Source organism: Heteronotia binoei, chromosome 1, assembly GCF_032191835.1.
Source record: "Heteronotia binoei isolate CCM8104 ecotype False Entrance Well chromosome 1, APGP_CSIRO_Hbin_v1, whole genome shotgun sequence".
NCBI lineage: Eukaryota > Metazoa > Chordata > Lepidosauria > Squamata > Gekkonidae > Heteronotia > Heteronotia binoei.
The window spans coordinates 2,178,600-2,250,688 of NC_083223.1; positions in this window are offsets into that span (position 1 = coordinate 2,178,600).

Sequence of the window (72,089 nt, forward strand, 5' to 3'; positions counted from 1 at the left end):
ATTCAAGGAACAAGGGTGCACAGATGTGAGGTGGGTGCAGAGATATTTCCATTGATTTCTCCTTCCCACCGCAGCAAAGAGATTTCTGCGGACTCTGCTCCATTTGTGCTTGATTGGATCCAAAATGAAGTTAAGCTTTCATCCACATATACCCCACTCCTCTGCCAGAACCCCAAACGGTTCGTGCTAGCATTCTCTGCTCCTCCATTTTGTCCCTGTGACAACCACCTTGTGAGGTAGGTTAGACCGAGGGAGTGTAACTGTCCCAAGGCCACCCAGAGAGCTTCCATGAAGATGAGAATTCGAACCTGGGTCTCCCAGATCTTAATCTATTCCAACCACCACATCATGCATGTCCAATCAAACTAAGAGGAACTTTTCTGTAGCCTATGGAAAATCCCTCCAACTTAAGCAAAAGATTGAAGAAAGGTGTCAAGTTTTCTTTACAGGAGTGTGAGGAAAGGAGTTTGGTTCATCCCCCTGTATTCTACAATATGGCCTGGGACCTGCCTACCTGAAGGACCGTCTCTCCCCACATGTTCTCCAGAGATTACTGAGGTCGGGAACTCAAAATCTTCTCACTATCCCTGGGCCAAAAGAAGTCAGTCTTAAATCAACTAGAGACAGGGCCTTTTCTGTTATGGCCCCTACATGGTGGAACCAGCTGCCGGAGGAGGTGAGGGCCCTGCGGGACCTCATTCAGTTCCGCAGGGCCTGTAAGACAACCCTCTTCCGGCTAGCTTACACCTAACTGAGATGGGAAACAAATGTAGCTTACTAGACTCTTGCTATCTATACTGTTATAAGATTTGATGTTTTAAGGTTTTAAATGTTTTGACTATTTTAACTGTTAATATATGTAAATGTTAATTTAAAATTTGTTTTATTATCTGTTGTGAGCCGCCCTGAGCCACCTTTGTGGGAAGGGAGGGATACAAATCATAAAATAAATAAATAAATATTTAGACATGCCTTGAAAAATAAAATTTGCCATTCAAATCCATGATCTATAATTGAAAAAAAGAATGATTTCTGAATCGTTATGCTGTATCCACACAGTCCTTTAGAAGGAGACCCCAACAGCTGTGTTTCACAGGAGTTTCACCCTAATGTCAGTGGTCTTAGAAACGTTCAATGAAGGCAGACGCTTGTTGAAGATGGGATTAAGTTACAGCGTTCTCTCTGGCCCGGAGAAAAACTACATTCATGTTTAGAAGCTGGGCCATCTGCTAACCGGGATTGAGATCGGAGTGGACTTTTGGAAATGGTAACTAACACTTCCTCTCAGAATTGAAAAGTCTTCCCAGGTACAGATGTTCCAGGGCTTAAAGGCTATTCAGCTCAAATGATAAGGTGCAAGAAAAAAGTCTGCTCCTATCTTCCTGGCCCTTATTTGGCATCTGCTGCTCAGGAGATATGGAGGGTGGCATAAGGGGAAAAAAACTGGACCCGACCTTGCCAAAGAATTCTCATCAGAAGAGGGCCACCTGTGCCTTACCTCATTTGCAGCCTCTTTTGGAGTACTGTGTACAATTCTGGTCACCACACCTTAAAAGAGATATCATAGCATTGGAGAAAGTGCAGAAAAGGGCAATGATTGAATGATTAAAGGGTTGGAACATTTTTCCTATGAAGAAAGGTTAAAATGCTTGGGGCTCTTTAGCTTGGAGAAACATCGACTGTGGGGTGACATGAGAGAGGTTTACAAGATTGTGCAGGGGATGGAGAAAGTAGAGAAAGAAGTACTTTTCTCCCTTTCTCACAATACAAGAACTCGTGGGCATTCGATGAAATTGGTGAGCAGTCGGGTTAGAACGAATAAAAGGAAGTACTCCTTCACCCAAAGGGTGATTAACACGTGGAATTCACTGCCACAGGAGGTGGTGGCAGCTACAGGCATAGCCAGCTTCAAGAGGGGATTGGATAAACATACGGAGCAGAGATCCATCAGTGGCTATTAGCCACAGCATATTGTTGGAACTCTCCGTCTGGGGCAGTGATGCTCTGTATTCTCGGTGCTTGGGGGGGGGCACAGTGGGAGGGCTTCTGGTGTCCTGGCCCCACTGCTGGACCTTCTAATGGCACCTGGGTTTTTTGGCCACTGTGCGACACAGAGTGTTGGACTGGATGGGCCACTGGCCTGATCCAACATGGCTTCTCCTTATGTTCTCTTCAGGATAACAGGTGGTGAGTGCACACACACTAAATAATGCGCTTTGCAACTGGATTTCTACTGTGTAAGAATAGCAAAATTCACTTGCAACCAGTTGCAGGGTGAATGCACCAAAGAGAGAAAAGGTTTGGCAGGATGCAATAGGTCTCCTGGCTGCACAATAAGGAAGCTTTCAATACTTTCTGAACAATTGGCCTAACTTTAGGTCAGTATCAATATCAGTATCACACCTTTAGTGGCATAGAAGGAAATGCCCAGAAACTTGTCAACCAGACAACAAGAAATCCAATCTATCTGTTCAATGCATAAAGGGGAAGAAGAAGAAGAAGAAGAAGAAGAAGAAGAAGAAGAAGAAGAAGAAGAAGAAGAAGAAGAAGAAGAAGAAGAAGAAGAAGAAGAAGAAGAAGAAGATTGGATTTATATCCTGCCCTTCACCCTGAATCTCAGAGTCCCAGAGCAGCTTACAATCTCCTTTCCCTTCCTCCCCCACAACAGACATACTGTGGGGTGAGTGAGGCTGAGAGAGCTCTTACAGCAGCTGCCCTTTCAAGGACAGCTCCTACGAGAGCTATGGCTGACCCAAGGCCATTCCAGCAGCTGCAAGTGGAGGAGTGGGGAATCAAACCCGGTTCTCCCAGGTAAGAGTCCGTGCACTTAACCACCACACAAAACTGGCTCTGAAATAGGATTAAGAATCACAATGAAACCTGCTTAAAATAATTGTTTTGACAATCTCAGCCAAGAATCTGGCAACAACTCTTTGTGACATCAGTTATGTTGTCATTTAGTAGGAAATGGCAATCAATCCTATTTTTCTTGATTATAAGATGGCAAAGACTATCTAATAGTTCCTTCTGGAGATTTGTACGCAGCTGACAGTTCAATAAAACATGCTGGATGGAATCAAATGAGATTAACTTACACGGACAAAGTCTCTCACTATAAGGGACTTGAAGAAATTTCCCTCAGAGATAATTGGATGGAAATGCATTTATCCTGGCCAGCATAAAAGCTCTCCGATGTTGTGGGTTATCAAGTTCAAATAAATATTCGGCCATTTTTTTCCTGACAGACTGGTCAAGTCTGAGTGAAGCAGGGGAGAAAGTACAAAACTGAACAGGACATGGTTTGTGAACAAGTGAGGTTTCATTTCTTTAATGTATTTGTTTAAAACCGTTTTAGGCCGCCTTTCCACCCAACGTACAGTACCCAAGATGACAAATAATCAAAAAATATTAAAGCAAGCTTGAAACACATTAAAGTGAGCTTGAAACATATCAACGCATGAAGGAGAAAGAGAGCAGGAGAGGGGATGCCAAACAAAACGGAAAAGCCATCACTCACTGGTGGAAGTCAATGACAGAAGGAGATGGGTGCACCTCCTGAGAAAGGGAATTGTGCAATGTTGGTGCCACAATCAAGAAGGCCTTTTCATGGACAAAAAAAAAAGGCAGAATACGATCTCAGTGCACACAAATGTCTCAGAGGACTGTGGTTGCTGTGAATGCTGAACAATGACTGGGGGATTGGATTCAGGTTATTTCTCAAAACGTTACCTTTTTTTGTATTTTTATATGTGTGAGTGTGTGCACCTGGAAGTCATGGCGACCTCTGGTGACTGACCTCTACTGGGGGCCTGGAGGATATTCAGGGAGGTGGCTGAATAAAGCCTGCCCCCTGCCTCCCGCTTCTGGTATTCCCAGGAGGTCTCCCATCCAAGTACTTGCCAGAATTCACCCTACTTAGTTCCCGAGATCTGATAAGATCGGGCTTGCCAGTTTGGTGTAGTGGTTAAGTGCATTGACTCTTATCTGGGAGAACTGGGTTTAACTCCCCCCTCCTCCACTTGTGGCTGCTGGAGTGGCCTTGGGTCAGCCATAGCTCTGGCAGAGGTTGTCCTTGAAAGGGCAGCTGCTGTAAGAGCTCTCTCAACCCACCCACCTCACAGGGTATCTGTTGTGGGGGAAGGAGATAAAGGAGATTGTAAGCCGCTCTGAGTCTCTGATTCAGAGAGAAGGGTGGGGTATAAATCTACAATTCTTCTTCTTCTTGCCTGGGCTATCCAAGTCACAGCTCTCAAAATGTTATTGATTGATTACACTGTGACAGATGGCCAGTTCACATGCTTATTCGCACGAAGAGTCACATTTGTGAAATGACCACACATTAGGAACATAAGAACATAAAGGAACCCATGTTGGATCAGACCAATGGCCCATCCAGTACAACTCTTTGTGTCACACAGTGGCCAAAACCCAGGTGAGGTGAGGGCGTCTGAGTTTTAGATCATGAGTGATCATAGCTGTTGGACATAGTATGTTCCCCTTCTGAACCTGTTTCCTGAGTGGTCTGTGAGTGGGCAGAGGGAGTGGTGGAAGGACATAAGAAGAGAAGCCATGCTGGATCAGTCTAACACCCCATTCAGTCCCACACTCTGTGTCACACAGTGGCCAAAACCCTGGTGCCATTAGGAGGTCCACCAGTGGGGCCAGGACACTAGAAGCCCTCCCACTGTTGCCCACCAAGAATACAAAGCATCACTGCCCCAGACATAAGAACAGAAGAGAAGCCATATTGGATCAGGCCCAACCAGGCCAACACTCTGTGTCACACAGTAGTCAAGACCCAGGTGCCACCAGCAGGTCCACCAGCAGGGCCAGAACTCCAGAAGCCCTCCCACTCTTGCCCCCAAGCACCTCTGCTCCAGATGTTTATCCAAACCCCTCTTGAAGCTGTCTATGCTTGTACAGGTACAGGTAAGTTTTATTGCATTACAATCTGAACACATAAAGCAATCTGACACACACACACATAAAACATAATTACAAATATCAGCAAGTCTGCACTTATAGCCGCCACCGTTTCCTGTGGCAGTGAATTCCACGTGTTAATGACTCATTGGCTGAAGAAGTACTTCCTTTTATCTGAGCTAAGCCTACCGCTTCACTAATTTCATCGAGTGCCCATGAGTTCTGGGACTGTACAGAATGGGCCAATCGCCTTGTCAATTGATTTCTTGGATGCCATGTTAAAGAAACCAGAAAATAAAGAGGTCTCACAATGCTGATATTTAGAAGGAGATCTCGGGAGTGGAAGAGGTATCAGAACGGAGTCCAGGAGCACATCACAGGCCAAGAATTTCAGAGCATAAGCTGTTGAGTGCCAAAGGGACCCTCTGAAGCAATCTTTCAGAAGGGATAAGTACCCAGTGGCGTGTTTTTTAAATCACTCTATCTCAGGCATATGGGTAGGGTTGCCAAGTTCCCGGGCTCGGCAGGGGTTCCCCCACCCCGGAGGTCCCAACCCGCCTGCCCCCATTGGGCCAGTAGGTGGAATTCTCCCCCAACGTCACTAGTGCGATGACATCACTCGCAGTGACGTTGTGTCGGAGACGTCGTGTGCCGGCTGCTCTAGGAGCTTCTGGGAAAACTCTATGGTTTTCCCGGATGCTCTAGCAATTTGGGAGGGGAAACTCTGCGGTACAATCTATGGTACAATAGCATAAAGTTTTCCCTTCCAAATTGCTAGACCGTCCAGGAAAACTATCGTAACAGTTTTTCTAGAAGCTCCTAGAGCGGCCGGTGTGCAACATCGGCAGCACAATGACGTCACTTGCAAGTGATGTCATCGCACCGAGCGCATTCAAGAGTCCCCCACCAGAGGCTGAAAGGGGGATTGGCAACCCTACATATGGGCATTGGGTCTTTATTTCATTGAAGAGGCTGCTGTTTAGCAGCAGCCACCTTTGGCAGCCAGAGATGCCAACCTCCTGAAGGGACCTGGAAATCTCCTAGAATTACAAATGATATCCAGACTACAGCTCCTCTGTAGAAAATGGCTGCTTTGGAGGGTCATCTGTACAGCATTATTATACACTGTGGGCAGAGGGAGTGATGGAAGGACATAAGAACATAAGAGAAGCCATGCTGGATCAGTCTGCTGAGGTCCTTCCCTCCCCCAACCCTACCCTCCCTGGGCTTCCAGAATTTCTCATCTCAGAAATAGCAATCCCATTTCCAACTTGTTGGTTGCACAGAGTGTCTTTTTCTTCAAACGCAGAGCAATTAAAATGTGGAATTCGCTGCCAGAGGATGTCATGGTGGCCACAGGAATAGACAGCTTTAAAGGGGGATGAGACAGATACATGGAAGAAAGATCTGTCAATGGCTACTAGACAGAGTGACTGACCGGAACCTCCATGTTCAGAATCCTAGAGCCAGGAGACAACATCAGGGGGAGGCCTCGGCCGGAATGGATGGACCTTTGGTCTGATCCAGCAAGGTTCTTCTGATGTTCCTATGAAGACCTTGGCCTCTCTGCCCTGTTGTTCGCCCTCCAGAGGCCATTGCATGAGACAGGATGTCCGACTAGATGGACCACTGGTCTGATCCATCAAAGTTCTTCCTATGTTCTTATGAAGGACTTGGCCTCTCTGTCCTGTTGCTGGCGGTCCAGAGGAACAAGTTGGCCACCAAGTGAGACAGGATGCTGGACTGGATGGACTATTGGTCCGATTCAGCAGAGCTCTTCTTAATTCCTTATGTTCTTATGCAAGGTAATCATTGATGTGATCGTATGAGGCGCTTGACCACAGCAAAGGGCATTCCATACAAGCCAAGTTCAGTTTCCAAATGCTTATTTTGCAAACTTTGACTTCTCCGTGACTAAGTGTTGAGTAATCAAGGCTCCCTTAACACGTCTTTTCTTCGAGGCATGATCCTTTGATGCATAGCGATATGCTTTGACGGGGTTGCCAACTCCAGGCTAGAAAATTCCTGGACATTTTAGGGGTGGAGCTTTGTAAGGGTGGGGGAAGGGGATGTAACTGCAGGGTATAATGCCACACAGACTTCACCTTCAGCTGTTTTCTTCAGGGGAATTGATCCCTATCAGCTGGACAGTTGTAATTTTGGGAGATTTCCAGGCTCCACCTGGCTGTTGCCAGCGGAGATTGGGACCACGGAGGTAAGCAAAACTGGAGAAAAATGACACACTCGCTCTGTGTAGAAAATAACACTCTGTGTAATCCACAATATGCAACTTCTGTGTGCTAGTAAACAATTCAATGATACAGATAGCAAACCATCCTATGCACGACACACAACTACTGTCCAAAGAACCATGCAACATTTAAACTGTAGTCCAGCGAATAATAAAAAATTGGTCCAGTTTCATTTGGAATGCTATCAAATGCTGAAGGATTGTGACGGGCAGTGGCGTTCCAGAAAGAATTCAGAAAATTCAAACAAAATAATAATTTGGAAAGCCAGGAAATGAATTCTGGCACTTCAGCTCTACTGAACCTATGATTTCAAAAGACGGTCCCTTGAAGAAGGATACTCCCGAAACGAAATTGGACCGGTTCTTTTATTATCCATTGGACTACAGTTTAAATGCTGCATGAGTCCTTGGACAGTAGTTGTGCCGTGCATAGGATGGCTTGCTATCTGTATCACTGGATTGTTTACTAGCACACAGAAGTTGCATATTGTGGATTACACGGAGTGAGTGTGTCGTTTTTCTTCACCTGGATGTTAGCAACCCTAGGCCCACATGTGACTAACATGACCATAGGAGTGGAGTTGATCACAGGGGTATTTCCAGGAAATTGGCAGCCCACCTAAAGGCAGAGAGCCAGTTCTGTGTTGAAACGGTTCCACCCTGATGGTGCCCAAGGGTAAAGGAATCCAAAGATATTCATGCCGCTCATGAGGTCCCACCACACCAAATTTATACATAATATTTGAGCATATGATCCAACTGTACTTATTAGCTTAGCAGACCGAATACCATCTGTCTTGCTCATGGGTTGGTTTTTGCAACTTTACTAGAGCATAATCTTCAAGGAGGGTTTGAGGTTTTTGTCATTTCCATGGCAACCAAGGGTCTGTCCCAAAAGGCAACGAGCTTAGAAACGAAAGAGAGCACCCCTGGGATCGACTATTTTGTCCGGGCCTGGAAAACAGGTGCTCCAATTACCTGAGGTGTGGAAGGCACGTTGATGCCATAGTTGAGTCATTATTTCCACCCCCCCCCAAAAAAAGATTTCTCCTCTTCTGTGCCTCCATTTAGGTGTGGTCCAGGCCACCTAGGCTGATCTAGCCACATACATACATAAAAAGAGCCCTACTGGAAAAAACCAGGGAGGGTCCATCTAGTCCAGCATTCTGTCCTACACAGTGGGCAACCAGTTCCTCTGGAGGGCCAACAACAGGGCACAGAGGCTGAGGCCTTCCCCTGAGTAGAACATCAGAAGAGCCCTGCTGGGTCAGACCAGGGAGGGTCCATCCAGTCCAGCCTCCTGTCTCACACAGTGGCCAACCAATTCCTCTGGAGGGCCAACAGCAGGGCAGAGAGGCTGAGGCCTTCCCCTGAGAAGAACATCAGAAGAGCCCTGCTCAGTCAGACCAGGGAGGGTTCATCTAATCCAGTGGCCAACCAGTTCCTCTAGACGGCCAACAACAGGGCAGAGGGGCAGAGGCCTTCCCCTGAGAAGAACATCAGAAGAGCCCTGCTGGGTCAGACCAGTGCGGGTTCACCTAGTCCAGCCTCTTGTCTCACACAGTGGCCAACCAGTTCCTTTGGAGGGTCAACAACATGGCAGAGAGGCCAAGGGCTTCATAATAACATCAGAAGAGGCCTGCAGGATCAGACCATTGAGGGTAAGAAAACGGCTGCTTTGAGCCATTTTGGATCATGAGCTGTTATTGATAAAGCATTTGGAGACTTCGGGTCCCTATGAGTTTTGCTTAGAATTGATGATATTGACTATCTATAAACACAGTGGAATATCCCCTGTTGCTAGAAGACTTTGAAACAGGTACAGCAAAAGTCAATGAAATTCCAAGGAATGTCGGTTCTTTGTTCATGCTGAAGGAATTTACCACATCAAGAAGAAGACACCCTCATTGAGTTCTTCAGGAACCAATTCACATGTACTTTTACTGGGGACTTGTTTCTCCTTATTGTTTATCTATTGTTATAATATATTAGTGATTTTGTCACTATAACCTTAGGGTTGTGTTTTTCTAAGAATCACTAGAGTAATTTCTCTCATTTGTTCATTCATGGTCCGGGAGATTCCAGCTCATTTTGCATTAGGGCTGCGGGCTCCCGTGTTGGGCGTAGTCAAGCTTGCTTGGTCTTGTGCTGCTTCCTTGGCTTCTGGTGGCCACCTGAGGAGAGGGCACTGCTTCACCCATGCCAGGGGCCTAGCCCAGCTGTCTTTGGGGGCAGCTTCAGCTCTGACTCCTCAGTGAGGGCCTGCCTCCTCTTCATCTGGCTGGACATCGCTGCTGACCTATGACTCAGTAGCCCACTTGCCTCTCTTCCTGGTGGGTAGTTGAGCTGCAGGGCTGTCTGGTATGGGGCTGTGTGGTTTGCCTGGGGGGCATCACCACTCCCATCCAGGACACCCACATTTTCATCATAGGCATCACACATGAAGCTACCTCCTACTGAATCAGACCTTCAGTCCATCAAGGTCTGTATTGTCTCCTCAGATTGGCAGCAGTTTTCCAGGGTCTCGGGCTTGGAGGTCTTCCAGATCATCGACTGCCTGGTCCTTTATAACTAGAAATGCCGGGGATTGAACCTGGGACCTTCTGTATGCCAAGTAAGAACATAAGAGAAGCCATTTTGGATCAGGCCAATGGCCCCTCCAGTCCAACACTCTGTGTCACACAGTGGCCAAAAAAACCAGGTGACATCAGGACATAAGAACATAAGAGAAGCCATGCTGGATCAGGCCAATGGCCCATCCAGTCCAACACGCTGTGTCACACTGTGGCTGAAAAGAACCAGGTGGGATAAACGGTCCATCAGTGGGGCCAGGACACTAGAAACCCTCTCACTGTTGACCTCCCCAAGCACCAAGAATACAGAGCATCACTGCTGCAGACATAAGAACATAAGAGAAGCCATGTTGGATCAGGCCAATGGCCCATCCAGTCCAACACTCTGTGTCACACAGGGGCAAAAAAAAACCCAGGTGGGATCAGGAGGTCCACCAGTGGGGCCAGGACACTAGAAGCCCTTCCACTGTTGCCCTCCCCAAGCACCAACAAGACAGAGCATCAGACAGAGAGTTCCATCAATACCCTGTGGCTAATAGCCACTGATGGACCTCTGCTCCAGATGTTTATCCAATCCCCTCTTGAAGCTGTCTATGCTTACAGCAGCCGCCACCTCCTGGGGCAGTGAATCCCATGTGTTAATCACCGTTTGGGTGAAGAAGTACTTCCTTTTATCCGTTCTAACCTGGCTGCTCAGCAATTTCATTGAGTGCATTTTGGGGGTTGTAAAATACTGGGTTCAGAGACGTTCAACCATCACGATGCTTATTGTACTAACTCATAACAACAAGACAACATGGCAGGGCTGGGTCCCCGCTCATAAGGTTGCCCCTGGATCAACCTCCCCTCAAGTCCTGGCCAGTCCGGGTGGTTGAATATTTGTGCACTAGACGCCCACTGGCTTCCCGGAAGGGTCCAGCCTCTCTCAGGTGGCCCGTGGTTACCCATGGTTCCTCAGAGCATGCAAAGCCACGCTGAGTTTTAAATTCAGGTCCTGAAATGCAGTACACAGCAAGGGTTAACCCTTGGAACGGTTATATTTTGTTTTTGAAGCTTATAGTACAAAAGGATTCAAGAATGTGGCTTTAGATTTTCGGTGTTTTTACACTGACAGTTTGTGACTCTCTATCGCCGCATTGGAAACTCACCTTTTACATTACCTAACATTCTCACAACTGTTTTGCATCATGGCTGCCCGAAGCATCTACATTTGTTTCAGTGAGATGCGTTCTGGCGCTGCTGCTGCAATGTTTTTCTCAAAACTAGTTTTGATCCGGTCATTTCTCGACAGGCGTTTCAAACTTATATTGTAGAAGTTTTCATGCATTTTAAAAGACTCCTCCAAAAGCCACGAGGTGCAGTAATTTGCATGAGAACTGACAGCACTTGAAGTTTTTTACATATCATTGCTTGCCTCATCTTGTAATTTAAATGTGTATTGTTTTTGCAGTGTTGACAGGATTTCCAAGCAATTATATACTTTTAACTAAGCACTGGTATTCCCTCTGCCCTCGGATCAGAGACCCCCCCCCCAATTGAAACGCTTTCAGCAGGGAATAAAGAAGTTTGGCTACGCAAAATGAGCGCAGCAAACCCACCAATGTAAAAGGAAAATAATTAAAGCGGAATGGTGGCAGGCGATTTGAAGACTTCAAACCTCTGGATCGAACTGAATGTAAAAACACCCTTTGTCCCATTTTCCCATTGTAATAGGAGAGGTTACATTACCCCAGTCCACCCAGAAGAACCAGTGGCAGAGCCTGAGAGTAATGTCTCCCATTCACTCCATGGGGAGAGACCGCAGCACCTGCTTTGTAGAGATGAAGCCTTGGGTTCTATCTCTGTCATCCCCAGTTAACAAAGGCCTAGTAGAGGCGGTGGGAAAGTTCTCTACTCAAGACGTTGGAGAGCTGCTGCTAGTCCAATGATATAATGCAGGATTAGACGGCCCCGTTAAATAAACCAGGTCCCTCGCTTATAGCCTCCATCTGCAAACAGCCAAGCAACGTTGGCCATTTCCCCTCTCTCCCAGCAAGGCTTTGCCAGAAGTATCCCCATGCCGTTGTTCCCAATCTTCGTTCTTCTCCAAGAGCCAATTTATATGCACACAAAGGAGAAGTTCCTGAAGGAAGGAATATATTAGCAGTTCCTTTCACCATGTTGCTGAAACCCAATCCCTTTTGTAGAACAGCTTGTTTTGCACATCCTATATCGGGCCGCTCCCTTCACACTCCCAGGCCCTGACCAGATGTCTTCACCAGCTTCTATAAAGTTGAGGATACGACTCCCACGCCGATACAAGCAACGGACTGAAGCGCAGTTTCTCAAGCTGGGGAGGAGGAGGACAAAAAGCCAAACGCAGCAACCCAGCGGTTTGTTGTGTTCGAGTTGTGCCGCGTCTTAGCAAGGAGCTGGTGTGGACTTGCCAGATGAAGAACAAGCTGAACCAGCAACAGGAACAATCTGCACAACAACCTCTTGGCACTCGCTCTGGCAAGCGCCGTCTCTTATCAACCTAGTATTGTGGGATCTTAAATTATACAATTTTCAGTTTCTGACCCTATCTACCCTTTGTTCATTTGGGGGACCAAATCCCAGAGAACATGATGTTCTGCATATTCTGGGGGAACTATTCATAGCTGAACAGAGCCCCGTGGCGCAGAGTACTAAAGCTGCAGTACTGCAGTCCGAAGCTCTGCTCACGACCTGAGTTCGATGCCGGCAGAAGCTGGTTCAGATAGCCGGCTCCAGGTCGACTCAGCCTTCCATCCTTCCAAGGTCAGTCAAAGGAGTCCCCAGCTTGTTGGGGGGAAAGTGTAGAGGACTGGGGAAGGCAATGGCAAACCACCCCGTAAAAAAGAAATACCAGAGAAATGGGATTGGATTGTGAAAGTTTTATCGTGGAGTGAGATGGACAAATTAACTAAAACCTTAAGAGACTATGTTTTAGATATATTCAAAAAGGAGTGGAAGAAATTTAAAGGATACATGGAGAAAGAATGGAATGTAAAAAGACATTGGACAATCTTTTAGTATTAATGAGAAAAGAAATGTATTGAACTTTGATTGGTTAGTGGTACCTTTATAGTTGAATTTAAATTTATAACTTCAGGGAAGTCAAATGTGGGAGGGAGGGGGGGGTTGAAATATCATATGGGTTAGTATAGAAAAGAGACAATTAAATATTGTAACCATATGTTATTAATAAATTGTTAAAACACAGAAAGTCGGCCGTGAAAACGGTTTGAAAGCAACATCACCCAGAGTTGGAAATGACTGGTGCTTGCACAAGGGACTAACTTTACCTTTATTCATAGATGACGTGAAGCTAAAACTATTATTTGCTTCTAACCCAAAAGAAGATGCTAAACGACAGCCCCAGATAATAAATCAATGAACACATCAACCCACGGAGCTGCCTTCTATTGAATCAGACCCTTGGTCCATTAAAGTCAGTATTGTCTACTCAAATCCAGCCAACGGCTCTCCAAGGTCTCAAGCTGAGTCTTTCATGTCTCCTACTGCCTGGTCCTTTTAACTAGAGAAGCCAGGGATTGGCCCTGGGACCTTCTACATGCCCAGCAGATGCTCTGCCGGTGAGCTACAGTGCCTCCAAATCAGTAGTTATCACTAATCCCAATGCTGTTGAATCATATCCACCTGGAGTTGAATAACCAGATGAATGGAACAGAATGCCAGAGCTGTTCCACAGAATAAAAAGGACACTTTTTATAGAATGAAAAAAGGACACACCTTTGATCTTGAGATCTGCTATCTATCACGTTCTCAGGGTGCAGGCAGGCAGGAGTCCAAAGCCAGTCCAAGGTCAAAGTCCAGGAAGTCAAGCAGGAGCCAAGTCACCAATGCAGAATCACAAACCGGAATCAGAAGTCAATGTCCAAAAGCCAAAAGGTCAGGGTGCCAAGGAAATCAAGCAGGGCAGGATCAAGAATCAGGAAGGAGCGTGGATGCAAGCCAGAGAATAGACTTGTTGCTTCCACAAGGTTACCAGGTCCTGGGTGGGAGCTAAATGGGAGTCTCAATCAGCCTGCTCCCTGGGTGGCAGTGACTCTGCTAGAACTCAGGGCTGAAGCATCGGCGTGCCTCATGTCTTTGCTCTGAAAGTCCTTTCCGGAGCCTGCTTTGAACTCTTGAGATGGGAGGAGGAGAGCTTGGAGGAGGTTGATCGTCAACAGCTGACACTGGTGCCTGGAGAGTGATTGATGGGCCAGCTGCTGTTTGTTCAGCTGAGGAACTGGCTGGCAACTCTTCCAGGTCTGTTAACCCTTCCAGCTCCTCCTCGTCAGGGCTCATGACACTACCTGCATTTCATTGTGACATCTGATTTCAGCTCAACACTGTCAGAATTTATCTTCCCCTTCCAGGGGTCATTTCCTTCCTTTCATTTTCCCCAGGTGACATCTAGTAAATACCCTTGGTTTCTGCAGTTTCTCCCTGTTAGGCAGAATTTTTTTTTTCAATGCATGGAAGTAATAGTCCTGATAAAAGTTACAGGGTCTTCCCAACCACCTAGAAACTTTCATTTTCAAGTGCCCCTGCTACCAAGACCAGCTCCCTATTTGTCCACACATTCTCTTTCCATAAAATCTGGTTAGGTAGATTCCCCCCTCCCTTTTCCTTGATGTGAATGTATTAGTTATGTGTGATGATTGGAACATTGATGACCGATAGCAAGCATCCGGTCCCATCACACCCTGGCAAATAGAAGGGGAAGATATGGAAGTCATGACAGACTTCACATTTCTGGGACCCAAGATCACTGCAGATGGTGACTGTAGCCATGAAATTAAAAGACGTTTGCTCCTTGGGAGGACAGCTATGGTGAACCTGGGCAGTATAATAAAAAGTAGAGACATCACCCTGACAACTAAAGTCCATATAGTCAAAGCGATGGGATTCCCAGTAGTAATGTATGGCTGTGAGAGCTGGACCATAAGGAAGGCTGAGCGCAGAAGAATAGATGCTTTTCAGCTGTGGTGCTGGAGAAGACTCTTGAGAGTCCCTTGGACTGCAAGAAGATCCAATCAGTCAGTCCTAAGGGAAATCAACCCAGACTGTTCCCTGGAAAGTCAGAGGCTGAAGCTGAAGCTCCAATACTTTGGCCACTCAATGAAAAGGGAGCACTCCCTGGAGAAGATCCTGATGCTAGAAAGACAGCAGGCAAAAGAAGAAGGGGACGGCAAAAGATGAGATGGTTGGACGGCATTACTGATGTAACAAACACGAATTTGAGCAGACTTCGGAGGATGGTGGAAGACAGGAGGGCCTGGCGTGGCTTTGTCCATGGGGTTGCAAAGAGTCGGACTCGACTGTGTGACGGAATAATAACAACAACAACAAAAAGCAAATCACAGCTGTTGGAACAGCGAAAGATTCTTTGGTGAGAATGTGTTCAGCCGATGTGTGAGGGCTGGGACTTTGGTTACTGTAACAAGTTCCATCTAGAAAAAGTATTGGCGAAATGGACCGCAGGTTGACAAGTTCATTGGCAGTGACTGTAGAATATCCTTGCCTGGTTTCTCTTGGACTATTATTGTTAAAGAAGATTCTGGAGGTCTTCAATCCATATACAGCACATATATCAATGTTTCCTCTGGTTGCATATGAGAATATGAGCATTCATGAATGTAACATTTGTATATGATAGTTATAAGCATGGCTTTTTTTTTGTAGCAGGAGCTCCTTTGCATCTTAGGCCACACACCCCTGATGTAGCCAATCCTCCAAAAGCTTACAGGGCTCTTCTTACAGGGCCTGCTGTAAGCTCCAGGAGGATTGGCTACATCGGGGATGGGGGTGGTCTAATATGTAAATGAGTTCCTGCTATTAAAAAAAGCAAAACCCTGGTTATAAGCAATGACGTTGCATAAGGTGATACATAAAGACTTTTCTGAATCATTTTGAGGCTTATGGGTTAGCGAAGAATGATTGTGACAGCCTTTTTATGTTTAGCCTCTGGGGTAGGACCTGGAGAACTCCTGGAACAACAAGTGATCTTCAGACAGAAGAGATCTGCTTTCCTTGAAGAAATGGCTAATAACACCCTGCTGTGGTTCTCCTCCCCAAACCCTGATCTCCGTAGGCTCCACCCCCAAACCTCCAGGAATTTCACATCCATGAGTTGGCACCCTAAAGCACCCACATGCCATGCATGTCAAACCACTCAAGGTGGGAGAACGAGAGGCAGGGAAGAGCAGAAACCAACGGTCCGTTATAGCTCTTGATCCTGAACCCCACTGGGGTTGAGTACAAGGCAGAGGGACAGGCGGCTGGCCAGAAAAGGATCCCAAAGGAGAAAGAAGCAAGCCCAAGTCCCATCATAGGCCAGACAGGAGCTCCGGCACCTGCCACGAAGTATAGCAGAACACAGCCTGCCTTGCCTAGTGACTGGCCTGGCCCTGCACATGGCACCCTCTGGCCCCACGTTGGGGACCCCTAGTGTTGCTGGACAGGGAAGATCAATGCACGTCTGCAAGAACAAAAGAGTAAGGAAACAGATGAAGGAGCTGGGCCTGTTTAGCCTGGAGAGGAGGTGGCTGAGAGGTGATAGGATCACCATCTTCAAGTCCTTGAAGGGCTGTCCTAGAGAGGATGGTGTGGAATTGTTTTCTGTGGCCCCGGAAGGTAGGACCAGAACCAAGGGGGTTGAAATTAAATCAGAAGAGTTTCCAGCTCAACATGAGGAAGAACTTCCTGACCGTTAGAGCTGTTCCTCAGTGGAACAGGCTTCCTCCTTGGGAGGTGGTGGGCTCTCCTTCCTTGGAGGTTTTTCAACAGAGGCTAGATGGCCATCTGACAGCAATGAGGATCCTGTGAATTTAGGGGGAGGTGTTTGTGAGTTTAGAGCGGTTCCTCAGTGGAACAGGCTTCCTCCTTGAGAGGTGATGGGCTCTCCTTCCTTGGAGGTTTTTCAACAGAGGCTAGATGGCCATCTGACAGCAATGAGGATCCTGTGAATTTAGGGGGAGGTGTTTGTGAGTTTAGAGCAGTTCCTCAGTGGAACAGGCTTCCTCCTTGGGAGGTGGTGGGCTCTCCTTCCTTGGAGGTTTTTCAACAGAGGCTGGATGGCCATCTGACAGCAATGAGGATCCTGTGAATTTTTTGGGGGGAGGGGATTGTGAGTTTCCTGCATGGTGCAGGGGGTTGGACTAGATGACCCTGGAGGTCCCTTCCAACTCTAGGATTCTATTTATATTTCAGCAGGCAGAGAGCGGACACTGCTCCATCTTTCTATTGGCACGGTCAAAACAGAACGTGACTACGGCTCCTTTTTCTGAATATTCCCTCCAGCCATTGACAGCCCAGCTCAAGAAGGAGGTCTCCCCCGATCACCAGAGCCCTTGTTCATTCATCATTCAGCTGAGGGCCCTGGCGCCAGGGCCTGCGAGTCTTCGGAAACATGCCTCCCGAAGGCCGCGTCACAAGCGGGGCCAGCTGGCAGGACTTGCAAGTGCCGACGTCCCTGCGCAAGCCAAGAAACAGAGCAACGTGTTTGAAACGGTGCCCAAGATGTTGCGCTCCTGTCGATTGCCTCGCCATCATGACAAAGTCAAGAACGGGAGCCAAGACAGATGTCTTCCCCTGAGAAGACAGGAGAGGGGGATCATGCCTCATTTCTGCAGCGAGGAGAGATGTGTTATCTCCGATTCTCCTCTTCTTCCCCATTCTGTGTGATACTGGAGTGTGGCTGCAGAGACCCGAATGGGAGACAGTTATCGCAACAAAGCCACACTAGTGACACGCCTGGTTTCTTGGGCCGTCCGCATGTCAACAGCCCTCGTGCACAGCTTCATTTGTAAAGGACACAGACAAAATCTCAAGATTTGATCTTCTCCAAATGCCTGCTTGTTCCAGCTTACGCTCTTTACCATAGAAACACAGCATCTCCAGGGTTGCAGAAATGTAACCTGGACCTTGAGGCAAAAAAGCCCCCTCCCCCAAACACTGTTAGCAGATGATAAAGGTAAAGGTAGTCCCTGTGGAAGCACAGAGTCATTTCTGAACCACGGGGTGATGTCCCATCGTAACATTTTCTCGGCAGGCCTTTTGTTATGGGGTGGTTTGCCATTGCCTTCCCCAGTCATCTACACTTTACCCCCAGTGAGCTGGGGACTCATTTTACCAACTTTGGAAGGATGGAAGGCTGAGTCAACCTTGAGCCAGCTACCTGAACCCAGCTTCCACTGGGATTGAACTCAGGTCATGAGCAGAGCTTGGACTGCAGGACTGAAGCTGAACACTCTGCGCCACGGGGCTCCCTCAGCAGATGACATATCAATCTAAAAAAACCAAAGTATCGTATAGTTTTGTATGTAGTATGAAATTATGATAAAGAAATTGATTAATATGAATGCTGATTCACTAGATAAGCTTCTACTTGGCCCTCCATAGCAGCAGGTTGGCCACTGTGTGAGACAGGAGACTGGACTAGATGGACTACTGGTCTAACCCAGCAAGGCTCTTCTGAGGTTCTTCTCAGGGGAAGGCCACAGCCTCTCTGCCCTGTTGTTGGCCCTCAAGAGGAACTGGTTCACAACTGTGTGGGACTGGAGGCTGGACTAGATGGACCCTCACTGGTCTGACCCAGCAGGGCTCTTCTGATAATCTTCTCAGGGGAAGGCCTCAGCCTCTGTGCCCTGCTGTTGGCCCTCCATAGGAACTGGTTGGCCACTGTGTGAGGGAGGAGGCTGGACTAGATGGACCCTCCCTGGTCTGACCTAGCAGGGCTCTTCTGATGCTCTTCTCAGGGGAAGGCCTCAGCCTCTCTGCCCTGCTGTTGGCCCTCCATAGGAACTGGTTGGCCACTGTGTGAGGGAGGAGGCTGGACTAGATGGACCCTCCCTGGTCTGACCTAGCAGGGCTCTTCTGATGCTCTTCTCAGGGGAAGGCCTCAGCCTCTCTGCCCTGCTGTTGGCCCTCCAGAGGAACTGGTTGGCCACTGTGTGAGTCAGGAGACTGGACTAGATGGACCCTCAGTGGTCTGATCCAGCAGGGTTCTTCTGATGTTCTTCTCAGGGGAAGGCCTCGGCCTCTCTGCCCTGTTGTTGGCCCTCCAGAGGAACTGGTTGGCCACTGGGTGGGACAGGAGGCTGCACTAGATGGACCCTCCCTGGTCTGACCCAGCTGGGCTCTTCTCAGGGGAAGGCCTCAGCCTCTCTGCCCTGCTGTTGGCCCTCCAGAGGAACTGGTTGTCCACTGTGTGAGACAGGAGACTGCACTAGATGGACCCTACCTGGTCTGACCCAGCTGGGCTCTTCTGAGGCTCTTCTCAGGGGAAGGCCTCAGCCTCTCTGCCCTGCTGTTGGCCCTCCAGAGGAACTGGTTGGCCACTGTGTGAGTCAGGAGGCTGGACTAGATGGTCCCTCACTGGTCTGATCCAGCAGGGTTCTTCTGATGTTCTTCTCAGGAGAAGACCTCGGCCTCTCTGCCCTGTTGTTGGCCCTCCAGAGGAACTGGTTGGCCACTGGGTGGGACAGGAGGCTGCACTAGATGGACCCTCCCTGGTCTGACCCAGCTGGGCTCTTCTCAGGGGAAGGCCTCAGCCTTTCTGCCCTGCTGTTGGCCCTCCAGAGGAACTGGTTGTCCACTGTGTGAGACAGGAGGCTGGACTAGATGGACCCTCACTGGTCTGATCCAGCAGAACATTTCTTCTGTTCTGATCAGTGGAAGGCCTCAGTCTCTATTCCATGTTTGGAGATTTGGGGGTGGAGCCTGGGGAAGGCAGGGACCTCAGTGGGGTGCAATGCCCTACAGCCCACTCTCAAGAGCAGCCATTTTCTCCATTTTCTCTGGAGCCTGGAGATGAGCTGTAATTCCAGAGGCTCCCCAGGTCCCAATGTTCAGTGTATTTCCATTTTTCTTTTTAGTTTTCCCATATTTCTTCAAATCTAGGGCCCTTTTTCAGGTGTGTAGAATGATCAATCCAGTCGCTGGATTTAAGTATCCAAAGATATTCGGATCTTGCTGTTAGAATATAAAAATCACTGGCAGCCATCGGAAGACTGGATTTCTGTTTCTCCACGTACTCCGCCTGGCTGTTAACCGTGCAGCCCCACCTAAGTTTTCCCTCAGCCAAATAAAAACCCTAGTCTGGCTCCCTTCAGCCCCCTAAATTTTAATGCTGGGAGTGGGATATGCTCACATGTTGTGAGGACCGCTCTCCCCTCTCCCACGTGTGCCAAGAGGGCTGGTTATGCTGATTGGGTCATGTGGATGGGCAAGCACTTCAGCACACGCCACACCCAGCGCAGCCATTCGCTCCGAAGTGCCAGAGGCTCATAAACACACTTAACGAGTTCACATATGCACAAGGTGGTGGAAAAGCGGAGAAAGAAATGAAGATCTTCGGCAGCTCTCTTGGCTGAACTGCAAACATCTGTTTTAGAATGCATGAAACCAGTCAACAGCATTCACTCCAGCATGGCATACAGTCCGCTGCTGATTTCATTTTTTGCTTCTACCAGGGATGACTTCACTATTTTGCCTACATAGAATGGGAGGGAAACTTTGTTTTTTAGCACAAAGTTTGATTTCCGGGCAGTGACTTTCAAGGCGACCCACGTTTGACTGAATAGGACATGTGTTGAAACATCTGGAACTGATGTAGCACCAGCTTACTCTTTAGTAGACTTTCCCTTAAATTAGATGATGATGATATCGGATTTACATCCTGCCCTCCACTCCAAATCTCAGAGTCTCAGAGCGGCTCACAATCTCCTTTATCTTCCTTCCCCACAACAGACACTCTGTGAGATGGGTGGGGCTGAGAGAGCTCTCCCAGAGCTGCCCTTTCGAGGAGAACTCCTGCGAGAGCTATGGCTGACCCAAGGCCATTGCAGCAGCTGCAAGTGGAGGAGTGAGGAATCAAACCCGGTTCTCCCAGATAAGAGTCTGCACGCTTAACCACTACATCGAACTGTAACCCTTGTTTTGGTAACAGCACTTGACTGATGGCTGGTTCTGTGAAAACATTCACAATCAACCCCTTGATTTATGTATGTGCCAAAATTCCATGAGAGACAGTCCTGATATTCCAGAAAATCCAAGCTTATTTAAGAGTTCCACTTGTCTCTTTCCCAGTGTAGCTCATGATACTGCCTTCCACTGAGTCAGAAATTTGGTCTTTCTGGGTCATTGTCTACTGTGACTGGAAGTGGCTTTCCAGGGTCTTACATGAAGGCCTAAATGATAAATAAACAGGAAGTATTCCATCATAGCCAGGTGTTATCTGAGTCTTAATTCTCAAAGAGTATCACGTACGGTGGCTGCAATCACACAAGCAGTTTGGCCTGACATAGCCATCCCTCCCCCCTGGATCAAACAGATACGATCAAACACTGCACATTCAGAGGCACTAATCACACATCAGGCTCCCATGCCCCACTTGTCTGTACCTTGTGCTAAAATGACTCCCATGTGAATTAAGTTTTGTTGTTGTTCAGTCGCACAGTCAAGCCCGACTCTTTGTGACCCCCTGGACCAAGCCACACCAGGCCCTCCTGTCTTCCACCATCCTCTGAAGTCTGATCAAATTCATGTTTGCTACATCAGTAACACTGTCCAGCCATCTCATCTTTTGCCGTCCCCTTCTTCTTTTGCCTTCTGTCTTTCCCAGCATCAGGGTCTTCTCCAGGGAGTGCTCTCTTCTCATTTGGTGGCCAAAGAATTTGAGCTTCAGCTTCAGCATCTGACCTTCCAGGGAACAGTCTGGGTTGATTCCCCTTAGGACTGACTGATAGGAATCTTCTTGCAGTCCATGGGACTCTCTGTCAAGCATCGATATTTCTCAATAATCAAGTTTTTGTTCTTTAATCAAAAGCTGCTTTATTGTAAAACTCAATAGCTTGCCCAAGGATGGACTCCTTGGAAGTAATGACATACATAGCATTGAATAGTAACTTATAGGCATACTTCAAATGGATAGGTTACAGATAACTTCAAAAGGATAACATAAAAGATGCAAATTGAGTTGAGGGTTCAAAGGCTACTCACTAGTAACTCTTTTATGACTAAGGAATGTCAGCTAATAAAAATATCTCCCTTTCTCACACATTCTCTGAGAACCGATAAGACATGGCTGTGTGAATCTGGGGGAGAGGCACTCTACACTGTTAATAATACATGGTTACTCTAAACATCCTGGGTCCAGATGGATTTATTATGCATCCTTTGGTAAGAAGGAGAAAATAGGAGGGGGGGAAGTAAGAGGGGGGTTCTGCTTTGTATCTCACTTGTCTGCTACCCACCTTTAGAAATAGCATATAGAAATAGCATGTTGACACTCTCAAGATTCTTCTCCAGCACCACAGCTCAAAAGCATCTATTCTTCTGCGCTCGGCCTTCCTTATGGTCCAGCCATACATTACTACTGGAAATACCATCGCTGACTATAGGGACTTTTGTTGGCAGGGTGATGTCTCTACTTTTTATTATACTGCCCAGGTTCGCCATAGCTGTCCTCCCAAGGAGCAAAGATCTTTTAATTTCATGGCTACAGTCACCATCTGCAGTGATCTTGGATCCCAGAAATGTGAAGTCTGTCACGACTTCCATGTCTTCCCCTTCTATTTGCCAAGGAGTGATGGGGCCACCGACAAATTCTGGAGGCAACTTTAGCAAAGTGCTTCCATGGTGGATTTCCGGGTGTCTGATCACCCAGCATGCCTTGGAAACACATGAGCAATGTGATCATTCCACTCCATTTCCAGCACATTCTTTGTTGTTGTTGTTCAACCCTACTCTGACATGCACTTCAGCACCCCCATAGAATATGTCCAGGAGCATGTGTACGCTTGTCTGGTTCTGCATGCACACAGTGGGACGTAGAGGTAAAAAACCAACCCAGCCACAGGTCCATGATTGTGGCACGTTAGTGATGTGGACAATGAGCCACGGGCCTACAGCACCATGATGCCAGTTTAGGGGATGGTGTCTGATCGACAGAATCCACCCCAAACTCGCTTATTTTAAGCCAAGATACTGCCATGGCAACCTGCCCATCTGACTGCACCCCTTCACTTTCCCACACAATGCAGAGCAATGGGCATGCCTAAAGCAAAGAGAGTCAGTTTGGTGTAGTGGTTAAGTGTGCGGACTCTTATCTGGGAGAACCGGGTTTGATTCCCCACTCCTCCACTTGCACCTGCTGGAATGGCCTTGGGTCAGCCAGAGCTCTCTTATCTGGGAGAACCGGGTTTGATTCCCCACTCCTCCACTTGCACCTGCTGGAATGGCCTTGGGTCAGCCATAGCTCCGGCAGAGGTTGTCCTTGAAAGGGCAGCTGCTGTGAGAGTCCTCTCAGCCCCACCCACCTCACAGGGTGTCTGTTGTGGGGGAGGAAGGTAAGGGAGATTGTGAGCCGCTCTGAGACTCTTCGGAGTGGCGGGCGGGATATTAATCCAATATCTTCTTCTTCTTCTTCTTCTTCTTCTTCTTCTTCTTCTTCTTCTTCTTCTTCTTCTTCTTCTTCTTCTTCTTCTTCTTCTTCTTCTTCTTCTAAGTGCTGCAAATGAGGGCATAGCTCATTGAGAATAAAGCCTCACCACCAGTTCTAAAAACTGCAATGTGGGAAACTAAGAAGAGAGCTCCAAATGAGGACATAGCTCCAAATGAGCGCATAGCTCACTGAGAACAAAACCTCACCACCAGTTCTAAAAACTGCAATGTGGGAAGCTAAGAAGGGTTGGCCCTGGCTTGTCGTTTGTGCACACACTTTGTAGTTTCAGTATTTCATGTAGTCCCAAAGTTCAGTTCCTGATTAGCCCAGCAGGATATCTCTAACGCACTCCGAAGCAGAGTTCTGCCTTTGCCCCCCCAGTCGGAAGAACGAGCCAACACACTGAATGGGTTTAAAACAGGGCAACTTTATTGACCAACAGCCTGGGGCAACCTAACAACTAACTGGACCGGCGAAGGGAATCCGCACCCTTCCTGGTCCAGGTGGGGCGAGCCACCCAGCCCCCAGCAGCAGCCGGGTAAAACTAGCTGCTGCCAGGCCGGCGGCGGCCGGGTATCCACTCCCAGTGGCGTCGCCGCCCGACCAGGACGGCTAGCCAAATGGGGTGACCCGGTGGCGGGCAAAAACAGCAGAGGGCCGTCGAACCCAGCTGCCATCCGTCCCCGCCACTTCCCTTAAACGGGAAAGCCGTGGGTGCCCACCGAACAAATCTGAAATCAATTCCCGCCCAGTAAAGTTACCAAAGAAGGGAAACCCAACCTCGATGCAACAGTGCAAGGTAGGCGAAAAACAACCCAACACGTGCCAATCAGTTGAGCTGAAAAAATTCCTACCTGGCCCTGATAAAACGGCGACCGGAGGAGCCTGTACTATTGCCGGGTGGGAGGGTGGGCCAAAACGGCCAGCAGAACTGCGTGGCCACGGGCGTGGTCGGGCTGATAAAGCCCCAACAAACCACGCCCCCTAAACTCCCCGTATGTGCCGGCCGTTGCCTCTCTCCTTCCGGGGAGGCAAAAACGGCCCCCGCCCTATAGCCGCCTGAAGTCGGCGCGGGCGGGAAGGGGCCGGATTCTGAGCCCACTGATTTAGGACTGGACCCTTTTTAAAACTTCTTATTAAAGGTTCTAAACCTTTGCGATAGTTGTATGACTCACTTTAGTTTGCAGAATTGATATATGGAAATCAACATTCCCGGCGAATCTTCCACTTCCTTGTACTTTGTATGACGTAAGCAATCTGTGAAGTCAGGAAACAAACTTTTGAAACAATTCCCATTTATCACCAGCCTGCCAAAAAAAGAAAAGAAAAAAAGATCATATTAAAGAAATTCAATTCAAATGTCTGACAGGTTTTGTGTGTGTGTATCTTTTTTTGGAATCCATTTATTTATTTAAGAAGACAGTGGGGCTACAGAGAATGAAGGGGGGAAAGGATTATACAACATAATTGTGTTTGTTGAGGACAATCATGTAATTAAAAATGTATAAGATAGAAAATATTCCCCTTACATCCCTGTCATTATAGTTTTTAAGATGTTACCTATAATATACAATAGTTCTTACTTCTATTGGGATATGATTGTATTCAACATTTTAAAGTTCGTTTCAAACTTCATAATTAATCTATTTTAACTATATAATTAGATTCATTGTTACTACATATTCGGTATTTCATGTTTCCGTCACTTCTACCTATTCATTAGAATCTTTAACAGATAAAAATATATTAAGGGGCAAAGGAAGGTCTATTATAGATCTCATGTCAAGAACCCCTTTGTATTTAAGATGCTACATTTAAAACATATTTTACTTTTACTTTTATTTTATTACCACACATTTGTATACAATACTTTAGAAAGCTTTTCATTCTAAATCCTCATTTAATTGGTTATACCATCTAACAGACCTCCCTTGCACTAACCAACTATCTGGACCATTAGATACTGGGCCAACATCTATGCCTTAACTTACAAAATGTGCTACACCATCCACGCTGCTTTATCTTGTTTGTTCGTCCCGATTGTTTTATCGTGCTTGTAATCTGCCCTGAGCCCATTACGGAAAAGAGCGGACTACAAATCCATTAAATAAATAAAATAAATAACCACTTAACCACTACACTGAACTGGCTGCCCCGGGGCTGCAACTCGTTTCGCCTTTTTCCCGTGGCAAGCAGAAACCTGTTTGTAGAGGATCTTGTTTGCTGCGAGAAAGAGGCGGAGCGAGTTACAGCCCTGGGGCAGATAGTATGAAATCCAACAGAAGCCTCATGGAGAAGAGGAGAGTGAGAGCGGCATAAGACTAGCGGGGAATCAGTCTGGCTTTCTGCTTAAAGTGTTTTCTTGCATGTGTGTGTAAAGTTCACCCATGTCGCAGCTGATTTCTGGTGACCCCTCAGGGGTTTTTCAAGGCAAGAGTCAAACAGGTGGTTTGCCATTGCTTGCCTCTGCATAGCCAGCCTAGACTCCATCAGCGGTCTCCCATTGGAGTACGAACCAGGGCCAACCCTTCTTTCCTTCTTCCCACCTCCGACAAGATCGGGCTCGTCTGGGCCATCCAGGTTAAAGTCACGGATGCTTCAGGACCTGCTGATCTGGTTCCACGTTCTCTTTTTCGGAGCAGGGAGTCAGCTTTGGTTGCCGTTGATCTACTTGGCTGCTAGTAGAGGCCAGTTCAAACCTGCTTGGCAGGTCGTTCCTCATGCATCCAAACGGGACAGGACGGGACCGTGCAATCAGCAACGTTTTGCGCATGAATCTCCTCACACTGCGCAATGAGAACCTCCGTTTCTTTCCCTCGCTCCAACCCTCGTGGCAGTCAGCTCCCCACGGTTTGAAGCAGGGGTGTCAAACGCATTTGTCATGAGGGCCGGATCTGACATAATTTTTTTTTTAAATAGTTTATTGAAGTATTCGATCCTGTTTCCGTGTAACTCAAACAATATATAGCATGGCATATATAACATACATCAGTTCATCAGATGCTTCTTTCTCCCCTTTTCCTTTTTATTTCCCCCCCCCCCCTCAAAAATACCTTATTTTATATCTGTAGCCATAAGCACACCTTTTGGAGTTTAACCAATATATTATTATCCCTCCCCTTTTACCCATCTTATATTATCATCCCCCCCCCCTTTTACCCATATAATCCCACAATCTTACCCTCACCTAGCTTTCCCAGTTTTAATATCGTTAATATGGCCGACTGGATCCATTCATATAAATGGCGCTGCGGGAACTCTCCACTTTCCGCAGGGCCTGTAAGACCGAATTGTTCCGTCAGGTCTTTGATATCTAACTGGGGGAGAGCTGCCACCTGACATCGTATGGAGTTCTAGGTGATCACTGTCTGGAAAGAAGAACTCGCTTATATTGTAGTGACACAGCACCACGAAATGGTTTTTTAAAGTTTAAATTGTAATTGTAATGATGTTTTATTGGTTTTAACTTGAGAATATGAGCCCTGAGTCCGCTTGCAGAGAAGGCGGCATAGTAAATTAAAGTAATAAATAAATAACCATTCCATCTGTTTATAGTCCATTTTGTAGCATCTTTCAGGCCAAACGCTATAACCGCCTGGACAGCTGAAATCACAGCTTTAAATAGATCCTGACAGACAGGATCGATCTATTTTATAGTTCCCCAAAATTCCCATAAATAACACTTTCCCCGATAACTTCACTTTAACCTTACATACTTCCTCCACCTTTTCCAGGATCTTTTGCCAGAATTTAGTCAGCTTAGAACACTCCCACCAAAGACGTGCGTAATATCCCTTTTCCTTTTCACAAGGCCAATGATCGGATGTCATTCCCTTGACCATGTAAGATAGCTGAACAGATGTCCTATACCAAATCTGACATAAATGAGACCTTGTTGGGCCAAGCAATGTTGGATTGGGCCAGGCCATGTGTGCACCTATTTATGATTATGATTAGGTAGCAGACATATAAACTTTATAAAGGATGCAAACACAATTAAAAAAAAAAAACTTTAAAACATCCTTAAAGCATTAGCACTCATTGGTCTTAAAGGTGCCTTCTTTGTATTTCTCCCATGGGATCCAGGAAACTGGGCAAAGGAAGCTCTGGCTCTTTCCTTCCTTCCCCAGGGGACCAGGAGGGGGAAGACCCTCAGCCATAAGAAGGAAGCGAGGCTTGGCTCAGTAGCTTTGCTATGCTATTGAGAGAGCCTGGCAAAGCAAGCTATCCCTCCCCTCCTTCCTCCCCAAGGGAGCATCCTCAGCCAATGGAGAAAATAGAGGTTTTCCTCTGTAGCTCCTGTGTGATTGAGCAAGCCTGACAAGGCAAACTGTGGTGCAGAAGAAAGCAAGAGAGAGGGGGAAGGAAGCAGATGACAGCCAATTTCTCGGGGGCCTGATAGGAGCCCTCCGGGGGCCTGATTTGCCCCCCGGGCCACATGTTTGACACCCCTGACCTAAAGCACAAACACATCAATCAGTCATCCAGTGATACTAAACAAATGCTGTTTTTTAAAAGGCTTACCGTTTGGTGTTTAATGTTGCTTAATGGCGCATGCCTGCTTCATACACCCTTATGGGAGGCAGAGTTCCCACTTCAAACCATTTAATGACCAGACTCAATTCATCCATGTACTGGGGGAGAACTGATTTCATTTAAAAGCCCCGCAAAGCAAGGAAACGGCATTCTGCCATCTTATCCTCTCTATGAGGTTGTTACACAAGTCTGTGCTCTAAGTGTTCTTGACCGATAGAAATACTCAGCAAAGTCCGATGGAGGAGGAAGGGGGGGGAAGTTTATTGCAATAAACGAAGAGCAGAGCAAAGCCAAAACCTGCATACTAAGCTGCTCTACCCTCTTTCAGGGTGAGCAGTAGTTTATATAACTTTGATGACACATTGGCACATTTTTGGATATACACATACGAATTGGCTGCCTCATCCAGCATAGTTTCATTGCGAGAGCCAGCTACCTACGACTGATACATCTTGCCAGGCTGACACTAGTTCATTGGTAAGGATTAATGCCACAGAAAGAAATTCTACTTTGCGTGCGCCTTGACCAGTTTGGGCTGTAAGAAACCTCCTGCTTCTATTGTTGCTTAGAAACACAGTAGAGATGCAGTAAAGCATAGCGCAGGTTGTGTTTCTGTCATTGATAAAACCAGAATGTTGATAACTTTTCTGTCTTCTTCTCGGTAAGGTCTAGCTGCTTGTTAACCCTTAAGGACAGTACGTAAAGATGTTTGTGGCCTTCCCAACTAAAGCTGTGTCCCACAAGGTAGAATATTTAAATTCTAGTCCAGTAGCCAGTTTGGTGTAGTGGTTAAGTACACGGACTCTTATCGGGGTTTGATTCCCCACTCCTCCACTTGCAGCTGCTGCAATGGCCATGAGGCAGGCATAGGTCTTGCAAGAGCTGTCCTTGAAATGGCAGCTTCTGGGAGAGCTCTCTCAGCCCCACCCACCTCACAGGGTGTCTGTTGTGGGGGAAGAAGATAAAGGAAATTGTGAGCCACTCTGAGACTCTGATTCAGAGAGAAGGGCGGGGAATAAATCCGCAGTCTTCTTTTTCTTCTTCTTTTATTTAGGTATAAAAATGCTGCAGATGAATCACTGTCCGGGGTTAAAAAGAAACACCTTTTATTAGGGTTTGTAGAATCTTTCGGGCTCAAGTGCCGTGTTCTACTGGATAAAGGTTTCCTTCCAGACGTTTCGTTCTCAGCTGCGGAGAACATCCTCAGTGGCGTTGCAGCCGGAGCAGGCGCTCAGACCTTCTTGGCTGCTGTGCATTGAGTGGGGCCAGGGCTGCTGGAGCCAAGAAGGTCAGAGCGCCTGCTCCGGCTGCAACGCCACTGAGGATGTTCTCCGCAGCTGAGAACGAAACGTCTGGAAGAAAAACTTTCTCCAGTAGAACACGGCACTTGAGCCCGAAAGAGTCTACAAACCCTAATGATGATGCCAGCCGTGAAAACCTGAAATCTTTGAAACACCTTTTGTTTATGATGTTGCACTTCAGCCCTTATTAGCTAGTTGTGGGTTTTTTTAACAGAAGAGAAATCCTCTCACACGGCTGTTAACAATTACAGCCACAACCAGAATGATAAGACCTCGGCAGCCATAGAGTTAACATAATTGGGAAACCAACAAATCCACTCTTGGCAGCAAGAACAAACTTTCTTTTTTTTTGGAAAGCCATCTTCACCCAGTCTTCAAAGGGCTGAGCGTGAGCCCCACCTTGTGTTTTCCCTCCACACTACTCACAAAACTCTGTTTGTAAGAAAGCAAAGGAATTCCCAGAGGCAGCCTACAAAGCAAACTGCCCCTTTCATTGACAACCAGAAAGAGAGAGGAAAACCTGAATGAATGAATAAATGACTGAATGAATGGTTGGCTTTTTGCACCACTTCTTTTTAAAAAGAAAAAAAGAAAGATTGAGACACATTGCCCCTTCTGCTTTGGCCTCTATTAATATCCCTATTAGCATTGTAATTATAAATACCAGGTAAATTTCCCTCCTTTGATGTGGCCCCATGTCACTCAGCAGTATCTTAAACTCTAAATTTCCCCTCTCTTTGACATTTGCCATTGTCTTCGCCCTGAATGCCTTCCTGAGTCTCTTAAAAGAGGGCCAAATGAACCCACCGAGAGGCTAAGTGGCCGTATCAAGTACCAGAGCTTTGGGGGGCACAACAGATGCCAGAGTCTAAAAGTCCCTTTTCTTCTTCGCCGCAACAGCTTTCCAATCCCATGAAAGGCCAACATTCATTTCCCTCCTCTTTTTACCTTTAATTGGGAGGGGCAGGCGGGGGCACAGAGAGACAATGATTTCTCCCCCTCTTTGTGGACCAGCTCGGTGTACGGAATACACCTTGTAATTGCCTGGCTTTCTTCCCTCTCTCCCTTTCTTCCCGTCCCTCGGATTCATCAGTGCGGCTATTCAAGTCGTTCCGAGCTCTGAAACTTAAGTCACAATGGCAAACAAACACACACACACAAACACACACACACAAAGGACCTCCACTCCACTATTCATGACCAATTTCATGTCTTATTTAATGAGACGATAGCATCTCCTCTAGCGTTACCATTCATTACATCAATCTCCATCGCGAGTTTGGTGTATTAAAAGTGGAGGCAGGACCAAAGATCAAGTGTGGACTCCACTGGAAAGTTAACAAGTTGGAACAGGCCCAAAGGAGGGAAGTATATGACCAAATTTCTGGTCGATGCTGAAAGTGAATTCACCAGTTTGGTGTAGCGTTTAAGTGCGCAGACTCTTATCTGGGAGAACCGGGTTTGATGCCCCACTCCTCCACTTGCAGCTGCTGGAAAGGCCTTAGGTCAGCCAGAGCTCTCTTATCTAGGAGAACTGGGTTTGATGCCCCACTCCTCCACTTGCACCTGCTGGAATGGCCTTGGGTCAGCCAGAGCTCTCTTATCTGGGAGAACCGGGTTTGATGCCCCACTCCTCCACTTGCAGCTGCTGGAAAGGCCTTGGGTCAGCCAGAGCTCTCTTATCTAGGAGAACTGGGTTTGATGCCCCACTCCTCCACTTGCACCTGCTGGAATGGCCTTGGGTCAGCCAGAGCTCTCTTATCTGGGAGAACCATGTTTGATGTCCCACTCCTCCACTTGCACCTGTTGGAATGGCCTTGGGTCAGCCAGAGCTCTCTTATCTGGGAGAACCGGGTTTGATGCCCCACTCCTCCACTTGCAGCTGCTGGAAAGGCCTTGGGTCAGCCATAGCTATCGCAGGAGTTATCTTTGAAAGGGCAGGTGCTGTTCACATGAACACATGAAGCTGCCTTCTACTGAATCAGACCCTTGGTCCATCAAAGTCAGTATTGTCTACTCAGACTGGCAGCGGCTCTCCAAGGGTCTCAAGCTGAGTTTTTCACGCCTATTTGCCTGTTATGTTAACTCTCTCAGCCCCACCCACCTCACAGGGTGTCTGTTGTGGGGGAGGAAGATAAAGGAGATTGTGAGCCGCTCTGAGATTCAGAATGAAAGGCAGGATATAAATCCAATATCATCTCCTCCTTCTCCTCCTTCGTTGCCATCAGCCCCCACGTACCATTATGTAAAGAAGGAATCAGGTAGCCCTTCTCTAAATTTAGGCCTCTTGTTGTTACATCCCAGTAAAGGGGCGGGGCAATGACAGCCCGAATAACGCAGTGGTTAGGGGGTCAAGCTAAGATTCTAAGACATGTAGTTTTTCGATTCCCCACTCTATCTGCCATCCATCCATCTCTGCTCATCTATCCATCCATCCATCTATCCATCCACCTCTCTACCTATCTAGTACAGTTTATTTTATTTATTATATTCAAATTATATACCACCCATTCCCTAACTAGGGCTCAGAGCCTTCCTCCCTTCCTTCTCACAAACGATGGCATTCGTGTCTTGCGGCCAGGGGTCTTTTTAATAGAAAAATAGGTGATGGAGCTCATCCAAGGATTGTTATGCAGTTGCACCTGCTATTCAATGGACAAGGTAGGTAGGTGGGGAGGAGAAGGGGGAACCCTCAGAGAGGTTCAGGAGCTGTGCTCCTGTGAGCTCCTGCTGAATTCAAGGTCTGCTTGCAGCTCTCAGATATCTGATGTTTCTTCTATGTGGCTCTTATTTTGAGCAAGTTTGGCCACCCAGCACTGGTCTACACTTTGACTCCAAACCCTAGTAAAAGTATCTGAGTAAAGACGTAGCAGCAAAGCTGGAATTAAATCCGCAAGAATTTCTGCTCTTCTCTGAGATCCTTTCAATGTAGCCTCTGTAAGGGCACCTCGTGGTAGTGTTCTGAGGTGACCTTGTGTGTTATGCTGTCTCCTTCATTTGCTCAGGATTTTCTACTTCTTTTTGTTCTCAGTTTTGAGCTGGATCCAAAGAACAGAATGGCTTCGTTATACTTGATAGAAGAACAGAAGAGCCAGCACATGGGAGTGGTTCTGAGGTAAAAGGAAAGGAAAAGAAAAAGTCCCCTGTGCAAGCACCAGTCGTTTCCGACGCTGGGGTGACGTTGCTTTCACAACATTTTCACAGCAGACTTTTTACGGGGTGGTTTGCCATTGCCGTCCCCAGTCATCTACGCTTCCCCCCCAGCAAGCTGGGTACTCATTTTATCGACCTCAGAAGGATGGAAGGCTGAGTCAACCTCAAGCCGGCTACCTAAAAACCCAGCTTCCACCGGGGATCGGACTCAGGTAGTGAGCAGAGCTTAGGACCGCAGTACTGCAGCTTTAACACTCTGCGCCAAGGGGCGCTTCGAGGTAAAAGAGAACCCTATAAATAAAACAGTTGCTTTCTCTTAAACATAAAGGACTTTATTTAGAAGTGTAATAGCGTAAGAGATTTAGTGAAGTTCCTAAGCACAATATATTCAGATAGATACCGTTTCTGTAAAATTTCTTAAATTGTCCGAATTACAAAGACCTGTTTTCCTAATTGTTGCTTGGGTTAATAACTTCCACAATTAGCACAGATCTCTCTCCCACTCTCCAGAGCTCCTCACTTAATTACTTCACCCCACTCAACTCTTTGCACCTCCTAGGGTTGCCAATCCCCAGGTGGGGCCAGGGGATCGCTTGGTTCGGAGGCCTGCTTCCCTCTTCAGGGCCATCAGAAAGCAGGGGGGGGGAGGGAAATGTCTGCTGGGCACTCCATTATTCCCTATGGTGACCAATTCCCACAGGGTATAATGGAGAATTGATCTGTGGGTATCTGGGGCTCTGAGGGGGGCTGTTTTTTTGAAGTAGAGGCACCAAACTCTCAGCATAGCATTCAGTGCCTCTCCTGAAAACACTCTAAACATTTCAAAAAGATTGGACCAGGGGGTCCAATTCTATGACCCCCAAAAGAAGATGCCCCTATCCATTATTTCCAATGGAGGGAAGGCATTTAAAAGGTGTGTGGTCCCTTTAAATGTGATGGCCAGAACTCCCTTTGGAGTTCAGTTTTGCTTGTCACAACCTTGCTCCTGGCTCCACCCCCAGCGTTTCCTGGCTCCACCCCAATGTCTCCTGGCTCCACCCCCAAACCCCCCAGATATTTCTTGAATTGAACTCGGCAACCCTAGCTCCTCCCAGTCACCTCCGTCCCTCTGGGGTACAGACACCATCCTGTGCAATTGAGCAAGCCTGGCAAAGCAAGCTGCTATGCAGAGAAAGCAAGAGAGAGAGAGAAGGAAGCAGATGACAGCCAGTTGCTCAAGGGCCTGATAGGAGCTCTCCAGGGGCCTAATTCGGCCCCCAAACTGCATGTTTGACACTCCTGGTGTAGATGACTGGGGAAAGCAATGGCAAACCACCCCGTAAAAACGTTGTGAAAGCAACGTCACCCCAGAGTCAGAAACGACTGCAGCTTGCACAGGGGACCTTTCCTTCCTTTAGTCACTATTTCCCAGGATTATCGGAGGCAATGTTGATTATTGTCACTGTCTGCTCTTTTGTAAATAACGTAAACTTTGGCTGCCACCTCAGCTGGTGATACGAATTTTGCCCGCTTTTGGATTTGAATAGCGCTTTGCTCATTGCTGTTTATGGACTTGACTTGAATTTTGCCTCCTGCCACTATCCCTGGTCCAGATGAATATCATCTGTGTTAAACAGCCCATCGCTTCTAGCAGTAATTGTAATAGTGCCTTATGGACTGAAGAAATAACCAGTGTCGTAATCATTGTTGCTGAACTAAACATCAACTGTTGTTATTGCAAAGTAATTGGAATATCTATTTCTACAGGGCCCAAGTATTGCAATTTCTCGCACGCTATCACTACTGCCATATTACAATCATTACAATTACAATCGTTACAGCCATTTGCTAATTAAGATCGATGACAACAACAGACATTGAACTATCTGGCCCACCTCAAACGCACAATTGCACCCTTAAGATCTGTTTTCTGATAGAACGCCTAGTAGTAACAGCTGAACAACAAAATTTGACATGAAACGAACTGCCAGCTATCCACCATCATTAAACACACCATCATTTAAGATCAAGATAGCACCTGATACTGTTTTATGTTTTTATATATTCTTATATTTTTATCTTATGTTTGAGGTTTATATCGATTACTGGTTTTTATGTCATGTTTTTTATGAAAATGTAAACCACCCTGAACCTGCGTCGGTGGGAAGGGCGGGATATAAGCCAAATAAATAAATCATTGGTACATTATAAACTATTGCTATGTTGTATTTTTTTTTCTAACATTTTAATTAACAATAGTTTGGTGCATGGCTACCAAAGATGCTGCTTTATTATCACTGTAGCATCATGATCATAAGTAATTACTGTTTTCTTGGGCCATTTATTTATTTATCATCTTTTAAAAATGTATAATGAAAAAGGACACGAGAGGGAAGCTATTGATTCCCATTGTAAGTATTATCTAAAGCACAAGGCCAGGGATTCAAGGAATTTGTTACCTACAAAGTGTTGCTCTTTGCTCTGGCTGCAAAAATAGTAGGGCCAAGATTGCCATTTCGGTAAATAAATCTTATGACTGGTTTTATTTTAGGTGTTCATAATTCGACCACATATTAATATTTGTAATTAATTAGGTTTACCATGGTTGAGCCTAATTAAGTTGCTGAACTAAATTAGGTTTACCATGGTAACTGCATTTCTGTAACTCAATATTACTTGCTTCTACATCTTATCTTGTAATTGATTTCTTTTTATGATGCTTTTGTCTTCTTTTTATTTAAATCATTACGTTCTTAATTTTCTGTTGTGATGGCCTTTGAATTTAAACAATAAATATTTCTTTCTGCCATTCTAGTCAAGGAATTGTCCGAGAAACTGCAAAGCGTACAGACTATGATTGTACAAAAGGCTGTGAAGAAGAACTGACTTTAAAAAAAAAATTGGTAGATGTTAGCTTGATCCTAATTTTGAATGTTAATTGCTTTTGTTATACACAAGACTCAATTCTAACCTTAATGTCACCATTCAAGATATTTATAGTTAAAAAGAAAGGGAAACTTCTCCAAAGTTGCATTAAAAAATCAGAAACTTGAGAAAATAATAAATGACCAAGTATGTGTGTGTGTACATATGGGGGGAGAGAGAGAGAGAGAGAGATGGGCTCATACATTAATATCAGATGACAGTGTCCACTCATAAAAGTTTTTTTTTAATAAGTTGCTTAAATTAGTGAGATAAATTATTCATATAGAAATATGAAAAGATCCTAGTGCCCAGAGGGATTTCAGTTAAGAAGATGTGGTTAATAAGAAATGCATTTGCCACAGTCAGAATGTTAATAGCTGCTGCATGCAAATAGTAGAAAGCACCAGATACGGAAAAACGGCAAAGGAAAGTATGGCACACCATGTTAATGGGGGAACTATCTCCACATAGGAAACACTGGGATGAATACAGATATACACAGAATAAATTTGGGCTCCACTGATTTCTAGAATAGAAATAAATCTAAAGAATGTCAAAAAATGATATATTGAATTTTGTTTAGACCGTCAAATCTTATGTCGCAGAGACTGTATTGTCGGTATGTATTTTGTAGGCTCATGTACTGGATATTATTAATTTTTTTAAGTTATTTTGATTAGAATTGAATCATTTTCATAAACAAAGAACTTAAGAAAGATATATTCCTGAGAATAGGACAAGTGGGAAAAACAGATTAGAAATTTCAATACTAGAAGGTAAACTGCGTAAATTCAAGAGGAAACTGGTTGAAATTCAGAAATAAATTTCTGAAATTCAGAAATAAAAAAAGAGATTTGTGATAACACAGATAGCTTGGTAAATGCTCTTAAGCTGCTGAAGAAGGACTTTAGTGTAGCTGAAGATGAAATGTAAAAAAAAAATGTTAGAGAGAAATGGGGAAGCTGAGAATGAGAGCAAAAAGCTAATTTAAGAATACAAGGATTAAAAGAAAGAGCAGAAGGCCCCAGGTTTTAAAAATATATATATTTAATGGACGTATTTATAGAACGCTTTGGTTTATACTATTAGGTGAAAACAGATACAGCCCTCAGAATAAATAGTAAAATAGCAAAGGGAAATAATTTGCCCAGGGGTATTCTGGTAAAATTTACTGAGATTAGTACCAAACCCTGGTTTAAATGTTGATGAGCAGGATGTGTTTATTCTTTGCAGTTCTGACAGTGAAGAAAAGAAAGGGATTTCAACGCTTGACTAAAAGACTGGCCAAAGATAAGATCAACTACAGATGATTTTTTTTTTCCATTTAAACTATTATTAAGTGACCACTATTACAGACAAGCCTGGCATGGATGTCTCAGGCTAGTCTGATCTCATCAGATCTTGGAAACTAAGCAAGATCAACCTTGGTGAGTACTGGATGAGGAACCTCCAAAGAAGTAGGCAACAGCAAACCAGCTCTGAACATCTCTTGCCTTGAAAACCCTGTAGTGTTGCCATAAGTCAGCTATGAGTGGACGGCATTCCCATCACTGTTATCATCAGAACGATTAAAAATGCAAGGAAGTCACTTATTACTAGAATTCTGAGAAAGGCATAGACGCCTTAAACGAGACACAACTGAAGCTTGGGGCGGGAAGGGGCATTTATAAGTATTATAGGAGGCAGAAAAGAATCAATGGACAGTTACTTAAACCAATCAAAGAATGATTTCTTAGCTATTCAGAGACCTCTGCTGAGTTATCAGGCTAGAACAGGGGTAGCCAAACTCGCTTAACATAAGAGCCACGTAGAATAAATGTCAGATGTCTGAGAGCCAGAAGGAAGGAAGGAAGGAAGGAAGGAAGGAAGGAAGGAAGGAAGGAAGGAAGGAAGGAAGGAAGGAAGGAAGGAAGGAAGGAAGGAAGGAAGGAAGGAAGGAAGGAAGGAAGGAAGGAAGGAAGCCAAACAGATGGGGGAGTGCAAAGAGATGGAAAGAAAGCAACTTTAAATGCATTCTCCAAGCCAAGCCAGCCGACCACTTGGAGAAGTGATTTAAAGAGATACACACTTTCTCCAAGTCAGCCGACAAGGCAGTGGGGACTTCGATAGCCACACAATATGTGTGGAAGAGCCACAAGTGGCTCCTGAGTCACAGTTTGGCCACCCCTGGGCTAGAAGCTCACATACCACTTGTTCTTCCCCTCTGCCTTCTTGTTAGATCCAAAAGTTTAAACAAATGTGTAAAATCCCTGTAAATATAAATGGCTCTAGCCCACTGAAGAGATGTCGACTGAGTAAACTGTTATGGAAGCAGAATTATACTATAGCCATACACAAGGCTCCCTCGTGGATTGCTGCTTTGACGCAGCGAATGGGCTTGCGTGGTTTGATGAGGCTGTGGGCTATACCATGGAGGGCCAGATCCAATCAGGGAAATCAGACCGGACTGTTCCCTGGAAGGTCAGATGCTGAAGCTCAAATCCTTTGGCCACCCAATGAGAAGGGAGCACTCCCTGGAGAAGACCATGATGCTGGGAAAGAAAGAAGGCAAAAGAAGAAGGGGACGGCAAAAGAGGAGATGGCTGGACAGCGTTACCGATGTAACCAACATGAATTTGGGCAGACGTCGGAGGATGGTGGAAGACAGGAGGGCCTGGCGTGACTTGGTCCAGGGGGTTACACAGAGTCGGACTCAACTGTGCGACTGAACAACACCACACACAAGGAACATACGTAAGAGCAGAGCATGCGATATACTTAAAAACAACATTTAAGGGGGATATTTACCATACGCCAGATAGCAAAAAGACAAGATGAGTGTTGGTCTCATTCACAAAAAAAAAACTTTAGGAGCTGTTCCTAAGAATGGTTAGAAAGGGAGGTTTTCTGTTCCTAAAAGGTCCGTTAGGGCTGGAAAGTCACACTGGTCTTTACAAATCCAGTCCAAACAGAAGCCTCTATTTTATCAGCTTATTCTAACATTTACAGATGGGCTGGAAGGTGAATTTATTATGACAGATAATATGACTGGAATTATAGACGGCAGTTTATTCTCTTCTTCCTGTTCACATTCTCAGAATAAGATTCCTAATAGCCTTAAGGCATGGTTGAGGGAGACGGGCTTAGAGGATGTTAGACATAAATTCCATTTTTTTTAAAAAAAAGATTTTATCTTTTCCCCCTATAGACACCCTTCTTACTCTCACTTGGACTGTCTTTGTGGAGGCAAGTGTATTAATGAGAAATTATAAGGTGACAACTGAAGACCCCAAATGGAAATTAAACAGTTTACTAGTAACTAGAGAAGGAAGCGGTTGGCAGATTATGCAGGATTCGAAGGTAAAATATAAAAACGTCTGAATATGAATTCCATCATTTGCTCAAGATGCTAACTCTCTGAGCAGGGCGAAGTTCCTGTTGGTTGCTTACATTTTCCCACGGCTTCACACTAGCATGCTGTAATTAAGGGGTTACACAAATAAGCCTTTGGGAAACAAATTAATTGATTTCCTTGGTAGAGAGAGTATTGTAATTCGGAGATTGCAGGATAATTCACATTCCCTTTGAAGCACACTGACCTTTCCCCCCATCCCCTATTTCCTTCCCAACGACCTCCAAAAACTTTTTAAAAAAATAATTCCAAAACACGCCAAAGGACTGCAGATGTCCGATGTGCAGTTGCTCAAATTTTCCCAAAGCATGTCCCTTAATGAGGAAAGCCTGGGGAACGCAGGAGAGCAGACAGGAAAGCTAAGCTCTATGGATTTTTATGGGAAGCCGAAGGGCAACGTCAGAAGTTCTGGAAGTGACACAAATCAACATCACATGACTTCGGGAGTAGCCCTGCCTTTTACCAGATTGTCCTGGTAGGGGCTCTTCCACAAAACTGGCACACCCTTCGTTTGTTTCAACAAACCATCATGCCACTTGTGGGGAGGGCAGGTTATAAATAGAAGAAAATGAATGAATGAATGAATGAATGAATGAATGAATGAATGAATGAATGAATGAAGATTACATGCTACCAATCAGAGGACAGTAGACAGGAAGGCGACTGATTGGCCAGAACCAATGGGTTGAAATTAAATCAAAAGAGTTTCTGGCTCAGCATTAGGAAGAACTTCCAGACTGTTAGAGTGATTCCTCAGTGGAACAGGCTTCCTTGGGAGTTGGTGGGCTCTCCTTCCTTGGAGGTTTTTCAACAGAGGCTAAGTGGCCATCTGACATCAATGAAGATCCTGTGAATTTTTTTTTTTTTTGGGGGGGGTGTTTGTGAGTTTCCTGCATTGTGCAGGGGGTTGGACTAGATGACCCTGGAGGTCCCTTCCAACTCTATGATTCTAGGATTCTAAGGGTATTGTCCTGTCTTATCTGTCATGCTCTATGGTGTTTGTAGTCTTGGAGAACTGAGCAAGAACCGTCATCAGCCTGTTCTTCAAACAGTGCCCTCAAGTCATGGCTGACTTACGGAGACCCCAGCACTAACCAAGGCTGACCCCACTTAGATTCAAAGATCTGACAGGATCAGGCTAGTCTGGGCCATCCAAGTTAGGGCTGAGATTTAAAAAGTAAAGGTAGTCCCTTGTGCAAGCACCAGTCGTTTCCGACTCTGGGGTGACGTCGCATCACGACGTTGTCACAACTGACATTTTACAGAGTGGTTTGCCATTGCCTTCCCCAGTCCTCTCCACTTCCCCCCAGCAAGCCGGAGACTCATTTGACCGACCTCGGAAGGATGGAAGGCTGAGTCAACCTGGAGCCGGCTACCCGAACCCAGCTTTTGCCGGGATCGAACTCAGGTCACTAGCAGAGAGTTCAGACTGCAGCTTTACCACTCTGCGCCACGGGGCTCTCTAGAAGGCTGAGATTATAAGGCAGGAAAACATTCTGGAGACCTTTCCGCTCATTAATTTTGGGAGATTTCCCATCGCGAAAGGAGGACAACCTGGCCTTTCCTTACATCTGTAAACCTGAGAATGTGTGCAGTTTTATGCTCCAACTCCACCCAGGAGAGAGACAAGCAAACCGTTTTCCTGGTAGGAAACTTGACTATAAAATTCCGTCCCGAGGTCTTTCTCTAGGCCTCGGTCTTTGTCTGCCTTACTCGCCTAGTTGCTGGACCTGAGGGCAGACAAAAGCCTCTTTCAAAGGCACGTGGAGATCCAGGTGGGCCAATGACCTGTAGGAACAGTGGGTGGTTCGTTTATGGCATTTCCTTATTGCTCTTCCTAGCGCACAAGTTTTTATTTCGTTAATGGAACTAACGACATACTCTCCCCCCCCCCCAAAAAAAATGAGAACAACATTTAGTTGGGGGAAATCACCCATGATTTCAGAAAAGCGGTCTTCCAGTTAAAGCAAAAGCATCTCCAAATTGGATTGCTTTGGTATTTTCCAAGCATCTTTTGGAGTCATTAAAACTCAATACATGGTGTAATGGCAAACTGGAATAATGTTTGTAATGTATAGAACCGGGTTTGATTCCCCACTCCTCCACTTGCACCTGAGGAATGGCCTTAGGTCAGCCAGAGCTCTCTTATCTGGGAGAACCGGGTTTGATTCCCCACTCCTTCACTTGCACCTGCTGGAATGGCCTTGGGTCAGTCAGAGCTCTCTTATCTGGGAGAACCGGGTTCAATGCCCCACTCCTCCACTTGCACCTGCTGGAATGGCCTTGGGTCAGCTAGAGCTCTCTTATCTGGGAGAACCGGGTTTGATTCCCCACTCCTCCACTTGCACCTGCTGGAATGGCCTTGGGTCAGCCATAGCTCTCTTATCTGGGAGAACCGGGTTTGATTCCCCACTCCTCCACTTGCAGCTGCCGGAATAGCCTTGGGTCAGTCATAGCTCTCTTATCTGGGAGAACCGGGTTCGATTCCCCACTCCTCCACTTGCAGCTGCCGGAATAGCCTTGGGTCAGTCATAGCTCTCTTATCTGGGAGAACCGGGTTTGATTCCCCACTCCTCCACTTGCACCTGCTGGAATGGCCTTGGGTCAGACAGAGCTCCCATAAGAGTTGTCCTTGAAAGGGCAGTTTCTGAGAGAGCTCTTTCAGCCCCACCCACCTCACAGGATGACTGTTGTGGGGGAAGAAGATAAAAGAGATTGTAAGATGCTCTGAGACTCTGAGTCAGGGAGAAGGCAGGATATAAATCTATGGTCTTCTTCTATTAAATAATGCATTTTGCAATTGGAATGTTGCTATTCTTGTACAGTAAAATCTAGTTGCAAAATGCATTAGTTAGTGTCGTGTGAATGCAAGCTTGGTTGAGTTCCTTCACGCAGAGGAATGTTGAGGAATGTTCTAGCTCTGGTTTTCTTTCACTGGGGAAAGAGTTGGACTTTATGGTTTATAAGGGCTGGTCCAACTTTATTCTATTGATACTCATCCTATAGAAACATATGGACATATGAAGCTGCCTTCTACTGAATCAGACCCTTGGTCCATCAAAGTCAGTCTTGTCTACTCAGACTGGCAGCGGCTCTCCAGGGTCTCAAGCTGAGGTTTTTCACGCCTACTTGCCTGGACCCTTTTTAGTTGGAGATGTTGAGGATTGAACCTGGGACCTTCTGCTTACCAAGCAGATGCTCACTGAGCCACAGTCCCTCCCCAAATGGCAGATCCACATTTGGATGCCCAGAATCCGACCTTTGGATTCGGATGCCTTTCCCTAAAAGAAATGTACCCAGGCTGGGTATCTTGAGATTCTGCACAAAAACTAGCAGGTCCAACAGAGGCATCCCCACACCGTTTTCACAACAAGTTTCCTATGTGCAGAGGATTTTGTTTATGTGGAAGAGCACTCAGTCATGCGAGTACTGTACTCTGAAAAGCAATACTCAGATACAAGCCCTCCCCACGATCCCTTCCTGACAGACATTCTTTTAGAAAACGCTAGGAGACAGAATTTAGTGGAGTCCCTTCAAGAGCATTGGAATATTCAGTTAATACAGCAGCATTTTGCTCTGTCATAAAAGCATTATACCCAGGGCTTTCTTTCTGCCAGAGTGCAAGGTTACTCTGCTAATACAAGCCATTACCGTAACTACCAGATAACCAGCTCCCTGCGCTAGCCACCTCCTGCACAACTTAGGGAAAATGTTGCAAAGTGAGCAGACACTACAACACAGGCTGAATGGGTAAATACTTGGCAAGACAATATATTGAGTATATGGCTAGTGAAGGGAATGCAATGAATGTCCGGTACAATGAATAATTGATAACACAGTGTAAGCATGACCAGCTGAACAACTGTCAAGGAATCTGACAAAGACACACAGGAAGGACAAAAACTGGGAGTGTTTTGCCAGAGGCCATTTCCTTGCCTAGGGCAATGGTCCTTTTAATGGATTTGGGTGGGCAAAGGAAGCTCAGCAAAGCAACAAACAGGCTTTAATGGCAGAAAAAGAAAAACACAATAAGCACAGAGACAGTTTCTCATGCCCCTTTAGTTTGCTGGGGGATTCCTACAGCAACAGCACTTCCCCCAGCACCTCCAGCTCTCCAACAAAAAGCCCACCTGCCACTGCTTCCTCTTCCTCTTTTATAGCCTGCTTCTGGGCAACCTCCCGGATTGAGTATCACCTGGCAGGTGTGCTGAGCCAGGTTCTGGTGGTTCCACCTGAGAGTCCCTTGTGAGGAAGGCTGAACTCTAGGAGGAATTGATCCTGCGGTCACTTGGGTGGAACTGAGCTGGCAGGATGCTCTAAGCTCAGGTAAGGCCACCTGGCAACCCCATTCCCTCCTCCTCTTCCTTGAGGAGTCCTTCCACAGTGCCATGACAGGGCTGCAGGTTTGTGCTTGTGTGCTGGTAGATGTTTGAACGCTAGCCTGGTCTCATCAGATCTCAGAAGCTAAGCAGCGTCGGCCCTGGTTACTACTTGGATGGGAGACCACCAAGGAAGCCCAGGGTCACTGTGTACAGGCAGGCAATGGCCAACCACCTCTGTTCGTCTCTTGCCTTGGAAACTCTACGATGGGACACTATTAAGTTAAAAAGGAATATGGACATGTCATCATCTTGCCCTCAAGCCTGGCTGTCCTTTTCCCTTCTGACCTCCTTCCCTGCCTCCTCTCCTTTGTGATGTCAGCAGGGCCTGTGATGTCATAGAGAGCTTGTGTTGCCAGGAAGTGTCATTGGCTGTCTCTAGTGGGAGGGGGCTGGGGGTCCTTTTCCCTTCTGACCTCCTTGCCTGCCTCCTCTCCTTTGTGATGTCAGCAGGGCCTGTGATGTCTTAGAGAGCTTGTGTTGCCAGGGAGTGTCATTGGCTGTTGCTAGTGGGAGGGGGCAGGGGGGGGTCCTTTTCCCTTCTGACCTCCTTGCCTGCCTCATCTCCTTTGTGATGTCAGCAGGGCCTGTGATGTCATAGAGAGCTTGTGTTGCCAGGGAGTATCACTGGCTGTTGCTAGTGGGAGGGGGCAGGGGAGTCCTTTTCCCTTCTGACCTCCTTCCCTGCCTCCTCTCCTTTGTGATGTCAGCAGGGCCTGTGATGTCATAGAGAGCTTGTGTTGCCAGGGAGTGTCATTGGCTGTTGCTAGTGGGAGGGGGCAGGGGGGTCCTTTTCCCTTCTGACCTCCTTGCCTGCCTCATCTCCTTTGTGATGTCAGCAGGGCCTGCAATGTCATAGAGAGCTTGTGTTGCCAGGGAGTATCATTGGCTGTGTCTAGTGGGAGGGGGCTGGGGGGCCCTTTTCCCTTCTGACCTCCTTCCCTGCCTCCTCTCCTTTGTGATGTCAGCAGGGCCTGTGATGTCATAGAGAGCTTGTGTTGCCAGGGAGTGTCATTGGCTGTCTCTAGTGGGAGGGGGCAGGGGGGTCCTTTTCCCTTGCCTGCCTCCTCTCCTTTGTGATGTCAGCAGGGCCTGTGATGTCATAGAGAGCTTGTGCTGCCAGGGAGTCTCATTGGCTGTCGCTAGTGGGAGGTGGCAGGGGGGTCCTTTTCCCTTCTGACCTCCTTGCCTGCCACATTTCCTTTGTGATGTTGACTGGGCCTGTGCGTGCTAAATAGTTATAACTTATAGGGTGTTGAGTAGAAGTTCCTGTGCTGGGAGGGGAAGGTCTTATGCATAACAAACTGACCTTTAGCCTGTTCATTGGTCCGTTCATAGCTGTGAGATATTACCTGAGTTTTGACATGTAGGCTTTTTTGTGTTTCCTTCTCCCTTCCTTTGTTTTAGAGTTCGGTGTAGCCAAAGTCTCCATCTTGGAGTAACCAGTATTTAGAAAGATATTGCTTAGTCAGCTAGACTGTTGTTTTGTTCCTCCCTGTAGCCCTCCCGAATATCTAATTTACACGTGTGCTGCATTATTGTTTTTATATGTCAACAAAAAAACAATGAAGATTGTGTTGCCCTATACAGCAGAGGTGGCCAATGGTATCTCTCCAGCTGTTTTTGCCTACAACTCCCATCAGCCCCAGCCAGCATGGCCAATGGCTGGGGCTGATGGGAGTTGTAGGCAAAAAAAACATCTGGAGAGCTACCATTGGCCACCCCTGCTATATAGAATGAGAAATGCCAGATGTTCAAGCTGGATTCAGAGAAGGAAGCAGTGCTAGGGATCACGGATTTATGGTGGGTACTGAAGCGTGCAAGAGAATTTCAGAAGAAAATCAGGTTGTTTTTCATTGATTGCAGCAAAGCACTTTACTGTGTGGATCGTGAAAAGCTATGGCTGGTTTAAAAAGAAATGGGTATGCCAAAACAAACAACGGTTTCATGCAAAACCTGTACCCTGGACAAGGGGCTACTGCAGTGACAGAATATGGAGAAACAGATTGGCCTCCAGTTGGCAAACATGTCAGACTGATTTCACACTTGGGCTTGTTCCGTGGCAATCAGAAATTGCTTGTAAGAGGATCTCGCTTGCTGCGGGAAAGTGGCACGCCAACTCGCAGCTTGTGCAAAAATGGAGAGAAGCGCTGGAAGCAAAAGGGCTCTCTGCCCGGAACAAGCCTACTGCGAAATCAGCCTCAGACGAGGTATTTTATCGCCCTGTCTGTTCAGCCTGTAGGCTGGATATATTCTGAGGAAAATTGGATTAGATTTAGAGGGAGGTGGAGTGAAAGTTGGTGGAAGGAATATTAACAGTTTGATATATGACGGCACCACATAAACTGGCAGAAAAGAGTGATGACATGAAAAAAACTACTGCTGAAGATTAAAGCAGAAAGTGCCAAAGCACGATTACGAGTCGGAGTGAACATAAAGAAGACAAAAATAATGGTTACAACAGAATTACAGTTAAAACGCTTGGGGCTCTTTAGCTTGGAGAAATATCAACTGAGGGGTGACATGACAGAGGTTTACAAGATTATGCATGGGACAGAGAAGGTAGAGAAAGAAGTCCCTTTCTCCCTGTCTCACAATACAAGAACTCCTGGACATTCTATGAAATTCCTGAGCAGTCAGGTTAGAACAGATAAAAGAAATTCCTTCTTCACCCAAAGGGTGATTAACACATGGAATCTTCTGCCACGGGTGGTGGTGGCAGCTACAAGCATAGCCAACTTCAAGAGTGGATTGGATCAACATCTGGAGCAGAGGTCCATCAGTGGCTACAAGCCACAGCATATTGTTGGAACTCCCTGTATGGGGCAAGTGATGCTCTGTCTTCTTGGTGCTTGGGGGAGCAACAGTGTGAGGACTTCTAGTGTCCTGGCTCCACTGGTGGACCTCTTGATGGTTCCTGGGGTTTTTTGGCCACTGTGTGACACAGAGTGTTGGACTGGATGGGCCATTGGCCTGATCCAACATGGCTTCTCTCATGTTCTTAATTACAGAACTTTAAGGTTGATTATGAAGAAATCAAAATTGTTCAAGAGTTTCTGTTTCTTGACTCCATGATCAATCAAAAGGGGGCACTGCGGCCAAGAAGTCAGAAGGAAACTGAGAAGTGTCGCCATGACAGAACTAGAAAAATGTAATGATGTGGTGCTGGTGGCCAAAATTGAGTTAATTCATGCTGTGGTATTCCCCGCTGTTTATGTTTGGGTGTCAAAGTTGGACAATGAAGAAAGCTGACAGGAAGAAAGTTGATTCATTTGAAATGTGGTGTTGGGGGAGAGTTTTACAGACACTGTGGACCTCTGAAAAAAAGAAATGTGGGTTCTAGATCAAACCACACCTAAACTATCCCTAGAAGCTAAAATGGCCAAACTGAGACTATCATATTCTGAGAGAATGAGAATCACTAGAAAAGACAACAGTGCCAGGGAAAGCTGAAGGCAGGAGGAAAAGAGGAACCCAACAGGAGATGGGTCGACTCGAAGGAAACCACGGCACTGTCTGTGCTGGACCCGAGCAAGGCTATTAGTGATAGGAGGTTTTAGAGGTCCTGTATGAGCCAACTATCCCAACAGGCAGGGAGGGAAGGGGAGAGGGAGAGAGGAAGCGAAGGGGGGAGGGAGGAAGGGAAGGGAAGGAGGGGAGGGAAGGGGAAGGGAGGAAGAGGAGGGAGGGAGGAAGGGAAGGAGGGAGGGAGGAAGGGGAGGGAAGGGGAGAGGGAGGAAAGGGAGGGAGGGAGGGAGAAAGGAAGGGGGAAGGGAGGGGGAGGAAGGAGAGGGAGGGAGGGGAAAGGAAAGGAAAGGAAAGGAAAGGAAAGGAAAGGAAAGGAAAGGAAAGGAAAGGAAAGGAAAGGAAAGGAAAGGAAAGGAAAGGAAAGGAAAGGAAAGGAAAGGAGGACAGAGGAAGGAAGGAAGGAAGGAAGGAAGGAAGGAAGGAAGGAAGGAAGGAAGGAAGGAAGGAAGGAAGGAAGGAAGGAAGGAAGGAAGGAAGGAAGGAGAGGGTAGGGAGGGAGGGAGGAAGGAAGGAAAACAAATAGATGGGGAGAGAGAAATGGAAAGAAAGTAACTTTAAATGCATTCTCCAAGCCGATGGGAGGGGGCTTTGAGAGCCACACAATATGTGTGAAAGACCCACATGAGGCTCCCGAGCCACAGTTTGGTCACCTGGACTAAACTGTACTTGTGCAGTTTCATGTGTGATCATTGCTAAATTAAACTGAAAAACAAATACCTTTTTTGCCATATGATTTAGAAATGTATTTCGATTTTCAATGTCATCTCCTTCTCTTTACAGAATGCACATTTCTGTTTAAAAGAAATGTTTACAGCCACCATAGAGGTGATTAGGTTAATACTGGGAGAAAGCCATCAGGTGTGGGAACTGCATTCTTCCATTTTCCAGCAGAATACAAATGCTTGTAAGAACTTCCTATCCGATCCCAGGCTACATTCCCATAACTCCATAAAACTTTGCCTTTATAGACAATAAAACTCCAGAGGTTATTTTTCTGCCTAAATCAGGCTGGCGGGCTGCTTTCTTCTTACCTCTCGCAGCGTAATTAGCACAGCCGCAAAGGAAGACGGCTGTGGGCTCTTGCAATTAAAAAGAATGAACTCCACTGTAGCAAAAAAAAAACCAGCCTTAGAGGGTGAAAAAAACAGGAAAGAATGGAGCAGAGAGAAAACCAAAGAACAGAAAGATCGAGAACAGGGTCAATTGCACAAATATAGACTGAAACTGAGTGTAGATCTCTTGCCGAGAGTGAAGCTGCAGTGAATCAATAACTGATATTATCAATTGATTTGATTGTCCTATTCTGACTGTGAAGAAACCAGTAGGTGAAACAAATACCTCCGGTCTCCTGTTTGTCGCCAGGATGGATAAAGTCTTGTCTACAGTGTCTGAGAAGATGGAATTGTGATTTATGACGGTCTTTAGGATCATTCTGGACCCATAATTTGAACTGTACTTTCACCACTTCCACTTTGACATTCTTCTACATCAGAGGTCCCCAACTCCCGGTCTGTGGACAAGTGCTGGTCCATGACCTGTTAGGGCCATGAGTTGTATAATTATTGCATTATTTATTACAATGTAGTAATAATAATAAGACGACGACATTGGATTTATATCCTGCCCTCCACTCCGAATCTCAGAGCAGCTCACAATCTCCTTTACCTTCCTCCCCAACAGACACCCTGTGAGGTGGGTGGGGCTGAGAGAGCTCTCCCAGCAGCTGCCCTTTCAAGGACAACTCCTGTGAAAGCTATGGCTGACCCAAGACCATTCCAGCCGCTGCAAGTGGAGGAGTGGGGAATCAAACCCAGTTCTCTCAGATAAAAGTCCATGCACTTAACCACCACACCAAAATAAAGTCCACAATTGTATCATCCCAAAACCATGCCCCCCCTCCCCGGGTCCGTGGAAAAATTGCCTTCCACAAAACCAGTCCCTGGTGCCAAAAATATTAGGGACCGCTGTCCTACACCATGTGAACATTTAGCGGCTTTGGAGGTTAACAAAAACTGGACTTCATGCTACTGAGATTAAACTGATGTATGTTTGGGCTTTCAAGTTGTATTGACTTTATATTGTGATTAATTCTGATATGAATGCATTAAGATAATTCTGCAAAATATTAAATGAAATAAGGATTCATAATTTTGGTTGCAACAGCTTTTGCCTTTTTATTTATTTATTTATTTATTGCAATCTCTCCTCCTTTTTTGCCTTTTGCAGATATAGATGACAGCAACACCATAATTTTAACATATGCTATTATTTTTTTAAAATAGGTAAAAATTGGAAATTTGTGTATTGCTATAGCATAGTGATGTTCTAACAATCTATCCACCGGTTTCTCTGAATTCCCGGATTTCATGTTTTGTCAGTCGGTTGGATACTATGACTTTCCCACTCACAGTGCAATCCTCAGCAGGAGTGGAAGGAATTTAATGGAAGTTAGTCACAGGATCCAACTCTATGTCTCTAGCTCTTTTTGTTGCAGAGATGTAAGAGGAAAGGCATCTCAGCAATGATGGTCTTACAAGACACCTACTTTTTAAAAAATGACATTTGGGACGACTAGTAGACAGATCTGGTTGTGACATAATAGCATTACACCAACATGTCAATTACCTTTAAACAAAAACAAGATTGAAAATACCTTCCAGGAGTAGAGAGATATGGATGGATGATGTGGGGGCTGACGAAAACAGCACCCACATGGGTGAGGCTTGCAAAAATATACACCGGGGTGGCCAAACTGTGGCTTAGCCACATGTGGCTCTTTCACACATATTTTGTGGCTCTCAAAGCCTCATTTGCTGACTTGGCAAATTGCAATTAAAATTAAAGTTGCTTTCTTTCCACCACTCCCTCTCGTTTTACAGCTCTCAAACATCTGATGTTTATTCTATGTGGCTCTTAAGTGAAGCAAGTTTGGCCACCGCTGATATACACCTTCTCATCCACATTGTACTTTGCAGACTTTCAGAAAGGATTGTACCAAGCCATGCTTCCTTCATCCATCTTCCTTCCCCTCCGCCCTCCCTTCTGCTGGCTACTGACTCAATCTAAACAGCCCTAGAAGCTTTTAAAACTTCCCACCAATCACGTGTGCAGTTTACCCACCCGATCTATCACAGACCAGGCGAGCAGAAATCAGTCTTTTTAAAGTGTCTAACCTATTTCACCCAAGAGCAAACCCATTTTTCTTAACCTACTTTTCCCTCCTTCTATGCTCTCTTCCCTCAAATGTGTTTTTTTTTCTCCTCCTTTAAGTTTAAAGTGGTATTTGAACCCAAACCCTCTTTTACTCACAGTTAGTGGTATTTTTTTTTAATTATACATTGAGGGTTGCATTCAGTTAACACGAGTGCAGGTCATTCCAACGTTTACTTTCCCTCTGTTTCCCCACCGTTCTTTTCAAGATCCCATTCTCCATTTATCCCAGAGAAGCAGTCGCCATGTACAATTGCCCTGTGGAAAGGAAGTAGGGTTACTCCACTGACCTCCTCATAGCAAGAGTTGGATCGGGACCCCGGTGTCCTCATGGTGCAAAAAGAGCCCGGTGATGAACTTGCAACCAGTAATGAGTGCAGTAATGGAATTTTTGTTCGTGAGACACCCAAGATCACACATAGTTAGAAGAAGAAGAATTGGGTTTTATACCATAGAGTTTTCCCTCTCAAATTGCTACAGTGTTTGGAAAAAACAGAATTTTCCCGGAAGCTTCTAGAGCGGCCAGCATGCAACGTCGCTGGAGCGATGACGTCACTTGCAAGTGACATGATTGCTCCGCACATGCGCTGATTGTGCAAAAACAGACTTGGCAACCCTATGGCCACCATTCCTCTACCCTATGGAGTCTCAGAGCAGCTTACAATCGCCTTCCCTTCCCCACCCTGGGAAGTAGGTGAGGCTGAGACAGTTCTGAGAGCTGTGAGTAGCCCAAGGTCACCCACCGGCAGGCTTCGTAGGAAGGAGGAATGGAGAATCGAACCCAGCTCTCCAGATTAGAGTCTGCCACTCTTAGCCACTTTTACACCACGCTGGCTCTCAAGCGTCTCTCTCCAACTGCAATATATTGCTACCGCTAAGGCAGTTTTAATCTAACCCAGTTGCTTTTGACAAAACAGAGGAAACTGCTTTAGACATTTCCTTGAATGTCTCGCCAGCTTCTTCCCGGGTGACACCCAGACTTATCCCTGCCTCTGGTGATGGGAGAAAAATAATATATCAGCAAGGCTGTCCTTTTTGCTCTGGGGTCACTGTGACAAACTGAGGCCTTTGAATGTGTTTCATTACAGAAACCAATTTGCAGGTGTGACAGGCCGCTATTGATCTGAATCCACAAAATTACCCGCGGAAGAAACAACAAGCCTACGGCCAGCATCACACACAAAGAAGAGCTGCTTCTTCCAGATATCTCTCCTCACAGGCGTCTACACGTTTTGAGGCAAGAAGAGGCAGAGAACCCTTGATCTAAACCTGCCATGTTTTAGAGGAGGAGGAAGAGAAGGAGATTGGGTTTATATCCCACCCTTCACTACCCAAAGGAGTCTCAGAGCTGCTTACTATCTCCTTTCCCTTCCCCTCCCCACCATAGACATCCTGTGAGGTAGATGGGGCTGAGAGAGCTCTGACAGAAACTGCTCTTGAGAGGAACAGCTCTGTGAGAACTTGCGACTGACCCAAGGCCATTCCAGCAGGTGCATGTGAAGGAGTGGGGAATCAAACCCTGTTCTCCCAGATAAGAGTCCACACACTTAACCACTACACCAGAGGTAATCGTTAGCAAGAGGTTTATTGCTAGCAATTATCTCTGACACGGACAGTCTGGGGTATTTAGGAAGTTTCCTGAGGAAATAATATTATAAGATCATCCACCTGTGCTTTTTGTGCTTTTTGTGCTCCTGCCTTCATAGGTGAGAGTGGGTGACAACTAGAGTCAGGCCATTTTTGGTGGTGGCCCTTCGCCTCCAGAATGCCCCCCCCCCTTGAGAATCTTCCTCATTTCTGCTACAGCTTGGCTTGTTAGAAGTGGACTCGTACAGATGAGATTATAGGTAATATTCCTTTTTCTGGAAAAAAGAAGGCAATGGAGAAACACACAGGTGCCCCTCATGGACTTTTAAACATTTTTTGGAAAATTTTGTTTCCACAAAGGGGTTCCGGAACTCCATTCCTCCATATTCCCCCTCCCCACTCCCAGGAGAAAAAAAACCCCTCCCTTTTTGTAAGAATGTATAGGTGATTGTAAGCCCGGCCCCAACACAAAAAACCCTTTTAACCTATCCATGGCCAGTTCCATAGAAGTTTAACCTGAATTTATTTTAGTGTTTGTTTAAAACAGAGGTGTCAAACATGTGGCCCCTGAAAGGCTCCTATAAACCCCCCAAGCAACTGGCTGTCATCTGCTTCCTTCTCCCTCTCTCTTGCTTCCTTCTGCATCACAGCTTGCTTTAAAAGGCTTGCTCAATCGCACAGGAGCTACAAAGCAAAGCCTCTATTTTCTCCATTGGCTGAGGCTCCTCCCTTGGGGAGGAAGGGGGAGAGGCAGAGCTTGTTTCGCCAGGCTCTCTCAATCACACAGCAGAACTACTGAGCCAAGTCTCTCTTCCTTCTATTGGCTGAGGCTCCTCTCCCTCCTGGTCCCCTGCGGAAGGAAGGAAAGAGCCAGAGCTTCCTTTGCCCAGTTCCCTGGATCCCATGGGAGAGATACAAAGAAAGCACCTTTAAGACTAACAAGTGCGATTGTTTTAAGCATGTATTAAGGGTTTTTTTTTTAAATTGTGTTTGTCTGTGCCCTTTATAAAATTTATATCTCTGCTACCTGACATTACGTTTTGTGACACACATGGTCTAGCCCAACAAGGTCTTATTTGTGTCAGATCCGGCCCTCATAACAAATGAGTTCGACACGCCCTCTCTAAAGGCTCTCATGTTCTTAGGTCAAGACCACAAACCACCAAATTCTGAACACTGTGAAAAATAAGGGGATGTCTCTCTTAGACTGTGGACGTGACGGAGTACTTCATGCACGCCCAGACATCTACCGCAATAGCAAAAGTTAAATGCTAGCTTTACCAATCCACCCACCATATCTGCTGCTTCTCGTAACTACATATTTATAGTTGCAAAGTCCTAGAAATTAGACTGGCTTGCATTTCCATATGATTGACACATCTGGCACAGCAATTAACGTAAAGAAAGATTCATCATTCAAATGTTGCTGCCATTCCTTATTGACAGACAGTGATTTCTTTTTCTTTCTTTCTTTCTTCTTTTTTTTAAGAACAGTTTTATCTCGCCCCCGGCACTGAGATCAAAGGAAAGTTCGGTGCCTGACTTAGAGCTCAGTAGCCGATATTTCATTTCCATTATCTAACTAACAAACAAGGGCACGCTGCCATGTTAGCTGTGCCCTTTCGGAGCTCAACAAATTTAGTGAGCCAAGATGAGAGGTACGAGACACTTTGATGTTAGCTGAATGTTCGGTTTTTGGAGATCTGGCTTTATGGCACAGGCAAGATACGTGTGTGTGTGCCAAGGACTCCTTGAGTCTGACAAGTAGAATTAGTGCACAAAATTGACTGCTCTTGACTTTTGAGGAGGCTGATTGGAGGGATATTATTCCACTGGGAGAATAAGTCTAGATGGGAATGTTGGCAGTTTTGTTGTGTAACCAGGCCTTGAATTCAGCAGGAGCTCACAGGAGCACAGCTCCTGAACCTTTCTGAGGGTTCCCCCTCCTCCTCCTCCCCACCTACCTACCTTGTCCATTGAATAGAAGGTGCAGCTGCATAACAATCCCTGGATGAGGAGAGCGGGCAGCCAGCCAGCCCCCAGGGGCTTTGCCACGCCCCCAGGGGCTTTGCCACGCCCCCAGCAGCCCTCATTAACCCCTGGAGAAGCCCACCCCACCCTTTCTCCACATCTGATGTGATTTTGGGCAGCAGGTGGCTTGCTGGGCTTTTGACTGGGAGAATGTGACCCAGGAGAGCCCCAGGTGAGTGAGGCCTGTCTGGATCTCTAGCCAGCCCAAGCAGGCCTCGCTCAGCCGGGGCTCTCCTTTCTTGCATCGGTTGTTTTTGGCTGGTGGGTGTGGTGGCATATGCTAATGAGCTCCACCACCTATTTTGCTACAAAATTACCCCTGTGTGTAACCTACTGGAGAATCTCATGGTGTGACCAGTCTCTTTGCAGCCGTCACAATGGGGTGACCCCTGTGCCCTCCCAGCTTCTTGTTCTCTTTCCTGTCCTTTGCTGCCTCTGCTGCAGGTTGTCATCCTTTCCTCTGGCGGTAACTCAAGAGGGACTCAGGTGCAGCCAGAAATGGCTGCCCTTGTTCCTAGCTGTCCAAAGAGAGTCACATCATTGCCTGCTTATGGCAAAGGAGGAAGGAAGATGCAAAGCCTTTTGTCTCTGGCCTGCTGTGGACCCAAATGGTGGTGACTGACTGTGTGGAGGAAGAGGAAGTGGTTGCCAGGGGGGACAGAAAGTAGGGGCATCTGCCTATCAGTGCTGCCTCCACTTTATGTCCAGAGTCTTCTCATCCATGCTGCCTCTGTGAGAGATGTTATTTCCCTCCAGTTCTTGCCTGTCCTGTGAGGTCCAGACTCTGAAGATCACACAGCAGAGCCACAGAGCTGAGCCTCTCTTCCTTCTATTGGCTGAGACTCCTCACCCCTCCTGGTTCCCTGGGGAAGGAAGGAAAGTTACTGCCTTACACCGCACAGTTACACCCCACTAAAGAAGCAAATGATTCTGATTCTATGAAATTATAGCAGCCATATGGCTAAATTTGAACTTACCCTAAATTTCCATAAATGATATTCCTTTTAATGAGTTTTTTTCAGGCTGTGTCTTTTATCACTCAAGTTTCTAGCTTCTGATCCACATGGCTACACAAAGCATGTATATTAATAAAAATATATATATATACATTCTTTATTTTTCTTTTTAAACAAACATAAATAAATTCAATGCTTCTTCCCAGTATTATTAACTACGTAATTCAAAGTTGTAACAAACTCATCAAAAGAAAAAACAATCATATAATTTTATTCAACAATTGTATTGTAGATTTGGGAAGGATAATTTCTTCTGTTAGATACTTTATTAACGGATACTATTTGGAGACTATTTTTTTCTCTCTCGTATTGGTCCAGAGTACATTTCAGAATTGATAAGATCACATCAGATTCTTTTGAAGAGGACGCCGCCTCACTCAAGACCCAATCTAACAGCACGCTTGGGACACATTTAGAATGGTGTCTGCTTTCTGTAATCATTGAGATGAGTCCATTGTGTTAGCTAGAGGACATAAGTAGGAAATCTCCACTCAAATCAACACAACCAGAGCTTCTCAGAGAAGCTGGTTAGCAAATCCTTTAAAATGCATTTCCCTGCTAATTGGGGGACAACGTGTTAATTATCATTTATTATTAAATAAAGGGTTGTTAACCACCATTGCGAGGAACCTCCCAATCTAACACGGTGGCCCACCAAGTTCTCACAGGATCCGCTTCTCTGCCTCGGGGATAAAAAGCTGGCTTCTGTAATATTTGCGGGGCACATCTGGAATGGTGGTGCTTCCAAATCTGAACAGATGTGCACAGTGGTTTCCCATTCCCATCCCAGCAACAGGCTTTTGTTACACAAACACTGCTGTTAAGAAGAGGGGAGGGGGGACAGGCTGTGAAAAATGAATTTTCCACTTCTCGGGGCACTCCGCCGGCTGCTGTTGCGCTCCTTGCCGAAGTGCGCGCTCGTTTACGAGGAGCACTATGTCATGGCAGAGGTTTACATCCATGGAAAGGCATGCCAACCCCCGCCCCCCCCCCCCCCCGTGGGCACATTCAAAGGTAATTGCTCTCCTTGCTGATGCAGAATTCCAAGCGCCAAGCTCGCTTGGCAATCCAGATGGTGTGATTATGCAAAGAATTAAATATTAAAAATCTCATTGCCATGAAGGCATTCCAGAAGAAATGAAAACATCTTTCCTTGTTAACTGACCGAGCACAACAGCAGGGGGGGGGGCAGGATCTATTGAGAATAAACAAGGAAAGGAACAATCAATAATCTCATTATTCAAATAAATGGTCTTCACTTCTTAATTCTTTTCCCTGATTAGCATGTCCTCAAGTCTAAGTAACACACATTCCTTTGCCTTTACTCCTCAATCCCCCTCCTCCTCCGTTAATGTGTTTTCAGGTTTAAGATACGCAATGCATCCTATGACAAATACTACAGGATTTCCTGAAGATTTCTACCTTGTTAAATAGGTGAACAGAGACATGAATGAGATATCCCTCGTTTACTAGGAGAAAACAACCCAGAGAGTGATTAAAATGCGAAATTCACTGTTAGAGGATGGAATGAGGGCCACGGGAATGAAAAGCTTTCAAGGGGGGTTACACAGATTCATGGAGGAGAAGTCTATCACTGGCTACTAGCCCTGGTGGCTGAGGGAAACCTCCACATTCAGAGACACTAATCCTCTGTATTCCAGAGCCAGGAGGCAAAATCAGGGAAAGGCCTCAGTCTCTCTGCCCTGTTGTTGGCCCTCCAGGGGAACTGGTTGGCCCCTGTGTGAGACAGGAGGCTGGACTAGATGGACCCTCTCTGGTCTGATCCAGCAGGGCTCTTCTGAGGTTCTTCTCAGGGGAAGGCCTCAGCCTCTCTGCCCTGTTGTTGGCCTCTGTGTGAGACAGGAGGCTGGACTAGATGGACTCTCACTGGTCTGATCCAGCAGGGCTCTTCTGAGGTTCTTCTCAGGGGAAGGCCTCAGCCTCTCTGCCCTGTTGTTGGCCCTCCAGAGGAACTGGGTGGCCACTGAGTGAGACAGGAGGCTGGACTGGATGGACCCTCACTGGTCTGACCTAGCAGGGCTCTTCTGATGTTCTTCTCAGGGGAAGGCCTTGGCCTCTCTGCCCTGTTGTTGGCCCTCCAGAGGAACTGGTTGGCCAGTGTGTGAGACAGGAGGCTGGACTAGATGGACCCTCACGTCTGATCCAGCAGGGGTCCTCTGATGTTCTTCTCAAGGGAAGGCCTCGGCCTCTCTGCCCTATTGTTGGCCCTCCAGGAGAACTGTGACTGGCCCAAGGTCACCGGGTAGCTGCATGCAGAAAAATGGCGAATCAAACCCAGTTCCCCAGATTAGTCCTTCTCTCTTAACCACATTGGCTCTGAGCTTCTGGGCCAAAGTCAGCCAGCCAAATTTATGGCAGTGTGGAGATCTGAACCCAGGACCTCCTTCAGTGGCATCTGTTGAAGATGATGAGTAATAGATTCAGAACAGCGTATAACTTGTATTGTGGCTCCAGTCTGAAGCAGGATGACAAGTGGCTACTTCCCCTTTAAAAGCCCATTTTTTCTAGCAGGAACTCCTTTGCATATTAGGCCACACTCCCCTGATGTAGCCAATCCCCCCTGGAGCTTACAATAGGCCCTGTAAAAAGAGCCCTTCAAGCTCTTGGAGGATTGGCTACATCAGGGGGGCAAGGCCTAATATGCAAAGGAGTTCCTGCTAAAAAAAAAAGCCTTGGATGTTCTTAAAATGGGTGATCATTCCAATAGTTGTTTTTCCCTCCTGCAGGGATGGGACAAAGTTTCAACAGGTTTGTACCATGTCCTTTTTCGGAGTGTGTAGACCAGTCTGGTGTTTCATTCCTCTGCTCCTCAGCATTAGGGTTGCCAATCCCCAGGTGGGGGCAGGGGATCCCCTGGTTTGGAAGCCCTCCCCCCACTTCAGGGTCGGCAGAAAGCAGGGGGAGGGGAGGGAAATGTCTGCTGGGAACTCTGTTATTCCCTATGGAGATTTATTCCCATAGAAAATCATGGATAATTGATCCGTGGGTATCTGGGGAGGGCTGGTTTTTGGGGTAGAGGCACCAAATTTTCAGTATAGCATCTAGTGCCTCTCCCCAAAATACCCCCCAAGTTTCAAAAAGATTGGACCAGGGGGTCCAATTCTATGAGCCCCCAAAGAAGGTGCCCCTATCCTTCATTATTTCCTATGGAAGGAAGTCATTGAAAAGGTGTGCCGTCCCTTTAAATGTGATGGCCAGAACTCCCTTTGGAGTTCAATGATGCTTGTCACAGCCTTGATCTTGGCTCCACCCCAATGTCTCCTGGCTCCACCCCCAAAATCCCCAGATATTTCTTGAATTGGACTTGGCAACCCTACTCAGCATGGGTTGGGAATCGTCTCCAGGAAGAACGGTTTGCCAAACATGTACAATCAGAGCTGCCTTCAACCTTGGCAAGCTCGTGGTGGACTTTTATGACACAGTGTTTCATGAATCTGAAGTTAAATTTCAGGCCCGTCTTCCGGCTCTGACAGCATATTGAATCAATGGGCTCTCTAATTATTGTCTTCTGGAACTGACCAAAAGGGAGACAATTTAACTAATTGCTTCAAGGTTTCCATAAGCCACATTGCACACCCATGTCCTCTGGAATGCCTTGACATGGAATACTTTCTGTTAGCCAGGCATTCCTGGTTTTATAGCTTCTGTTTCCAGCTTTCTAGTTGAGCAGCATTAACAAGGTTTGCGGTGGAAGAAGAAGAAGATGATATTGGATTTATATCCCGCCCTTCGCTCTAAATCTCAGAGCAGCTTACGGTCTCCTTTACCTTCCTCCCCCACAACAGACACCCTGTGAGGTGGGTGGGGCTGAGAGAGCTCTCACAGCCGCTGCCCATTCAAGGACAACTCTTCCAGAGCTATGGCTGACCCAAGGCCATTCCAGCAGGTGCAAGTGGAGGAGTGGGGAAACAAACCTGGTTCTCCCAGATAAGAGTCTGCACACTTAACCACTACACCAGACTGGCTCTACACCAAAAAGAAGAAGAAGAAAGTAGTTTGAAATAAACCTGTGACCCGCAGGTTGGAAAATTATAACTGTGGCTAGAAACATGCATATGTTTTGATTTTCAGTGGGAGTTTCCAGATTGGGTCACAGATTGTTTTCAGATGCCGTTAAACACAATCACAAATGGTTTCGGATGCTCTCTGGGGAGGTGGGGAGCTCTCCCTCCCTGGCAGTCACCAAGCAGCCGCTGGGTGAACACTTGTCAGGGATGGTTTAGGCTGATCCTGCATTGAGCAGGGGGTCAGACTAGATGGCCGGAATGGCCCCTTCTATGATTCTAAATGCAGGGTGACTTGTTCAGAAGACGACCCATTGGAGCTAGGTTAGTAGTTGGAGGGCTTCATCCGTTTCAAATCTGGATTGCCTATTAAGCCACACACCCCTGATATAACCAACCCTCCGAGAGCTTACAGTAGGCCCTGTAAAAAGAGCTCTGTAAGCTCTTGGAGGATTGGCTACAGGGGTGGAATTTTAGCAGGAGCTCCTTTGCATATTAGGCCACACCCCCTGATGTAGCCAATCCTCCTGGAGCTTCCAGTAGGCCCTGTACGAAGAGCCCTGTAAGCTCTTGGAGGATTGGCTACAGGGGTGGAATTTTAGCAGGAGCTCCTTTGCATATTAGGCCACACACCCCTGATGTAGCCAGTCCTCCTAGAGCTTACAGGGCTCTTCTTACAGGCTACATTAGGGGTGTGTGGCCTAATATGCAAAGGAATTCCTGCTACAAAAGAAAAAGCCCTGATTCTTTCCCTTGTGGTCATTTTCCACACCAAATCCACCCTCCAGTAAGCAGCTGTTTCACTTTCAAACAGAAGAGGCACAAAGTCCATATAGCTTCCCCACATCTTTTCTTCAGTGGGTCAAAAAAGATTATCTTGCACTCAAAATTACCAGGAGTTGGAAAAGTGAGGCAGCCTTTCCTCACAAGCTCTTCTCCGTACAGTCGGCCAACTAGAGACGGGCATGAATTGAAGTATGAATTGCGATTCCTGCCTAAAAGAGCCAGGCATGTCACCCCAGCAACTGTGCCCCCCATGATGACATCACTTCCGGGTGACATCATCACACTGGGCTCGTTGTGGCACTCTGGTGCTCTCTAGTCCTCCTGAACCAAACGAACCGACGAAGCACAATTTGTTCAGAAAATTTTTTAAAAACCCACAATCCGAGCCACCAAATCGGGCAAAACAATGCCCAGTTGTTCAGGGGGTTGGACTAGATGACCCTAGAGGTCCCTTCCAACTCTATGATTCTAACGAAGCACAAAACGAAAGGAAATACCATTTTTGTGTTCTGTGCCCATCCTTACTGCCAACAATTCTGAAAGACAGAACCAAAATATTCTGTAAAGGTTTTAGTTTGAGCTTGGGAAAAAGCTGGAATCTAAGTATAATATGTCTATATGAACAGATCATGGGTGTTTTCAAAACAAAACATAGACAGTTTACTTCATCTTTCTGTAATACGTGCAGGATATTCCACCAGGAATGTGTCTTTATAGGCATACTGGCTAGCAAGTCCAGAAGGTGAAATCAAAAACAGTTTTAAAAGAATAATACAAATCATAACCTTCTTCCTTGCTAACACAAAGGTTATTAAACATAAAGCTGAGTAACCAAGGCATTTCCCCAATTCACAGTGTCTTATTAAATTAAAGCAAATTGCCCTTCAGTAGCATTCCTGACTTAGTAATAAGCTTTAAAGGCTCCCCTTCCTCCCATGCCACCACTTAAAATTGCTTTTGAATGACTGGTAAGTCCCTAAATTGGGAGACGGGAGCTTTTAACTACCTAATTTTGAATACAAATATTATCTCACTCACTCCTCCCTCCCTCCCTCTTCAAAGCCGCTTACTGTGGTTCAAGAGAAGAAAAACATCTTGACTCTTCAAGAGAATTAACAGGGACCAGGGCTCATTCAAATGCTCAAACAAGATACTTCGAGAAGATAAAACGGTCGGACGAGATGCTGACGGAGCTCCAAGCGGGACCCTCACGGCCCACCCCTCAACATTTCACTGAAATTGCAAGCAGAACAAAGCGTCATTGGGTGCCGTCTTGCAAATGAGCTAATTTCTCAAAACCCAAAACCTCATTCCATACATCAATAATAATTCTAAACACATTTTTAAAATGCCTTTTGGGGATTCATACCATTGGTTTATTCGACTCATTGTCATCTACTATGACCATCAGTAGCGCTCTAGATAGAGATCTTTCATGTACCTCAGTTTGGTGTAGTGGTTAAGTGTGTGGACTCTTATCTGCGAGAACCAGATTTGATTCCCCACTCCTCCACTTGCACCTGCTAGCATGGTCTTGGGTCAGCCATAGCTCTGGCAGAGATTGTCTTTGAAAGGGCAGCTGCTGTGAGAGCCCTCTCAGCCCCACCCACCTCACAGGGTGTCTGTTGTGGGGGAGGAAGGTAAAGGAGATTGTGAGCCGCTCTGAGGCTCTTTGGGGTGGAAGGCGGGATATAAATCCAATATCTTCATCTACCTCACAGGGTGTCTGTTGTGGGAGAGGAAGGTAAAGGAGATTGTGAGCCGCTCTGAGACTCTTCGGAGTGAAGGGCGGGATATAAATCCAATATCTTCATCTACCTCACAGGGTGTCTGTTGTGGGGGAGGAAGGTAAAGGAGATTGTGAGCTGCCTTGAGACTCTTCGGAGTGGAGGGCGGGATATAAATCCAATATCTTCATCTACCTCACAGGGTGTCTGTTGTGGGGGAGGAAGGTAACAGAGATTGTGAGCCGCTCTGAGACTCTTCGGAGTGGAGGGCGGGATATAAATCCAATATCATCTTCTTCTCTACCTGAGTCTTCTGACCAAAGGGTTAAGGCTGCCAACCTCCAGGTGGTACCTGGAGATCTTGAAGTCACAACTGATCTCTGGACTGCGGAGATCAGTTCACCTGGAGGAAATGGTTGTGGCGGGGAGCTTTCTGGCATTGTGCCCCACTGTGGTCCTTCCCCTCTTCAAAACATGCCCCCCTAGGCTCCACCCCCAAAAGTTCTTTACATTTCTCAACTTGGAGTTGACAACTCTATACATTTGGCTGTGTGAATTGGGCCACAATAGCCACCTTTTCGCAGTCAAGGAATCAAAACTGGAAAGACATCTGTTGTCCGTCGTAATCCATAGTGGCTAGGATCTTAATTTTAACTAAAAAGTCAGAATTAACTAAAAAGTCAGAATTTTAGTTAATCCCCACCCCACATCGGCCATGCAGATCTCTATGGTAAGTTTAGACAGATACCTCTCCAAAATAGATTATGTCCATGTGAATTAGGAGTCCTTGATTCTATAGCCCATATTATTTTAGAATGCCTTCTCCTGGCTTCACAACGTAGACAATTTTTTAGCTGAATATCTCCAACACAATGTATTTACTAAAAGGAAAATTATATCCTACTTTTACAAGATGCTAATCCCCACATTACTACATGTGTTGCGAACTTCTTAATAGAAGCCTATAAAATTAAATCTAGGCATACTACTGTATTTTAATTGCTGGGTGTCTACTCTTGATTAGCATTATTGGCTGCTATTTTAATTGATTGTTTATGTATTTTTCCTACTATATTTCAGGCCTTTGTACCTACTTTTAATTGTGAATAATTATTGCTCTTATGCCAATAAAAGTCTGAACTTGAACTTGACTCACAAAAGCAATTCGCTACCACAAATTTTGTTGGTCTTTAGAGATACTCTAGGCTGATCCTGCATGGAGCTATGGCTTGGCATGCAGAAAGTCCCTGGTTCAATCCCCAGCATCTCCAGTTAAAAGGACTAGTCAGGAGGGGATGGGAAAGACCTCAGCCTGAGACCCTGGAGAGCCATGGAGAGGGGCCATAGCTCAGTGGCAGAGCCTCTGCTTGGCATGCAGAAGGTCCCAGGTTCAATCCTCAGCATCTCCAGTTAAAGGACCAGGCAGGAGGTGATGGGAAAGAACATAGCCAGGTCTGATTAGACCAGGGGCATCGAACTCATTTGACATAAATGAGACCTTGTCAGGCAAGGTCAGGCCATGTTTTTATTGTATTTTATTGTTTTATCAAATTCTGTACTCTGCCCTGAGCCCTACATGGAATGGGTGGAATAGAAATATATTGAAATAAATAAATAAATAAATAAATAAATGAATGAATGAATGAATGAATGAATGAATGAATGAATGAATGAATGTATGCATGTATGTCAGGTCAGGCCATGTGTGTACCTATTTAAGGTTATTTATTTAAGAGTGGTAAAGCTGCAGTACTGCAGTCCGAGCTCTCTGCTCATGACCTGAGTTCGATCCTGGTGGAAGCCGGGTTCAGGTAGCTGGTTCGAGGTTGACTCGGCCTTCCATCCTTCCGAGATGGTAAAATGAGTCCCCAGCTTGCTGGGGGGAAAGTGTAGATGACTGGGGAAGGCAATGGCAAACCACCCCATAAAAAGTCTGCCGTGAAAACGTTGTGAAAGCAACGTCACCCCAGAGTCAGAAGCGACTGGTGCTGGCACAGGGGACTACCTTTACCTTTTTAGCAGATTTAAAGGACATAGACAAACATGACTAAAGATTACCATTTGTTGGTCTTAAAGATCCTTCCTTTGTATTTGTAATATTTGTTTCATGTATTATGGCTCTCAAACACCTGACGTTTATTCTATGTGGTTCGTATGTTAAGCAGGTTTGGCCACTATGGACTAGATGGTCTGTATGGCCCCTTCCAACTGTGATTCTGTAACTCAGGGGTGTCAACCCCATTTGTTATGAGGGCCGGATCTGACATAAATGAGACCTTGTTGGGCCGGGCCATGTTGGGTTGGGCTGAGCCATGTCGGACTGGGCCGTGTGCGTACCTATTTAAGATTAGCAGAAATATACATTTTATAAAGAACACAGACAAAAACAAATATATATATTTTTTAAACTTAAAATATGTTTAAAACATTAGCGCTTGCTGGCCTTAAAGGTGCTTCCTTTGTATTTCTCCCATGGGATCCAGGGAACTGAGCAAAGGAAGCTCTGGGTCTTTCCTTCCTTCCCCAGGGAGCCAGGAGAGGGAGGAGCCTCAGCCAATAGAAGGAAGAGAAGCTTGGCTCAGTAGCTCTGCTGTGCAATTGAGAGAGCCTGGCAAAGCAAACTATCCCCCCCCCTTGGCTCAGTAGCTCTGCTGTGCAATTGAGAGAGCCTGGCAAAGCAAACTATTCCCCCCCCCTTCCTCCCCAAGGGGGGAGCCTCAGTCAATAGAGAAAATAGAGGTTTTGCTCTGTAGCTCTGCTATGCGATTGAAAGAGCCTGGCAAAGCAAACTATTCCCCCCTTCTCAAGGGGGGAGCCTCAGTCAATAGAGAAAATAGAGGTTTTGCTCTGTAGCTCTGCTGTGCGATTGAGCAAATCTTGTAAAGCAAACTGTGATGCAGAAGGAAGCAAGAGATAGGGAGAAGGAAGCAAATGGCAGCTAGTTGCTCAGGGGTCTGATAGGAGCCCTCCGGGGGCCTGATTCAGCCCCCGAACTGCATGTTTGACACCCCTGCTGTAACTCTTCATAGGCTGATGCTTGCAAACACTGAAACTTCATACCAGAACCTGAGATCTGGCAATGCTCCATCTCACCCACTAACTTTCATTCACCCTCACCAATATAATTGGCTCCTCCGACTGAATGAGCTACAGCTTGCTCAGTTCACCTCTCACTCTTTTCATCTGTGAATGATCAAGGCTTCAGTGTGCGTGTATGAATATTGCCGTCTATTGCTCTAGTGCATACATGTTAAGCTTTTTGACAAAATGGACTAGTCAACTCAAAGCCAAAGGTCCCACCCATGTGTGCGAGCGAGCCAGGAGGCCTTGCCAAAACTGCCCCGTGGTTTACAGAAGCATTTCCTCCTTCGCCGCCAACACAGCTGCAGAAAGCTCAGTATCCAACACTTTCCCTCAGCAGGCGTTTGATCCCAGATATCGTACATTTATTGCAACGGCTGGGACAATATGAACTCCCTTCACGAAAGCTCACGTAACATCGATAATTGCAAAGCATGACATGAAATCTTGAGTGAATGAAAACATTTGTTGGCGGCTTTTGTATGGGCCAACATTGTATGTTTTGACTCATGAGAGTTTTACACCTCTCAAAGCTTCGTTAGTAGAAGAAGATTTGCAGATTTATACCCCGCCCTTCTTCCTGAATCAGAGACTCAGAGAGGCTTACAATCTCCCATGTCTTCTTCCCCCACAACAGACACCCTGTGAGGTGGGTGGGGCTGAGAGGACTCTCATAGCAGCTGCCCTTTTAAGGACAGCTCCTACAAGAGCTATGGCTAACCCAAGGCCATTCCAGCAGGTGCAAGTGGAGGAGTGGGGATTCAAACCTTATCTGCCTCCCAGATAAGAGTCCGCACAGTTAACCACTACACCAAACTGGCTAGCCTCTAAATTGCTCCTGGACTAGCCGTTCTGATTCTGTAACAGTTAGAAAGCAACCCTAAAGAGATGGACTCAGAATCCTACTCACATCTATTCAATGGGATTTACTCCCAGGAAAGTGTTAAGACAACACTGTAAGTGCAGTAAAATACAAGAACAGACAGGATGGAAAACGGGGCCAGATTTGATTAATACATTTAGTACAGGGCACAAATATCCAGTGGTCACATTGAAACCAGATTATTTCTTTATGATGATGCAATGGAGATTGTACTTTGAATTACAGCCATGTCCTCTTGAGCTTGATGGAAAAGCAAAGCGTGTGCTTAGATTTCTCCTACTGACTCAGACCTGGAAAGAAACAAGCATTCAGCGAATTGCTTTCAGAATAGATGTAATTCCAACCTGCTAATAAAGGAGCTGCAGTATCCTGCCCCAACTGAAGTTGGGGGGGGGGGGGGTCATCTTCAAGGGCAGCCCTATGAAAAGTGAATTACAGTAGCCTAGCTTCAAGGCTATTGTGCTTCAAAGTTGCAAAAGTTCAACATGGAGAGCCATTATGCGTGTTCCAGTTTTTCATGTGGATATAATGTCACAGAATAGTGCTACAGAAATGATTGGTGGTATACAGACAGACCGTTTGATAGGGCCTGTGTTGTGCAAAGAGGTTTCCACGCAGTAGCCCTCTTTTGAGAAGTGTTCACTCCACAAGTTACTGTTTTCTATTGTTTATGGCGGACGCAATCTATATCAACTCACCAGACGTAATAATGGTGCCAAATTTACAAGCCAATGGAGTTTGTCAGGTTTTCAGTGGTGGAGAAAGTTCTTTTCATTATAATTTCATGAAACTGGTCTATATGTTCACAGCTTTGCCCATTGGTGGGAATTACACTCCCAGTTCTCCAATGGGCTGGGAATTGCTTTGGGGGGGTCCGCAGCAAGTAAAACTTTTAATTATTAAATCTCGAGCCATCTTGATTCAGTTAACAGTTTTATGGAGCGATATGGAATTTTAGTTTTCAGCAACAGTTCATTGCCCTAAGCTTATAATGGAAAAGTATATATCCCAAATCATTATAATTCCTGTCTAGGAAAGAAACATCTTAAGACCTTTGCTCTGTTCTTTATCGTTCTCAAGTAATGGAATTTATACTTTATACAGTACGATGATGGATGCGGGAATTTAAAAGCTTTCCCTTGGCCCATTTATCTTTTTGAACGTTCTGTAAATAGCTCTCCCAAACACACAACATTTATCAGGCCCACCCATAAAACTGAGCAAAGAAAGCTCAGAAATGAACTCGTCTAATCTCCTCAAAATCTCCCAAGATAAGGCTGTGTGGTTCTCTTCTTCCCTCTTTAAATTATGAGAACCGCAAGGAAGAACAGAGGTTGGTAACTATAGGGATGAAGCCCTAAGGATGCTTTACAGGGAGTAAAACCCATTGAATGAAAAGGACTGTTTCCAAGTAGATCTGTTTAAGATTGTCCCCTAAGTAGACTTTTACAATAGGGAGCACAGAGGGCACCAAATCCTATTTTGGAGATGTTTGGCACAAGACCAGGGCTTTTTGTTGTAGCAGGAGCTCCTTTGCATATTAGGCCACACCCCCTGCTGCAGCCAATCGTCCAAGAGCTTGCAGGGCTCTTCCTACAGGGCCTACTGTCAGCTCCAGGGGGATTGGCTACCTGAAGGGGTGTGTGGCCTAATATGCAAAGGAGTCCCTGCTACAAAAGCAAAGCCCTGCACAAGACTTTCAGAACAACGGCATGTAGAGTCTCTCTCTTGACTTCCAAAAAATTCCTTGGGGCTGGATTTCCTCATGCTTGGGTAGCCTCCCCTGACAATCATGGACACCCATTGGTTATCGAAGCACCCTGCCAATGTCTTTCTAGGTTTCTTTAAGGATTTGTATGCTGAGATAGCTAGAAAATGGGTACAGAGCCCAACTTTGGTTGCATTGAGATGTCTAGGTCTTAGGAACAAAAGAAGAAGAATTGCAGATTTATACCCCGCCCTTCTCTCTGAACCAGAGACTCAGAGCAGCTTACAATCTCCCATATCTTCTCCCCCCACAACAGACCCCCCCTGTGAGATGGGTGGGGCTGAGAGGGCTCTCACTGCAGCTGCCCTTTCAAGGACAACTCCTGCAATAGCTATAGCTGATCCAAGGCCATTCCAGCAGGTGCAAGTGGAGGAGTGGGGAATCAAACCCTCTTCTGCGCCTCTATCATTCAGGAAGTCCTTTGTTTGGGAAGAAGGGGACTTCATCTATGTGCAACACAGATAAGAGTCCACACACTTAACCACTACACCAAACTGGCTCTCAAGACTGGCATTCCAAGAATTCCATCTTCCGGTGATTCCTTCTACCACACATGGTGGAAAATGCAATTGAGTCACAGAGAACTTATGGTCACAACCGTTAAATGGGCAATTACCACTACCATTTGTGGAAGAAAATATTGTTCAATTGTAGTCATTATGGCCATTACCATAAAGTGGGCTTAATACAGATTCATTAATGATAGTCTCAGATTATATCCAGCTTTAAATACCCCAACTATTTAAACTGTGATAATTGCTACTAACTAAGAATACTCTTAACCATCCAAACCAAAAAGAGGACATTTTCATTAGTTTTTTTTTTTTTTAAAGAGCCCAAAAGTAAATGGAGAACAAAAAACTCTAGACTGCTGAAGTCTGAATTTTATTAATAGACAGAATATCCATATTTTACAGACAAGACCCAATTAGAATGAGCAGAGTTTATTGTCCTTCTATTGTGCTGACATTTCTCTCTCCACTGAGTTTTAACTCTTGCTTGTAAAATAACTTAGAACTATATTCTCTTTTCTTAGTTTGTACGCTTTCAGTATTTGCTTTATACAAATTCTACATGATGGATTTTGGATGCTGTGCTACCCAGAGAGCTTTATGATATCATCAGCTACGAGAAACTGCAGGACTATTATTCATTCGTGCATTTATTTAATTACATACTAACAGGGCTTTTTTGGAGAAGGAACGCACAGGAAAGCAGTTCCAGCTGGCTTGCCATCAGGGTGTGTGGCCTAATATGCAAATGATTTCCTGCTGGGCTTTTTCTACAAAAAACCCCCCTCCTGTGAAATTATGATGGTGTCAGGGGGTGTGGTCTAATATGCAATTGAATTCTGGCGAGGCTTTTTCTACAAAAAACCCTGTGTGAAATAATGATGATGTCAGGGGGTGTGGCCTAATATGCAAACGGGTTCCTGCATACTAATATGCAGGAGACTTTATATGAGTCTGCAAAAGTTTGCTTTTGATTCAACTCTCGAGGGACGTTTTTGGAGAGGCGGGTTCAATGACCATCCGTCCACCACCACTGAGTTTGGTCTTCACTGATTTTTGTGGACTTCCAAATATTTATTTATTTATTTATTTATTTATTTATTTATTCGAGATTTATATCCCGCCCTTCCCACGAATGGCTCAGGGCGGCTTCCAACAATTAATCAAACATAAAATTTAAACAATTTCAAGTATAAAACAATTAAATATTTAAACAGTTAAAACCTTAAAACAGAATATTTCAATTTCCTGTAAACAGATGGCTGGCCAGTTACATCGAGTTGTCGTCCTAGCTAAGTATAGGCTAGCCGGAAGAGGGTCGTCTTACAGGCCCTGCGGAACTGCACCAAGTCCCGCAGGGCCCTCACCTCTTCCGGCAGCTGATTCCACCATACGGGGGCCATAACGGAGAAAGCCCTTTCTCTGGTGGCTTTCAAACGGGCTTCTTTTGGCCCGGGGATAGTGAGGAGATTTTGTGTTCCTGACCTCAGTGCTCTCTGGGGAACATGTGGGGAGAGAAGGTCCTTCAGGTAGGCAGGTCCCAGGCCATATAGGGCTTTAAAGGTAATAACCAGCACCTTGTACCGGACTCGGTATATCACTGGAAGCCAGTGCAGAGTCCGGAGACCCGGCCGGATGTGTCCCCACTTTGGGAGACCCAATAGCAGCCGGGCCGCGGCATTCTGCACCAGCTGCAGTTTCCGGGTCCGAGACAAGGGCAGCCCCATGTAGAGGGCATTGCAGTAGTCCAACCTCGAGGTGACCGTAGCGTGGATCACTGTTGCTAGGTTGTCGCGCTCCAGAAAGGGGGCCAGCTGCCTTGCCCGTCTAAGATGAAAAAATGCGGACTTGGCAGCGGCTGCTATCTGAGCCTCCATCTTTAAGGAAGGCTCCAATAGCACCCCCAAGCTCTTGACCCTGTCCGCCGCCATCAGCGGCGCACCATCAAAAGCCGGCAAGGGGATCCCCCTCCCCGGGCCGCAGCGACCCAAGCAAAGGACCTCTGTCTTCGTAGGATTTAGCTTCAGCCCGCTCAGTCTGAGCCACTCAGCCACAGCCCGTAATGCCTGGTCAAGATTTTCCGAGGCGCAGACAGGCTGGCCGTCCATCACTAGATAGAGCTGGGTGTCATCAGCATACTGGTGACACCCCAGCCCATACCTTCGGGCAATCTGGGCAAGAGGCCGCATGTAGATGCTAAATAACATCGGGGAGAGAACCGCCCCTTGGGGCACACCACAATCGAGTGTGCGCCTCCGGGATAGCTCCCCCCCAATTGCGACCCTTTGTCCCCGACCTTCCAGGAAAGAGGAAAGCCACTGTAAGGCCAACCCCTGAATCCCCGCGTCGGCGAGGCGGCACGTCAGTAGCCAATGGTCGACCGTGTCGAACGCAGCCGACAGGTCTAACAACATCAGCACCACCGAGCCACCCCGATCCAGATGCCGTTGAAGGTCATCCACTAGGGCAACCAGCACTGTCTCCGTCCCGTGTCCCAGGTGAAAGCCGGACTGAAATGGGTCAAGGACGGAAGTGTCCTCCAGGAAAGTCTGTAACTGCATCGCCACTGCCCTCTCAATAAGTTTACCCAGAAAGGGCAAATTTGAAACCGGCCGATAGTGTGTCAATTGGGCCGGATCTAAAGATGGCTTTTTTAAGAGGGGTCGGACCACAGCCTCTTTGAGTGGCATTGGAAAGTGCCCTTCCATTAGGGATCTATTTATGATATCCCGCACAGGATATCTAAGATCCCCCTGGCAAGATTTAATAAGCCAGGAAGGGCATGGGTCTAATTTACAAGTTGTTGGGCGAGCAGATACGAGAATCCTGTCAACTTCCTCCAGACTGAGGGGGCCAAAGCCATCCAGAGTATAATCCGAAGACAGGCTCGGGGCCTCAGGTTCGCTGTCTCCAAACTGGCAGGGGGGTCGGGGCGGAGTGACGCGACTTTATCCGCAAAGAATTTCGCAAAAGCCTCACAGCCAATTTCCAATTCAATAGAATTTAACCTGCCTTGCGGCAGCGTTGTAAGTCCTCTAATTACGTCGAATAATTGTGCCGGGCGCGAAGTTGCGGACGCAATCTTAGCCGCAAATAATACTCTCTTTGCGGATTTGATTGCCATCTCATAGGCCTTCAAACTCTCTCTATAAGATGTTCGGGTCGCTTCATCTCGAGTACGCCGCCATTGCCTCTCTAGTCGTCTGAGCCCCCGCTTTTGTTGCCGCAGCTCCCGGTTAAACCAAGGCGACGGTTTCGGGCGGGGGCGCAGAGGGCGCCTGGGTGCGATCTCCTCGATGGCCCTGGAGAGCCCATCATTCCAGGACTGTACCAGATCATCCAGGGAATCGCCAGCGGGCCAGGTATCCCGTAGAGCCGTTAGGAACCGTTCCGGGTCCATCAGGCTCCGCAGGTGAGCTAAAATACGCTCTCCGCCTAAACGGGTTTTGGGTGATACCTCCATACGGGCCTTAAGGGCAAAGTGATCTGACCATGGCACTGCTTCCATTGCAATATCAGTCACTGATATTCCGGCCGCAAAGACCAGGTCTAACATGTGTCCCGCCTGATGAGTGGGTGTTGTAACAACCTGGGAGAGTCCTAGTGTCGCCATGGATGACACCAGGTCCATCGCCTGGCTGGATGCCGCGTCGTCGGCATGGACATTGAAGTCACCCAAGACCAAAAGCCTTGGGTGCTCCAACGCCCAGCCCGCCGCGGCCTCCACCAGGGATGGTAAGGCGCCGGCCGGTGCGTTAGGCGGTCGGTACACCAGCCAGATCGCCAACCCTTCCCCAACATCCCACATCAGGCCAACACATTCAACGCCTGGGATCTCTGGAGCCGGAAGAGCCCTAAAGGAGTAAGCCTCTCGTATGAAAAGTGCCACCCCGCCCGCTAGTCCGTGACTGGTGAAAGACCGAGTATCCCGGGGGAACGGTCTGGGAGAGAGCTACCGTCTCCCCTTCGCGCACCCAGGTCTCGGTCACGCAAGCCAGGTCCATGTCCTGTTCGGTCAGAAACTCCTGCAGGACAGAGGTCTTATTATTAATGGACCTGGCGTTGCATAACACCAGTGACGGAGGCGAGTAATTCAACCTGGCCCCACTATGTTTGGCAAGGTTCAGGTTGTTGTTGGTGGACACTGCTGATGATGACTTCCATAAGGGTTTTCAAGGCAAGAGAAGCTCGGAGGTGGTTTGCCATTGCCTGCCTCTGTATCATGAACCTGGTATTCCTTGGCTGTCTCTAACGCAAATATTAGCGAGGGGCGATCCTGCATAGCTTCCGAGAGCTCATAAGATTGGGCAACCCTAGGCTAGCCAGGTCAGGGCAGACTTCAAATTAAACAAGGTTGTTCACCCAGTGGACATTTTGTGACTTAAATTTCATTATTTTTCAACAGTCTTATGCATTAGGCCCTTGTATGCAGGGGTGGAATTCTAGCAGGAGCTCCTTTGCATATTAGGCCACACACCCTTGATGCAGCCAATCCCCCAAGAGCTTACAAAAAAGAGCCTTCTAAACTCTTGGAGGATTGGCTACATCAAAGGGGTGTGGCCTAATATACGAAGGAGCTCCTGCTGGAATTCCACCCCTGCTTGTATATAATAAAAAAAAATAATAATATTTTTCTCTAAAGCTTTGTAGAGTACTTGGATAGTTCAGCATTGTCTCTGGTGTCCTATCTTTTGGCATTTCAGTTCTTGTGGAGCAAAATGTAGAGCATGAAATAAACTGCTTTGAAAGACATCCATTTTTTGCCCTTGTGCTCTTTTTTTTTTTTAACCCCAATAATAATAAAAATTGCCTGCCTCTTTTTTAAAGAAAATCACCCAACAGTCCATGCAACAAGGAACACATGTGAAGAAACATTTTCATTGATTTTCAAAAAATTAAGCAATCTCATTCCAACCCACAGAACCTGGTTAGGAAACCTTGTGGAATCTAGTATTATCTGTTCAGGTTTAAATGGCTGTCCAGGGTGAACTTTTTAAAAGACTGATCATACTGGATTCTACCACTGTGCTTTAATATTCTGCCACTGTATTCTGTAGTTTACTACTCT